The 72,089-nt window shown below is 48.2% G+C and overlaps 1 protein-coding gene and 1 long non-coding RNA gene across 2 annotated transcripts; both read right to left on the reverse strand.

The window, feature by feature from the left end:
* Positions 1-8,181: 8,181 nt before the first annotated feature.
* LOC148140806 (uncharacterized) lies at positions 8,182-13,878 on the reverse strand. Its single transcript, XR_015753081.1, has 4 exons — positions 13,752-13,878; positions 12,785-12,817; positions 12,029-12,064; positions 8,182-8,544 (listed from the first exon to the last, which is right to left on the reverse strand). It is a non-coding gene; the product is annotated as an uncharacterized LOC148140806 (long non-coding RNA).
* A 1,122-nt stretch (positions 13,879-15,000) lies between these two features.
* Positions 15,001-58,661, reverse strand: LOC148140807 (uncharacterized). Its single transcript, XM_087979034.1, has 9 exons — positions 58,491-58,661; positions 56,732-56,991; positions 45,938-46,213; positions 45,543-45,821; positions 43,434-43,553; positions 17,331-17,591; positions 16,242-16,517; positions 15,847-16,125; positions 15,001-15,086 (listed from the first exon to the last, which is right to left on the reverse strand). The coding sequence occupies exons 1-9, from the start codon at positions 58,541-58,543 to the stop codon at positions 15,001-15,003; spliced, it is 1,890 nt and encodes a 629-aa protein (XP_087835160.1). The 5' UTR covers positions 58,544-58,661.
* Between the last annotated feature and the right edge of the window lie 13,428 nt (positions 58,662-72,089).

Below are 72,089 nucleotides of genomic sequence, written 5' to 3' on the forward strand. Positions count from 1 at the left end.
TTTCCTACCCTGTGATATGTTGCAGTGACATTTCTACTTTCGAGGTGCCTGTAAGGTGTTACTGCATAGGGCCAGGTTTGAAGAAACAGAGATACTCACATAACAGGAAGAACCAAGTTGTGTGTCATTGTCTGGTGTCAGGGCTCCCATGACTGAGCGGCACAAAATGGCTGCTGGCTGCCCATGGTTAATTTATTTTTTAATTTCAAAAATCTATTTTATTCAAAGAAATCTTTGGGGCATGTACAGGTGATGATGCTATTCAGACACATACAGTCTTTACATTCAGAGAAGAGATTTGAGTCATTGATATTTGATGAGGAGTTGGAGGGGGTGCATACTCTAAGCTTAAACTGTATAAGTTCAGACATTCTGAAGCTTTTTGTGTGCCTTTTTGCAATGCTGTAACTGAAGCTATCGATCACATTAAAGGTTACCTGAATCTGCTTCGTGATTCAGACTCTCACAGATAAAGTCTAACATCTGAGAAAGCAATGATTGGAAGGTGGGTCACACTGAAAGCTGAGATTTCAATGGGTTTTGCAAACAGAGGAATGGACTATAAAATCTAAGATGCTTTATTAAACCTATGTAAAACATTTTGACCACACTGTTTCCCTATTTTCCCTCAAAAGATATGAAGAGGTGGGGTGAATGCTGGTGGTGCACTAGGAGTGGAAAAGGCTCACAGAAATAGGGGAGGCCTATCATGTCTCTCCCAGTCCTGGGGCCAAATTGTCAGTGTTGGGGAATGAATGAAGTATTATGATGAAAGGGAAAAACCAACAGGAAAATTCAATCAGTCACATCTTACCAGATGTCTGGTTTGTCCTCTTCATTATTGCACTCATTGTTTCCCTTGCCATGTTTGCATGTCTGTTCACTATCTCTGTGACATAATCCCAGAAATTCACATTGAAGAATTCTGCCATGAACTGCTGCCTGGGGATGTTCTGATTGGTTTTACTGTCATAAGAAGCTATTATAACTCCATTGACTGTTGCAGTGCTTGTAACCTCAGGAAAGTCATTAATTCCAGAAACAATTGTATACATTCCACTGTATACATTAGTCTCTGTAAAACAAACAATGAAAGCAGGAAGTTACTCAACACCAACATAAACATCATATTAATGTACCTGGGCCACAAAACCAGAATCACCTCACAGACATCAGGGACATCACAATGTGAGAGAGTGTCCTCAAAATCACTTTCCACATGTTATATCTGTAAAGGTCAGGCTGAAAACAATTGCACACACTTCTAGCTGGTCAAAGTGAGGCCCATCCACACAGTGACAATCTCCAATAACCCACCAAATTATAACACTGTCAGAATCCTGTCTGATATAATCAACAGAATCAGATTCAACTGGGTCAGAATTAGCTGCTGCAGCCTCTTAGAACAGGGAGTAAACACAGAATCAGGGTCACTCAGATACTCGATGGAGTCAGTGTGGACACAGGGAGAGGCTGGGACACAATCCAGTGATTGGATATTAAACAGAAAATCACTAACCTGGAACAGGAATCTGGCATAAATGGAAGAAAAATATTGAAGGAACTCTCCTGCCCATGGTCCATCTGGAGTGAGGAATTCAGGATAATCCGAGGGCAGGTTTATCCATAACCAGGAAAGATATGGGGTGAGTGAATCCGATTGAAATGAAGAGAAACAGGAATATTTTGGGAGGATGAAGTGTGAGACCGTGGGGGACAGTCACTGTGTGAACAGTCTCTCTGTCAAACAGGGGGATGGACAATCCAGAGCAGGATCCTCACTGTCCTTCACTGAGCTTTTTAATCAGCCCTTTATACACGGCCAGTAGGATGTTGGTGTCTGAGATAACCCGGCCTATTCAACCATGAGGGCATCACAGCTGAGCCTGGGCTGGGTTAAACATGGAGTATCCTTCTCCCCCCCGCAGTGTTACAAGACTTGAGACCAGGAATGATGAAGCTGTCTGGCTTCTCCCAATCGATGTGAAAATTAAAATTCTCCATTGGAACCATTTCCCATTTGCTCGGAGCTTCTCTGATCTCGGGGTTTCTACATCCTGCTGTCAGGAGACCTGGACACAAATCCCATCAGAGTCTCCCAGACTGTGCTGCCTTCAATGTGTAAAAGATCAGGCTGGCTGTATAACAGGCGGCTGGTCAAATATCCCCCATTTCAAACTCTCCCCAAGAGACTCACATTCACCCCAGACACAGAGAGAGAGAGAGAGAGAGAGAGAGAGAATGGAAAGCTGAATTCTGTACTTACCGGGAGAGACCCGGGAAAAACACAGGGAGATGGAGAGAAGGATCAGCAACATTCTGGGAATCCACTCTCCCTATTCCCATCAGGGATTGGGAATAAAACATTCAGGGTGAGGGAATGGGATCAACTGCTGTTAGAGTCTATAAGAACAAACCACCTTCTCCCCGCCACTCCATGTCAATGCTGAGCTGCAGATCATTTCCAGAACTTCAAGCTGCAGAAGCAGAGAGTCAATGATTGGTCCCAGTCTCAGTAAAATACCCAATAAAGAGATGAACAGATTCCTGTCACCAGTTCCCAGGAGGATCACACTCAGACAGGTTGGGTTACCCTCAGGGAAACAGCTCAGTCATCACCAGGCAGGCGTGTGCTCCCTCCCAGGTGGGGAACACTTCAGCGGGCAGGGACATTCAGCTTCAGATCTCCCGGTGACCATCCTCCAATGCAGACTTCAGGACAGGCAATAACACAAAGTGGCCGAGAAGAGGCTGATAGTGAAGTAACGGAACCGGGATAAGGGAAGGGAGATAGGCAGATACACATAGAGTGTTCAGTGTGCACCCATACACAGCTCACTCAGGACTGTAGAAAGATGTACACACACGGGTAATAGGTACAATGTCAGAAATATGGAGAAGTTGGACTGCAGGGTCTGTTTCTGTGCTGTACATCTCTATGACTCTATGCCCCAGGGACTATCCCAATGTACCATCACCTCCCCCAGTTGGAAGGACTGAGCCATCTGTTTACTGTGAGAGGGGGATCCCAGGGTCCTAGTGCTGTCCAGATGCTCATTGAGCTGGTGGGGGAGGCCTCTTCTCAGCCCCAGCCTTACTGACTCAGAGCCTGAACCTCAGCCTGGCTGTGCTGGAGCTTCCCCGTCACTGGGACCGGGTCATCACTTAGCACTTGTTCCATTTTTCTGCTTCTGCAGCTTCACATCAAACAATGGATCAAATTTCTCAACAAATAGGGTGTAGTCTCCAAAGATTGTTGTGTTACTGGTTTTTCCAGTTTATAAACAGAAGCTGTTTCCCCTCAGTGTTTAATTCCCAGTCCCTGATTGGAATAGGGACAATGTATTACCAGAATGCTGCTGATCCTTTCCTTTCCCTCCCTGTGTTTTTCCTGAGTCTCTCCTGATGAGTACAGAATTCAGCTTTCCATTCAGTCTCTGGGAACTTGGAGATGAAAGGCCATTCATGAATTATAGAATCCCTCCAGCTAATCCACCCAACATACACATCCCTGCACATGTTAGCCGAAAAATAAACCCTGGACACTGGGCAATTGAGCATGGCCAATCCACCCAGGGTGCACCTGTTCGACTGCGGCAGGAAACTGGAGCACCCGGAGGAACCCCATGCAGACTCAGGGAAACTCCACACAGACTGTCGCCCAAGGCTGGAATCAACCTCAGGTCCCTGGTGCTGTGAGGCAGAAGTGTTAACCACTGAGCCGTGGTGCCACTCTGGGTCATGGGTCACAGGTCAGTATCAGTCACTGCTAACCCTCTGCTGGCTGGGAATCCCATGGACCCTGGTGTTCTTCCTGGTACTGAGTCTAATTCAGGACACAGTCACAGGGGAGACACTCAGACCCTGGGAGGGGGGAGTGTGGAAGGGGGGAGTGCAGAGAGAGAAACACCCAGGCTCACCCCCAGGGTCAAGGTTCTGGGTCATGTGGCAAAGAGAATTGGGCTATTCTACCAGGAAAGGAAGCACCTGATGGGATTTATAAAACATTAAACAGTCTGGAAATGAGAAATCTGAGATTGGTTTTAAACTAAACCGAGAGATTCAGAACAGGAGGACACAGTTACAATGAGAGAGATTCATCACCCAGTCAATGGTCAATGAGCTAAACCTGACAGAGAGTTTAATGTGAGGGAACATGGAGTGGATTAATTACAGAGAGTCAGGTTGGCCTGTGGGCTATTGTGAAAAGGATTTATTTCAGAATTGATTGAAACTTTTAATTACAGTGAATCCGGTTGGTACAGGTACAGAGAACCCGGGGTGGGGGGGGTCGGTGGGGATTGATGGTGAGAGTCAGGTACAGAAAACCCAGTGTGTGGGGGTGGGGGGATTGATGGTGAGAGTCAGGTACAGAGATCCCAGTGTGAGGGTTGGTGGGGGGGGGGGGGAGTTGATGGTGAGGGTCAGGTACAGAGAGCCCAGTGTGGGGGGGGGGGGGGGGGAGGGGGGATTGATGGTCAGAGTCAGGTACAGAGAACCCAGTGTGGAGTGGGTGGGGGGTCGGGGGGGATTGATGCTGAGAATCAGGTACAGAGATCCCAGTGTGGGGGGAGAGGGGGGGATTGATGTCGAGAGTCAGGTACAGACAACCCAGTGTGGGGTGAGGGGGGCGGTTTACAGCACGTTCACTGAACTCTGCTCCTACCAATAACCATCTTGTGAGAACACATTTCCCCATTAAACCTCATGGCACAGCCCCAAGCCCCTCCCCTCCTGTGGGATGTGAACAGGTCGAGCAGATGAAGACTGTGTGTCCATGAGGTACTGTGGGTCATCAACACCAGCAAAACTGCCATCCAATACAAACTGTAACCTCATGGCTCACCCCAACCCCCAGTCTCTCATTACCACCAAGCCAGGGGACCAACCCCGGTTCAATGAGGAATGTGGGAGGGATCACAGGAGCAGGACCAAGGAGAGATGAAAAGTGATGTCTTTTTTATTTACTGGAGAGACATGGGAATCACTGGCTGCTGGAATTTATTTCCCGTCCCTAACGGTCCTTGAGAAGGTGGGGGTGAGGTACCTTCCTGAACAGCAGCAGCTCATGTGGTGGTGGGAGGGAATTCCAGGATTTTGACCCAGTGACAGTGAACCAAGTGCAATATATTTCCAAGTCAGGATGGTGAGTGGCTTGGAGGGTAACTTGTAAGTGATGGTGTTGGTCAGTGAAGTGACAGATCAGGACTGATTGTGCAGTAAACAGCAGAGGGAGTAGAGTCAGAACTTAGTGTTTCCACAACCGATAGATAAGATCGAAGCTCTGCTGTCCTGTCACATCCAGGTGTGAAAATTGAACAACTCTCTGGAGGAGAAAGAGGCTTCTCATTCTGGAATGATACTTTGGTCACTGGATTCCTCCTCCAGAGACAATAACCATGTATCACACCTCCCCCAGTTTTTGTATTGATTCTGTTTGTGTGGGATGTGGGGGTCTCTGACTGGCCAGCATTTATTACCCGTCCCTAGTTGCCCTTGAGAAGGTGGTGGTGATCTGCCTTCTTGAACTGCTGCAGTCTACCTCCTGTGGGTTGAGCCACAATGCCATTAGGGAAGGAAATCCAGGATTTTGACCAGCAACAGTGAAGGGATGGTGATATATTTCCGAGTCAGGATGGTGAGTGGCTTGGAGGGGAACATGAAGGTGGTGGTGTTCCCATATATCTGCTGACCTTGACCTTCCAGATGGAGGTGGTTGTGGGTTTGGAAGGCACTGTTTAAGGATCTTTGATGAAATTCTGTAGATAGCAAACACTGCTGTAACTGAGTGTCAGTGGTGGAGGGACTGGATGTTGGTGGATACAGTGCCAATCAGTTGGGTTGCTAGGTCCTGGATGGTATCAAGCTTCTTCAGTGTTGAGATGGCTGTACTCATCCAGGCAAGCAGGGAGTATTCCATCACACTCCTGACCTGTGTCTTGTAGTTGGTGGACAGGCTTTGGGAAATAAGGAGACAAGTTACTTGCTGCAGTATCTCTAGCCTCTGACCTGCTCTTGTAGACACTGCATTTATGTGGTGAGACCAGTTGAGTTTCTGATCAATGATAACTCGCAGGCTGTTGACAGTGGGGGGATTCAGTGATGGTAACACCATTGAATGACAAGGGGTGGTGGTGAGATTGTCTATTGTTGGTGATGGTTATAACTTGGCATTTGTGTGGCGCAAATGTTACTTGCCTCTTGTCAGCCCAAGCCTGGATATTGTCCAGATCTTGTTGCATTTGAACATGGACTGCTTCAGTGTCTGAGGAGTTGCAAATAGTGCTGAATATTGTGCAATCACTGGCAAACATCCCCATTTCTGACCTTATGATGGAGGGAAGGTCATTGATGAAGCAGCTGAAGACGGTTGGGCCTAGGACACCACGCTGAGGGACTCCTGCAGAGCTTTCCTGGAGCTGAGGTGACTGACCTCCAACAACCAAGACCACCTTCCTATGTGTCAGGTATGACTCTATCCACTGGAGAGTTTCCCCCAATACCCATTGATTCCAGTTCTGCTCGAGTTCCATGATGCCACACTCGGTCGAATGCAGCCTTGATGTCAAGGGCTGTCACTCCCACCTCCCCTCTGGAATTCAGCTCTTTTGTCCATGTTCAAACCAAGGCTGTATTGAGGTCAGGAGCTGAGTGACCCTGGCAGAGCCCAAACTGGGCGTCACTGAGCAGGTTATTGCTGAGCAGGTGCTGCTTGATCGCACTGTTAATGACACCTTCCATCACTTTACTGATGATCGAGAGGAGACTGATGGGGCAGATTGGGTTTGTCCTGCTTTTTGTGTCTAAGATATACCCGGGCAATTTTCTACATTGTTGGGTAGATGCCAGTGTTGTAACTGGACTGGAACAGTTTGGATAGGGGAGTGGCAAGTTCTCGAGCACAAGCCTTCAGTACTATTGCCTGAATGTTGTCAGGGCCTGAAGCCTTTGCAGTACCCAGTGTCTTCAACTGTTTCTTGATATCACGTGGAGTGAATTGAATTGGCTGAAGACTGGCATCTGTAATGCTGGGGACCACTGGAGGAGGCTGAGATGACACTTCTGACTGAAGATTGCTGTGAAACCTTCAGGCCTATCTTTCACACTGATGTAATGGGCTGTTTCATCAGTGAGAGTGGGAATATTTGTGGAGCCTCCAGTGAGTTGGCTGGATGTGGCAGGACTGCAGAGCTGAGATCGGATCTGTTGGTTGTGGGATCGCTTAGCTCTGTCTATCACTTGCTGCTTATGTTATGTGACATGCAAGTCGTCCTGTTTGGTGGCTTCACCAGGTTGACACCTCATCTTCAGGTATGTCTGGTGCTGCTCCTGGCATGCCCTCCTGCACTCCCCATTGAACCAGGGTTGATTCCCTGGCTTGGTGCTAATGGTTCAGTGGGGGTTATGCCAGGCCATGAGGTTACAGATTGTGCTGGAGTATGGTTCTGCTGCTGTTGATGGCCCATAGTGCCTCATGGATACCCAGGCTTGAGCTGCGAGATCTGATCCAAGTCTGTTCCATTTAGCACAGTGATAGTGCCACACAATACGATGGAGGTTATTCCCAATGTGACAGTGGGACTTTGCCTCCACAAGGACAGTGCGATGGTCACTCTCACTGAGACTGTCATGGACATTTGTACCTGCAGCTGGCAGATTGGAAAGATGGAATCAAGTATGTTTTTCCCTCTTGTTGGTTCCCTCACCACCTGCTGCAGACCCAGTCTAGCAGCTATGTCCTTTAGTACAAGTCTGATGTTGATCAAACCCACCACACACACTCACATCCTCAGGGAATATCGATGGAATGGAAGTGATGTCCAGAATCTCCATCAGGTTCTGACACAATCTCCATTCCCTCACACTTGTGTGTTCTCACTCTCTGGGAATGGACTTTCCCTGATTGTGTTGACGGGTAAGGAGTAATCATCTGGGACTTGGATTTTACAATAGAGGCAGATGGATATGGTCTTAACTCCCCCAGTTCACATTGAATTGAAGCTCAGCATCTGCTGGTTCCAAGAGCCACAAGCTGCTGCTGTGTAAATGAATAGAATCGTTCTTGTGAAATATTAATAAAAAATCAAAATTAATAAGTCAATAAATAACTTTTAATGATTACAAATGACACATATTGGTGATTGTAGTTAAACAATGGTGATAAGTAGTGATAGACTTTAGTATTCAACAATAACTCAGATTTATAATATTTATATATTTATTTAAGAATTAGAATATGTAAAACTGATATTTATGTACAGAGATTTACATAACATTTGAAATTTGTTAACGTCAGATGCAAAATCAATTCCTTCAATATAAAAATTGCCTCTGAGTTGCCTCAGGACGTTGCTTCATTTCAGGTCAATCAGTGACCCACTGAAGACAGTGAGGATGAGAAAGTGTGAGGGAGGAACCATCTGTGAAGATCCCTCTGACAGTGACACTGCTCACATTTCTGAGACGGGATGGAAACACGACTTGAGAAGGTCTCACTTGAAGAATCAGGATCCAAACCTGGGGATCTGGGATCCACTGCTCAACCTGTGGAAACACATTCCCAGAAACATTGACCTCTGTCCTGAAGGAATTGAGTGTGAACAATGAGCTGTAATTCTGTGTGTCTGCTGTGATATGGAAGGATGGACAATGGTGTCCATGTTCACACTGGAACAGGAGAATCCTGTTATTCTGCAGTGAGGCTCCAGGAATGTCCTGTACTGGGGGCCAGGAAACCCACAAGGTCAGGAATGGACAGACACGAGGCAATCACTTCAGGGTGGGGAGGGGAGGGGAGTTCGTCTGACAGGGTTTAACAGTGTCTGGGAGGGTGGGACAGTGTCAGGAGGGGAGGGGAATTAGTCTGACAGGGTTTAACAGTGTCTGGGAGGGTGGGACAGTGTCAGGAGGGGAGGGGAATTAGTCTGACAGGGTTTAACAGTGACTGGGAGGGTGGGACAGGGTCAGGAGGGGAGGGGAATTAGTCTGACAGGGTTTAACAGTGTCTGGGAGGGTGGGACAGGGTCAGGAGGGGAGGGGAATTAGTCTGACAGGGATTAACAGTGTCTGGGAGGGTGGGACAGGGTCATGAGGGGAGGGGATTAGTCTGACAGGGTTTAACAGTGTCTGGGAGGGTAGGACAGGGTCAGGAGGGGAGGGGAATTAGTCTGACAGGGTTTAACAGTGTCTGGGAGGGTGGGACAGGGACAGGAGGGGAGGGGAATTAGTCTGACAGGGTTTAACAGTGACTGAAAGTGCGGGACACGGTCAGGAGGGGAGGGGAATTAGTCTGACAGGGTTTAACAGTGTCAGGGAGGGTTGGACAGGGTCAGGAGGGGAGGGGAATTAGTCTGACAGGGTTTAACAGTGTCAGGGAGGGTGGGACAGTGTCAGGAGGGGAGGGGAATTAGTCTGACAGGGTTTAACAGTGTCTGGGAGGGTAGGACAGGGTCAGGAGGGGAGAGGAATTAGTCTGACAGGGTTTAACAGTGTCTGGGAGGGTAGGACAGGGTCAGGAGGGGAGGGGAATTAGTCTGACAGGGTTTAACAGTGTCAGGGAGGGTTGGGCAGGGTCAGGAGGGGAGGGGAATTAGTCTGACAGGGTTTAACAGTGTCAGGGAGGGTGGGACAGTGTCAGGAGGGGAGGGGAATTAGTCTGACAGGGTTTAACAGTGTCTGGGAGGGTAGGACAGGGTCAGGAGGGGAGAGGAATTAGTCTGACAGGGTTTAACAGTGTCTGGGAGGGTAGGACAGGGTCAGGAGGGGAGCGGAATTAGTCTGACAGGGTTTAACAGTGTCTGGGAGGGTGAGACAGGTCAGGAGGGGAGGGGAATTAGTCTGAAAGGGTTTAACAGTGAATAGGAGGGTGGGACAGGGTCAGGAGGGGAGGGGGATTAGTCTGATAGCGTTTAACAGTGTCTGGGAGGGTGGGACAGGGTCAGGAGGGGAAGGAATTAGTCTGACAGGGTTTAACAGTGTCTGGGAGGGTGGGACAGGGTCAGGTGGGGAGGGGAGTTAGTCTGACAGGGTTTAACAGTGTCTGGGAGGATGGGACAGGGTAGGAGGGGAGGGGAATTAGTCTGACAGAGTTTAACAGTGTCTGGGAGGGTGAGACAGGTCATGAGGGGAGGGGAATTAGTCTGACAGGGTTTAACAGTGTCTGGGAGGGTGGGACAGGTCAGGAGGGGAGGGGAATTAGTCTGACAGTGTTCAACAGTGACTGGGAGGGTGGGACAGTGTCAGGAGGGGAGGGGAATTAGTCTGACAGGGTTTAACAGTGTCTGGGAGGGCGGGACAGGGTCATGAGGGGAGGGGGATTAGTCTGACAGGGTTTAACAGTGTCTGGGAGGGTGGGACAGGGTCAGGAGGGGAGGGGAATTAGTCTGACAGGGTTCAATAGTGACTGGGAGGGAGGGACAGATCAGGAGGGGAGGGGAATTAGTCTGACAGGTTTTAACAGCGACTGTAAGGGTGGGACAGGGTCAGGAGGGGAGGGAAATTAGTTTGATAGGGTTTAACAGTGTCTGGGAGGGTGGGACAGGGTCAGGAAGGGAGGGGAATTAATCTGACAGGGTTTAACAGTGTCAGGGAGGGTGGGACAGGGCCAGAAGGGGAGGTAAATCAGTCTTACAGGGTTTAACAGTGTCTGGGAGGGTGGGACAGGGTCAGAAAGGGAGGGAAATCAGTCTGACAGGGTTTAACACTGTCTGGGAGGGTGGGACAGGGTCAGGAGGGGAGGGGAATTAGTCTGCCAGGGTTTAACAGTGACTGAGAGTGCGGGACAGGGTCAGGAGGGGAGGGGAATTAGTCTGACAGGGTTTAACAGTGTCAGGGAGGGTGGGACAGGGTCAGGAGGGGAGGGGAATTAGTCTGACAGGGTTTAACAATGTCAGGGAGGGTGGGACAGTGTCAGGAGGGGAGGGGAATTAGTCTGCCAGGGTTTAACAGTGTCTGGGAGGGTAGGACAGGGTCAGGAGGGGAGGGGAATTAGTCTGACAGGGTTTAACAGTGTCTGGGAGGGTGAGACAGGTCAGGAGGGGAGGGGAATTAGTCTGAAAGGGTTTAACAGTGAATAGGAGGGTGGGACAGGGTCAGGAGGGGAGGGGAATTAGTCTGATAGCGTTTAACAGTGTCTGGGAGGGTGGGACAGGGTCAGGAGGGGAAGGAATTAGTCTGACAGGGTTTAACAGTGTCTGGGAGGGTGGGACAGGGTCAGGAGGGGAGGGGAGTTAGTCTGACAGGGTTTAACAGTGTCTGGGAGGATGGGACAGGGTCAGGAGGGGAGGGGAGTTAGACTGACAGGGTTTATCAGTGTCTGGGAGGATGGGACAGGGTCAGGAGGGGAGGGGAATTAGTCTGACAGGGTTTAACAGTGTCTGAGAGGGTGAGACAGGTCATGAAGGGAGGGTAATTAGTCTGACAGGGTTTAACCGTGTCTGGGAGGGTGGGACAGGTCAGGACGGGAGGGGAATTAGTCCGACAGGATTTAACAGTGTCTGTGAGGGTGGGACAGGTCAGGAGGGGAGGGGAATTAGTCTGACAGGGTTTAACAGTGACTAGGAGTGTGGGAGAGGATCAGGAGGGGAGGGGAATTAGTCTGACAGGGTTTAACAGTGTCTGGGAGGGTGGGACAGGGTCAGGAGGGGAGGGGAATTAGTCTGACAGGGATTAACTGGGTCTGGGAGGGTGGGACAGTGTCAGAAGGAGACTGGGATTAGTCTGATAGCATTTAACAGTGTCTGGGAGGGTGGGACAGGGTCAGGAGGGGAAGGAATTAGTCTGACAGGATTTAACAGTGTCTGAGAGGGTGGAACAGGGTCAGGAGGGGAGGGGAACTAGACTGACAGGGTTTAACAGTGTCTGGGAGGGTGGGACAGGGTCAGGCGGGGAGGGGAATTAGTCTGACGGGGTTTAACAGTGACTGGGAGGGTGGGCTAGGGTCAGGAGAGATGTGAAAATGCTGCAAATAAATCTAGAGAATATTAATCTGAATAAATTTCAGTCAGAGAAAAGTTGACATGTCACTTACTGAATCATGAAGAAGCTGCACCAGAGATATCAGATGCTGAGAAAATAAAAACAAAATGTGAGAAGTTATATCAAATATAAAATGAGACAGTGTGAGATATTCTCTATCACTCACTGGACCCAGGATTTAATCACCCTCAGCACTAACTAACCAGACTCTCTGAGCCCACCCCCAATTGGGAATTAAGGGTGAGTGAGTGGAGGGAGGGGCAGTGGGAGAAGAGAATGGAGGGTGACAGTTCGAAGGAGAGACACTGGGGACATGGAGTAGAGAAACAGGACGATAAGAGAGTGTTGGCTGAGAAACAGCATTGTGAGGAGACGGACCCATCACCCTCAGCAACACCCTGGCAAATATAACTCTACACTCTCATAGGGGCAGCACGGTGGCTCAGTGGTTAGCACTGTTGCCTCACAGCACCAGGGACCCGGGTACAATTCCCACCTCGGGTGACTGTGCGGAGTTTGCACATTCTCCCTGTGTCTGTGTGGGTTTCCTCCGGGTGCTCCAGTTTCTGCCCACAATCCAAAGGTGTGCAGGTCAGGTGAATTGGCCATGTTACATTGCCCATAGTGTTAGGTGTGTTAGTCAGGGGTAAATATAGGGTAGGGGAATGGGTCTGGGTGGGTTACTCTTTGGAGGGTCTGTGTGGACTTGTTGGGCTGAAGGGCCTGTTTCCACACTGTAGGGAATCTTCTCTACACCTCCCATTACCTTCTCCATCATTCCCAACACTCTGTCCCCTCAGTCACTTACTGAGAGCTGTTGTGTAAGTCCCCTTTGGTGAACCTGCGGAAACAAAATAAATGTCCATTAGGATGGGGAATAATCCATTCTCAGAGTGTGAGAACACAACAAGTGTGAGGGGATGGAGATTGATGTGGGGGTGTTGGTATTGGACTCGTGTGAACACAGTCAGAAATCACACACGGCCCCAAGTTACAGTCCAACAGATTTGTTTGAAATCACAAGCTTTCTGAGCGTAGCCCCTTCCTCAGGTGAAGTGAGAGAGAAGCTCACAGACACCGAATTTATCAGCAGGGAGATCAATGGGCAGAGAGATCAAAAGATCATCCAAATGGGGTGAGTGGAGTCTCTGCAGGTGATCACAAATGTCAGATGGTGGGAGGAAAGTGTCAACAGCTGGATAACAAGAGAAGGGATGACCCAGAATCCCATTAAATGGGGCAGAGAGATCATTCCAAAACATTAAAAATACGGTGGAACTGGAGACAAACCAAATGCCTGGAATAACATGATCGGTATCAGAGTCACACGCCGAGGGTCAAACCAAAGTAATAAGTCATCCAAAACTGCACAAACTCATTAAGGGAGAGAGATCTTCAAAATTTATCAAGGAGATGGTGCCCAAACAAGGCAGGAAGGAAGGTTTTACAGGGATTGTGTCAGAAATCCTCATTCCCATACTCCCGTCCATCCTTACACTTAATGGAGATGCAGAAAATCCCTTCCATTCCATTAATATTCAGTCAGTGAGGATCTGATTGGGTGCAGTGGGTATAATGATCAATATTAGACCTGGTCTGGGCTGATCACATAAAGGAAGATCAGACAGGGAACGAGACGTGTTTATACGTGTGTATCTGTGTGTGGGAATTCAATCAGTTCCATTCCCCACAGTGCCCTGTACTCCCAGTACTGGAGACTCCCCCACACTCACTCTGTCCCCTCAGTTCCACATTCCCCTCTCTCTGATTCTTACCTCTCCGTGACCATTTCCAGATGATTATTCCGACTATCCCGACAATAACAGCCAATAGAATGACCATTGATGCAATGAGACTTCCCATAACAAGTTGGGAATGCAGCCAATTGCTTTTCAGATTTTCTGAAACACATTGGAAATATATCAGGATTCTCTCTGTTCCTGGATTTATTTCTAACCCTGTGTTGATTGGGAACAATTATAACTGCTCCGAGCTGTTGGGAATTGTTGGGATTGGTTGAAATGCGGGTTTGACCCTCTCCCGATTTCACTCTCCAGTGAAGTCACCAAGGATCCCATTGATAGGGGTATAAACATCGTGTTGTGCCTGTCCTGGGGGTTACCTCCCCAGACAGTTCAGTTCCCATTCTCCCCGATATCTCTGTGTCCTGTCCTTACTAGTGCTGGTGGGGTAGATCGGCCTTGGGTGAGGTGAAGGAGTGAGTGAATGGTTGGAGGGGTGTAGTTCGGTGTCCCAGAAAGGCACTTCCTCAGTGATTGGGCAAGGGGCAGTTTGGGAACTCACTGGTGAGTGTTGGGGATGTTGAGTACCAATGGAATGGGGTTTGGTTGCCACAGTGGGCTGGTGAGGGGGCCTTGTTAGGGATCCAGTTGTGGAGTTCTGTGTTGTGTCCCACTTGTCTGTCCAGTGTGATGCACTGCGAGTCTGACAGACGTCTGGAGGCGGTGAGCTGGTGTTGGTGCTGGGGAGAGGTCAAGTGTTGGTTGCAGAAGGTCAGGTCATATATTTTGAGGGGATGGAGTCAAAGAGTTAAAGAGTCACACAACAAGTGTGTATGTTCAGTCCAACTTGCCCACGCTGACCAGATATCCTCGTCAGTGTGTGAATGGAGCGATCAGCAGTACGTTTGGAGATGGTCGGTTTTCCAGCTCTCTGGTGTTAGGGACCACACCAGGCCCCCTCAAAATATCTGAAGAAGGTAGTCTAGATCTGAACTGCTTCTTATTTTAAAACTGGATGGGAAGTGCAGTGTTCCAGATGCAATGCAAGTGTTCAAACAACTCAATGTTAAGCAAAACACAATTTATTTAAACGCTGTAATTAAAATACAAACAAAAGAAAAAGGAAGTTTGAATAACTTAACAATTGAAAAATGTAACTGAACATAGTACCTATTATTAATTAACTGTTGCAATATTGTAACATCCTATAAACACCTTGGCAAAAAGGTAAATTCAGACACAGATTCCTACATGCTGTTCTCCAATCCAGGAGGAAACAATATCAAGAAAAAAATGCAGACAGTAGTAGCCAGGTGACACTCACTGAAGCTGCCAACTCTTTTGAGACCCCAAAGGCTTCTGACGTAACTGAAAAAAACCAAACTAAGAAATCTGGATCTGTGAGAGCTGGCCACGCCCATTCAGACTGCTTCTATTGTTCCAGCTTAAATAAAAACTCCAAGGCCTCACAACTTGTTTACCTCAGTCATCATCAGCAGCGAGTTTGGTGCCTCTGCCTTACAACCTCTCTTCAAAACAAAAACTAGGACACCAACAACCTTTTAAAGTGGCAGCATCATCACACTAGGAGTTAAAGAAGCTTCCAATCCCTAACCTCAGAACCTGAGATCTTTCCAGAGGGTTCCGGATACGGTTTGAAACTTCCCAGACAAATCCCATTCAGTCAGGAATTCTGAGGGGTCCAGACCCTCCTCTCTCAAGGTGTGTCCAGTCTCTGACTGTCTGGCTGCTGGACAATCTGGGCCCATGTCTGGTGCTGAAGCCTGGAATACAAGCAAATCTTCTTGTAATTCTGGTGAGATTATTCCGGAGTGAAATCGATGAGAACTTCACCAATAACAGGGCTGTGGGAATCTGGAATCCCCAAAAGGTGCTGGAAGTTTGGGATTCGGAGACCCTTTCAAACTTAGAATTGAAATCTTTAACACAATTGAGACCAACATGACATATCAACGCAGAGAACAAGGTGGGTAGTTGCAAACAAGGAAGTGAAAAAGTGTCCTCTAAATAGTTTCATCTGTCACATGTATATACACACACACACAGACACAGACACAGAAACACAGACACAGACACACAGACACAGACACACTCTCCAGTCCCTTACCCCACTGATAGAGCTGGGCCTCTGCCAGGCTGCTGTGTTCAATGTGACAGGAGTATTGATCCTCATCCCCAGCATTGATCTCAATCTCTTTCTGGATCTGATGGGTCCCATCGTGGTTCGGTCGTATCCCCGAGGAATGTGTCTCAGACATGACCACTCCATTCCTTAGCCAGGTCACCTCGATGTCTACAGGATAAAACCCAGTGACCAGGCAGGAGAGAGTGAGCGGCTTGTCCTGGCCATTGGGCTCCCTCCTGGGGATGAACACTTCAGGCTGAACTGTGATGGGAAAGAGTGAAATCACAAACAATAGACAGACACTGAATGGAATGGGAGAGCGGTTTCATAGATCAGTGAGGTTAGATCAGAACATGGAACAGAACTGAAATACATACCTTTCCTTGTGAAATAATCCTTTCCAACTTCCAGATATCTGTTTAAATGTTCAACAGATGTTTTTTGCAGATATGATTCCCAGTAGTAGTTCCAGGATTGATCTGAATTCCATTTCTCTTTATTGATCACTGCAAAGTGATTTGCGGCAACCCATCTCATTCTGTCTGGCTCTAAACTAATGTGGTCCTTTCCATCAAATCCAAATCTCATCGATCTCTTCACAGAGCCATCTTCACTGACCTCAACAGAATGTATCCATTGGAGAGTGTGAATTCCTGTCAGTGACCAGACAGGGATCAATCATCAATAAATAATAGATAATCACACACTGTGTGATCAGAGGGAAAGGGGATCAAATATCAGATGGAAATAGGGGATGAGGGTCACAGTCTGATCAGAGGGGAAAGGGTTCCAATCTCAAGTTAAAGTTGCAGAATGAGTTGACAGTCCTCAATTCACTTTACATTCCAAGGTCAGTGCTGGGGATGGACTGAGTGGGGTGACCCAGGGGTCAGTGCTGGGGGATGGACTGAGTGGAGTGACCCAGGGGTCAGTGCTGGGGGATGGACTGAGTGGGGTGACCCAGGGGTCAGTGCTGGGGGATGGACTGAGTGGGGTGACCCAGGGGTCAGTGCTGGGGGATGGACTGAGTGGGGTGACCCAGGGGTCAGTGCTGGGGGATGGACTGAGTGGACAGACCCAGGGGTCAGTGCTGGGGGATGGACTGAGTGGGGTGACCCAGGGGTCAGTGCTGGGAGATGGACTGAGTGGGGTGACCCAGGGGTCAGTACTGGGGGATGGACTGAGTGGACAGACCCAGGGGTCAGTGCTGGGGGATGGACTGAGTGGGGTGACCCAGGGGTCAGTGCTGGGGGATGGACTGAGTGGGGTGACCCAGGGGTCAGTGCTGGGGGATGGACTGAGTGGGGTGACCCAGGGGTCAGTGCTGGGGGATGGACTGAGTGGACAGACCCAGGGGTCAGTGCTGGGGGATGGACTGAGTGGACAGACCCAGCGGTCAGTGCTGGGAGATGGACTGAGTGGAATGACCCAGGGGATAATGTGGACAATTGACGGTGAGATTTTACCTGAAGTCTGGTTTGTCCTTTTCATGATCGATTTCAGATTCCCCTTTGCCAGCCTGGTGTGTGTGATCGCCTGATCTGTAGCATCGTCCCAGAATTTCACACTGAGTGAATCAGCCAGGAACTGCTGCCTGGGGACACAGCGACGGGTATCACTGTCAAAGTAACCTGTTTGTATTCCGTTGACCATCGCAACAACAGTGACTTCAGGGAAATCTTGTTCTCCTGAGACAATTGTATATTTTATAGTTCGTGAGTTAGTCTCTGTAATATAAACAGTTCGAGAAGCTGGTTATCAAACTGCAGAACAAGCACTGGAAGGGAAACTGGGAGGGAGAGGAACTAGCAAACAAGACAGAATGTGGCTGGTGGGGGGGAGGAAGAGAGACTTGGGGGATAAAGAGAGCCAGACTGGGGAGGGATGGAGACAGGGGAGGGACAGAGACTGGGGAGGGACAGAGACAGGGGAGGGACAGAGACAGGGGAGGGACAGTGATTGGGGTGGGATGGAGACTAGCATTGGAAAATAAATACTGGGGATGGGGGAGAGAGAGACACTGGGAAGGAACTGGGAAATAAGGAAGAGAGACTGTACAGCATGGAGGAGGGACACTGAGGAGTGAGGAGAGAATGTGGAGGGTTTGGAAATGAGATAAGGAAGGTCAGAGGTGAAGAGAGAGCATTGGGATGAGGACAAAAGAGACTGGGACCTGGAGGAATAGAATGGGTGGGGTTACAGATCGAGAAGGGCGAGAGACAGGCGTAGAAGGCAAAGATATTGCAGGGGAGGGAAAGGGATTGGGAGGAGCAAAGGGACTGATGAGGGGATAAAGACTGTGAAGGAGGGGGAGAGAGAGAGATTACACAGGACAGAAAGAAACTGGGATGGGGAGCGGGGGGTAGGGGTTGAGACCAGGGAGGGAAATGAGACTCTGGGGAAGGTTGGATAAAAGATTGGGGAGGGGATGGGAAAGAGGCTGAGGGTAGGGAGGGGATAAGAGCTGGGAGGAGGTGGAGAGACTCAGGAGGAACAGAAAGAAAGAGAGAGAGAGAGACACTGGGGAGGGGAAAGAGAGAGAGAGAGAACAGCGGGAAGGAAGAGAGAGAGATTGTTGGGAGAAAGCAAGAGACGAGGAAGTTTGCTCAATGATTTGGTTGATATTTCCTAGTTCTGCCATTGGATGTTAAAAATGTCCAATTTCGCTTCATTTATCCCTGTCATTTAAACAGGAGCTGTGCCACATCATTTCATTCGGTATTCGAACTGGGGATTGCTTCATTAATTGGGAGGCACTGGTGTTGGACTGGGGTGGACAAAGTTAAAAATCACACAACACCAGGTTCCAGTCCAATCGGTTTATTTGGAAGCACTAATTTTCGGAGAGCTGCTTCTTCATCAGATGATTGTGGAGAATAAGATTGTAGGACACAGAATAGACAGCAAAAGTTTACAGTGTGATATAACTGAAACCATATGTTGAAAAAGACCTGGATTGTTTGTTATGTCTCACACACAGACGGACACACACAGATACTCCTACACACACATACACACACATACACACACGCACACACAGACGGACACACACAGACATTCCTACATACACATACACACACACACACACACACAGACGGACACACACAGACGGACACACACAGACACTCCTACACACACATAACATACACACACACACACACACACACACAGACGGACACACACGAACACTCCTACACACACCTAACACACACACACACAGACAGGCAGACACACACACACGGGCACACACAGACACTCCTACACACACATAACATACACACACGCACACCCACATGTACACATACACATATAAGTTTGTGGGTAAATTTGTACTTGCAGAATTACATTGTATTTTGCTCAAAAACTGCATGAATCCATGTAAAAGTCTGTAAATCCGTTTTTAGATTTGAATCATTCTGACCATTGTGGCACAGACATTCTCACACAGGGAGTTTACACCTTCAATACCTTATCTGGGCCATTTGTTAAAATGCACTTGAGGATGTAATTTTTTAAAAAAATTCAAACACTATTATCCCCTCAAGACTGATGACTAAACTTTGTGATCTCAGACTGAGCCCCACTCTCTGAACCTGACCTGTTTCCTGACCCACAGGCTATAATCAGTGAAGATTGGGGACAATATTTCATCCTCACTAACACTTAATTCTGGAGCCCCCCAGGGGTGCGTACTCAGTCCCCTACACTACTCACTGTATACCCATGACTGCGTCACCAAATACCAGACTAATGTCATTTACAAGTTCGCTGATGACACCACCACAGTCGGTCGAATCTCAGATAGCGACGATAGAGACTACAGATGAAAGACCTGGAAAAACGGTGCACTGAGAATAACCAAGCTCTCAATGCCGGCAAAACCAAGGAACTCATTATTGACTTTCGGTGGGATGTTACTCCTGCCCCCCTGCACAGAGGTGGAACGAGTGGAGAGTGTCAAGCTCCTGGGAGTGGTCATCCACAACAAGCTTCCTTGGACTCTTCACATGGATGCACTGGTTACAAAGGCCCAACAACGTCTCTTCTTCCTCAGGCAGCTGAGGGAATTTGGCATGACGCTCTGCCAACTTTTATAGGTGCGTCATCGAGAGCATTATGTCTGGATGTATCACTACCTGGTATGGCAACTGTACCATTCAAGATCGGAGACGGTTACAGAGAGTGGTGAACTTGGCCCGGACAATCATAAAGGCCAACCTCCCATCTATAGAATCCATCTACCAGGCCCACTGTCAAGGAAAGGCCACCAGCATTCTCAAAGATCCATCCCACCCTGGCAATGTTTTTGTATACCCTCTGCCATCAGGGAGAAGGTACAGAAGCCTGAATTCATTCACCAGCTGGTTTTGAAACCATTTCGACCTGACTGTTGCTAGAATACTGAATGGACTCACAAACGCGTAGCATTTGCCTGTACCTGCGTTTTTGTTTTGCTGCTGTTTTAATTATTATTTGCTTATCTATGCTACTTAACTCTGTGATCTGCCTGTATTGCTCACAAGACAAAGCTTTCCACTGTGCCTCGGTACACATGACAATAAATACAATACAATTTTGCTGTCAGCCCTGAGCTGTTCAGTTCCCTGACAACCAATCACCTTGCTGTTGGCGGGCAGAGGAGCCCTGTCATTACAACCGGTTATGAGGCCACAAACCAATCAGCTTCACTTTAAACCACCCCTCAGCCCCAGTTTACTGGTGTACTGATCCGTATGATATCATTCAGGTTTACCTCATCGAATATAAGTTCCCTGATTGTGGCTGTTAACCTCATCCAATCAGGAAGCCCCAGCTGACAGATATAAACAGGAGGGAAGGGCAGTGTTTGTCACTGGCCACCCGGGTGTTTTCCTATCTTCCTGGTGGTGGAAATTGAATAAAGATTCGTGCACTTTGTGTCTTTCACTGTGTCTCACACCTGCACACACACACCATGGGTGCTGGGGATAAAATAAGCACTACCGCACTTAGGTGGTAGTGTGGGGGTTAAAAAAAAAAGAAAAAGAAAAAAAAAATAAAGAAAGGGAGCCAGTAAAAAAAAATATATAGACAGGAGTGTTGGAGTGCATTATTTCCCCCTCCAACTTTATTTTAATTTAATCCCTGCCCTCCCCTTATTAAAAAAAAAAGAAAAAAAAAAGAAAAAAAAAGAAAAAAAAATAAATAGGAGGGAAGGGCAGTGTTTGTCACTGGCCACCCGGGTGTTTTCCTATCTTCCTGGTGGTGGAAATTGAATAAAGATTCGTGCACTTTGTGTCTTTCACTGTGTCTCACACCTGCACACACACACACCATGGGTGCTGGGGATAAAATAAGCACTACCGCACTTAGGTGGTAGTGTGGGGGTTAAAATTAAAAAAAAAAATAAACAGGAGGGAAGGGCAGTGTTTGTCACTGGCCACCCGGGTGTTTTCCTATCTTCCTGGTGGGGGAAATTGAATAAAGATTCATGCACTTTGTGTCTTTCACTGTGTCTCACCCCTGCACACACACACACCATGGGTGCTGGGGATAAAATAAGCACTACCGCACTTAGGTGGTAATGTGGGGGTTAAATAAAAAAGAGAAAAGAAAAAAAAAATAATAAACAGGAGTGTTGCCTGCCCCTCTTCCCTGGAGTTGTTCAGGGGGAGGTGGGCGCCGCAGGGAAAAAAAAAATGAAACAGGAGGGTCAGGGGTTCTGTCCACTCGAGGAGCTGGCTCCGTGCTAGCTGAGTCACTGTCATGTGCTATGTACCTGTAAATAAAGGGTGACTCCAGTTTGGGGGGAGAAAGTGGAGTCCCACACCAATGTTCTGGAATTAAACATAGGAAATGAGAGAGGCATGGGAATAGATTTGGCTCGAGTAAATTGGGCAGGAAGGGTAAAAGATAAGAGAGTGGATGAGCAGTGGCAGTTGTTTAAGGGGCTAGTAAAATTCCTCACAACTAAAATATATCCCAGTGAGTAAGAAAGGTGGTAAGGCGTTGGGGGGTTGGTGGGGGGAGGGCAGGGGGTAGAAGGTCAAAACCTTCCAAAGCTAAAAAAGGAGGTCAAGGACAATATAAAGTCAAAAATGAAGGTCTACCATATTGCAAAAGCCAGTAGCAGGTTGGAAGCTTGGGAAACTATCAAACATAAGCAAAGGGATACCAAAAAATTAATAACAGGAGCTAAGGTAAATGAAGAAAGAAAATTGGCACAAAATATCAAAAAAGGAGAGCAAAGGTTTCTATAAGTATACAAAAGGGAAGAGAGCCGCTGATGTGAATGTCGGTCCCTTGGAAGGTGAAACTGGAGAGTTAATCGTGGGGACAACTGAAATGGCAGAGATGCCAAAGCAATGCTTTGCCCCAGTTTTCACAGTGAAGGACCATTCTTATTGGTTCGAGTCAGTGGCAATAGAAAGGGGAGAACGTAAAACAATCAGCATTGATCAGGAAAAGGTACTCAGCAAACTATTAGGATTGAGGGCAGACAAGTCCCCCGGGCCAGATGGCCAAGAGCCGATGGAATTAAAGGAAGTGATGGTGGAGATAATGGATCCATTCATTACAATATTCCAAAATTCCCTCGACACGGGAAAAGCTCCCATGGATTGGAAAAATACTAATCTTATTCAAAAATTATAGACCAGTTAGTTTAATATCTGTTGATGGAATCAATTATCAAGGAAGCAATATCAGGTCAGGTGGCAAGTCAGAATGCGGTCCATCAGAATCAGTATGGGTTTATGAAGGGCAAATCATGTTTGACTAATTTGCTAGATGGCTTTGAAGATGTGAGAAGCAAAGTAGATAATGGGGATCCTTTAGGTGTAATGTATCTGGACTTTTGGCAGGTATTTGATGAGGTGCCGCACAAAAGGATAATATGGGATTATGGGTAATTTATTATCTTGGGCAGATGACTGGCTAATGGACAGAAGACAGAGAGTCGGGATAAATAGGGTTTTTTTCCGGATGGCAAAAGGTTACGAGTGAAGTGCCACAGGGTTTGGTCCTTGGGCCCCAGTTATTGACAATCTACGTTCACGACTTGGATATAGGGAAGGTTGCCAAAAATAGGCAGGATGGTAAATTGCAATGAGGAAACAGGAACCTTACAACAGATAGGGTAGGGGAGTCAGCCAAAATGTGGCAGATGGAGTTTAACCCGGATACGTGTGAGGTCATGCATTGGGGTCGAGCAATGGGAAGGTGACCTTTTATCTACATGGGCAGACACTTGTGATGCTGAGGTACAGAGGGAGGTGGGTGTCCTCATTCATGAGGTACAGAAAGCTGCATGCAGGTCCAGCAGATAGTAAAGCAAGTGAATGGAATGTTGTCTTTCCTAACTCAGGGAATAGAATATAAAGGGAAGGCCGTATTGTTGCAGCTATACAAGGCATTGGTGAGACTGCACCTGGAGTATTGTGCACAGTTTTGGTCCCCTTATTTGAGGAAAGATGTAATGGCATTGGAGGCAGTTCCCAAGAGGGTTCGTGAGATTGACCCCAGAGATAAGGGGTTTGTCACATGAAGAGAAATTGACCAATGTAGGCCGATACTGTCTGGAGTTTCGAAAAATGAGGGGAGATCAAATTGAGGTTGTCAGGATGATAAAAGTCATGGATAAAATGGATGGGGAATGGATGCTTCCCCTTGTGGGGCATTCTCGGACGGGAGGTTGTAGGATGAGAGGGAGCAAATTTCAAACTGAGTTGGGGCGAAGCTCCTTCTCCCAAAGGGTTGTGAATCGGTGGGATTTATTCCCCCAAAGTGCGGTGTATGCTGGGACAGTGAGTAAATTTAAGGAAGAGTGAGACAGATGTTTAATTGGTAGTGGGGTGAAGGCAGGAAAATGGGGGTGAGGAGCAGAACAGCCATGATGGAATGGCAGAGCAGACTTGATGGGCCGAATGGCCTAATTCTGCTCCTAGATCTTATGAACATGTGACTTGGTGACAGGATCCCAGCCTTGGTGGAGATATTTCAGCTGAAACCAACAGCTACACAAACAGAGTTCACAAAAGGTATCGAATTCCTTACTTCCAAAACATGCAGCCATCCTTGTAAATCCCTGCTGGAAAACAGGGCTTTCCCATTTCAGTCCACAATATTAAAAATCACAATAAAAATACACTGTTTTTACACATTTCAAACTGAGGGCCATCCACACCACAGCTCACATTTTATTATTGACAGACAAAAAAACTACAGGTGCTGGGAATCCAAACTAGAGAGGCAGGAGGCTGGAAGAACACAGCAAGCCAGGTAGCATCAGGAGGTGGAGAACTCATCATTTTGGAGACAACCCTTCTTCAGGACTTGGGGTGGGTATGGGGGGAGCTGCAGATAAAGGGGGTGGTCCCCCCTGTCCTCACCTACCATCCCACCAGTCTCCACATCCAGCACATCACCCTTAAACACTTCTGCCAACTCCAACTAGACCCCACCACCAAGAACATCTTCCCCTTCCCAAAGAACATCTTCCCCTCCCCAACCCTCTCTGTTTTCCACAAGGACCATTCCCTCCGACACTCCTTGCTTTGCACCACTCTCCCCACCAAACCCCCCCGAACCCTCAGATACCTCCCTGTGCAACCAGAAGAAATGCAAAACCTGCTCAACACACCCCTCACCTCAATCCAGGGCCACAAACCGTCCTTCCAGGTGAGACAGAGATTCACCTGTCTCTCTTCCAACCTAGTTTACTGCATCACCACAAATCCCAGGAACCCCATCCAGGACAAACATATAAATAGAAAGCAGGAGACAACAGCTACGCTTCACTTGGAGGTCGCCACTGATGATGTTACCGAGCCAGGTAATGAAACGTCAGGATATCAAACCTCCAGCTCAGTGAGCAAACCTACACCCTAAACCCCAACCTGAGCTACAAACTTTCACAAACCTTGCACTGTTAAGAAGCTTTTAGATTACGAACCTGGACACAAATCCCATCAGAGTCTTCCAGACTGTGCTGCCTTCAATGTGTATAACAGGCGGCTGATCAAATATCCCCCATTTCAAACTCTCCCCAAGAGATTCACATTCACCCCAGACACAGAGAGAGAGAGAGAGAGAGAGAATGGAAAGCTGAATTCTGTACTTACCGGGAGAGACCCAGGAAAAACACAGGGAGATGGAGAAAAGGATCAGCAACATTCTGGGAATCCACTCTCCCTATTCCAGTCAGGGATTGGGAATAAACAGTGATTGGAAAATATCTGCTGTTCACAAACTGAAAAATTAACAAAATAAACATTCTTTCCTACCCATAATGCCATTTCCTGATCGACAAAGTAATTTGATCATTTGCTGAACTTGAAGTTGCCGAACCAGTCTCAGTCCCAGTCTCAGTAAAAAACCCAATAAAGAGGTGAACAGATTTCTGTCACCAGTTCCCAGGGAGATCAGACACAGACAGGTTGAGTTACTCGCTGTGAAACAGACACAGGGAAAACTGACCTTTCTCCCATTGGCAGGACACAGGGTGTGGGGTCTTTGTGGGATACCCTTCGGTGGGTCGGGTGGACTTGTTGGGCCAAATGGCCTGTCCCCATACTGTAGGGAGTCTATGAATCCATGATTCTAAAAACAGCCGTCTCAAGTTCATATGAACTTGTACCAGAAGCTGAAAGAAAACAATTTCAAAATCTAACGGAAGAACTTTGTCAAAGTTTGAAAAAAATCAAACAAAGTAACATTGAGAAGTGGATAAGGCCATGAAAATAAATCAGACACATATCACAGTCTTGGAGAGACTACTTTGTTGGAGTTCAAGAATTCACTTTGTGAAATATTGGCAACTCATGATGAAGAGCAGAGAGTTAAAACTGCGAAGAATTTCCTTGTGTTATAAAGTGGAGGTTGACTCCACCCCCCCCCCCCCCTCATCCCCAAAGAGGAACACCTCACCTCATAATCTGTAAAAGGGGGTGTGCAGAGTGGTGTACCTCAGCAACTTCAAGCGGTTCAATAAAATAAATCCCTGACACTCACTTTAAAATCAATTCGTTACCATCTATTTATCTCACTCGAACAGTGAACAAATTAACTAAACTATTAACAAGCAGAATTAATCCCGATTAACTTCTAACTGTTCCCAATTACAGCAAGATTCTAATGGTATGCTGTTCCAATAAAGAACAGTCCCACTTATACATAAAAATATTTAGTCTCTCAAAATTACATCCATGTTACGTGCCTTCTGGAATGTTCTATGCCTTCTCCAACAATTCTTCTGTCAGGAATATTAACTAGCTGTACCACTGGTACCATTTTTATTTTAATGGCACTTTCTCTAAGACATAGATGAGGCTGTGAGAGCCAGTGATTCTCTCTTAAGAGCTGAGGGCCATTGGCTCTGCTGGAGGGGAGTTAGCTCTGGGGTCTTTATCCAACTGCCCCCTACCTTCATCTCCTTGATGACATATCAATATTTCACACAATAGGATTGGTCTTCTGTTGTTAAAATCATCAGCCTTAAATTTAATAGATTTTTGGTATCGAAGTCGCTGCTCAAATTAATTGGCTAAATTCAAAAGCCTGTTGTCTTGAAAAAATAACTGGTGTTTAGCCTGCTAACTGTATAGCCTTTCAATATAATGTTTCAATTTGGGTGCTCTCTGTGGATTTGCAAACCTTCAAGCTGCTGTTCACAGACATCCATTTTAAATCTCTAAACATAGAAAAAGCACTAGATTTTTAAAGGGACCATGCAATGCTTTCCCCCACCCACCCCTAGCCTTTTACAAATACCAAATTCTAATTTTCTACCTTCCAATCCACAAGTACTCTCTCCAACTTTGCAGCACTTGTGCGAGGAAAGTTTCCTCATGTTTACCAAGACGAGTAGGAAAAGAAATTAAGATTTTTAGAGATATGGGAGCAAGTCAATCTTTGCTAGGGAGAGATACAGAGATGTGTAATCAGAAAAAGTATTGCTAGAATACATGGAGTCCATGGTGAGAAACATAGTGTTCTTTCATGTAAGGTGAAGTTAGAGGGTCTGATGAAAAGTGGTGGATGGAGTAACAGAGAAATTCTCGATTCCAGAACAGTTCATTCTGGAATGATTCCTGAATGTGTGATAACAAGGTCACAAAGCCACAGGTTGAACAGAAGGAGAGAACGAAGAGAAAAGATAAGCAAGTTAAAATTCAATTATCAGAAACTATATTTGTTCAATTTGTTGAGAAAAAGCAAGAACAAAGCATACGTTTTCTAGCTCAGAGATGTTAGCGAAATTACAACAGAAAGGTGGAAAGATAACACAGTTTTACCGAAAAGGTGAATCTGCGCCTATCCCACAATGTCACTCTCTTAAAAATGAAATGTTGATGAGGAAATGGAGACCATCACATATTCAAGTGGGTGAAAAATGGGCAGAAGCTCATCAAGTTGTATTACTGGTGTGTGATATAAAGGAGGTGTTGTGGGTCGCACCATGAGAGTTACCAGTAGGAGGTCATTTGGAAGTAAGGAAAATAGAAGTTTATTTTTATTGGCCTGGACTGCAGAAAGATGTTCGGCGAAAGTGAGGACTGCAGATGCTGGAGATCAGAGACAAGGTTACAGTGGTGCTGGAAAAGCACAGCAGGTCAGGCCGCATCCGTGGAGCAGGAAAATCCATGGTTCTGGCAAAAGCCCTTCAAAATGTTGTTGCATTTTGCCAGACATGTCAGGCATGTCAGATAATTGGAAAACTCATTCATTGATCAAACCAACACCCTTAATACCTATTCCAGCATTTGATGAATCTTTTACAAAAGTTTTAATTATTTGCATCAGACCCAACCCTAAAACAAAAAGTGGGGATCAGTATTTGTTGACCATAATGGATGTGTCTCTGAGATTTCCAGAGGCCATTCCAGAATGAGATAGCATGGCTGAAAGGAGGGTAGAAGAATTACTCAGTATTTTTCCCTCATTACAGACAACCTGTAGAAATGCAATTGGAACAAGGATCAAATTTTACATCAAAGTTATTCAAGGAAATTATGAAGAGCTCAGGCATCTAAATAATTTAACTCAATTGTGTACCATCCAGAAATGGGGGAGCATTCAAACTTTAAATTGAATTGAATTTATTGTTACATGTACCGAGGCACAGTGAAAAATTTTGTCTTGCGAGCAATACAGGCAGATCACAGACTTAAATAGCAGAAATAGTAAATAATAGGTAAACAGCGGCTAAAACAAAAACACAGGTACAGGCGAATGTTAAGAGTTTGTGAGTCCATTCAGTATTCTAACAGCAGTCGGGTAGAAACGGTTTTGAAACCAGCTGGTGAATGTGTTCAGACTTCTGTACCTTCTCCCCGATGGTAGAGGTTATAGAAAAACATTGCCAGGGTGGGATGGAGCTTTGAGAATGCTGGCGGCCTTTCCTTGACAGCGGGCCTGGTAGATGGATTCTATAGATGGGAGGTTGGCCTTTGTGATTGTCTGGGCCAAGTTCACCACTCTCTGTAACCGTCTCCGATCTTGAATGGTACAGTTGCCATACCAGGTTGTGATACATCCAGACAGAATGCTCTCGATGGCACACCTATAAACGTTGGCAGAGCGTCATGCCAAATTCCCTCAGCTGCCTGAGGAAGAAGAGACATTGGTGGGCCTTTGTCACCAGTGTGTCCACATGAAGAGTCCAAGAAAGCTTGTTGTGGATGACCACTCCCAGGAGCTTGACACTCTCCACTCGTTCCACCTCTGTGCAGGGGGGCAGGAGTAACATCCCACCGAAAGTCAATAATGAGTTCCTTGGTTTTGCTGGCATTGAGAGTTAGGTTGTTCTCAGTGCACCGTTTTTCCAGGTCTTCCACCTCCCGTCTGTAGACTGTTCATTGCCATCTGAGATTCGATCGACTGTGGTGGTGTCATCAGCGAACTTGTAAATGGCATTAGTCTGGTATTTGGTGACACAGTCATGGGTATATAGTGAGTACAGTAGGGGACTGAGTACGCACCCCTGGGGGCCTCCAGTGTTGAGTGTTAGTGAGGATGAAATATTGTCCCCAGTCTTCACTGAGTGTGGCCTGTGGGACAGGGAACTAAGGATCCAGTTGCAGAGAGTGGGGATTAGTCCAATATCAGTAAGTTTAGTCATCAGTCTCAAGGGGATAATAGTGTTGAAGGCTGAACTGTAGTCAATGAGTAGGATTCTTATGTAGCTGTTCTTGGAGTCAAGATGTTCTAGGGACGAGTGAAGGGCAAGTGACATGGCATCTGACGTGGATCTGTTGGTCCAATGGGCAAATTGGAGTGGGTCAAGAGTAGTGGGGAGCCGAGAGAGGTTGTAGATGTCCGAGAAGACCTCTACCAGTTGATCTGTGCATGATCTGAGTGCACGGCCTGGTACTCTGGTCCCATCACGTTGCTTGGATTCACACGCAGGAAAACTGACCTGACCTCTGATGCAGCGACGGTTGGGAGAGGTTCATCAGGACTTGTTGGAATAGGTGTTACCTCTCCACCAGAGGTCTGCTCAAAGTAAGCATAGAAGGTGTTGAGACGATCTGGGAGGGATGTGTCATCGTCTGCTATCTTGCACTGTCTCTTTTTCAAACCTGTGATGTCATTCAGCCTTTGCCATAGTTGCCGGGTGTCTGTCTGGGTCTCGAGTTTGGATCAGTTTTGGTCCTTGGCTGTCTTCATGGCTCTGTGAAGGTCACACCTGGATTCCTTATATTTGAGTGGGTCTCCTGATGTGAGGCCTCACACCTGGTTTTTAGCAGGTTCTGTATGTCCTGATCCATCCAGGGTTTCCTGTTGGGGAACACCCGGATTTCAACACTATCTTGAGGGCATACAGTCAAGACCATCCAAGGGATTGTGTAATGAACCAGACCAAATCCCCTCAAAATATTCTGAAGATAGTCTGGACACTAACTTTTTCTTATTTTAAAGCTCAACATGAGATGCTGCATTCCAGATGCAATTTGATTGGTCCATCTACCGGATTTAACGCAGAACACACTTTATTCCCCCACTGTAGTCAAAATACAACAAAATAACAACTCTATAAAAAACATAACAGAATAATTGAAGCAATAACTATTAGTAATTAACTGTTCCAACAGAGTAATATCCCATAAATATATTCTTGGCAAATTGTAAATTCAGAAAACAGACTGTCTCACATCCAACTGCAATAACAGGAGGAGAACCCCCAGCTTTTGGCTGTAACTGAGAGAGGGATAAATAGATTCCACGTCTTCAAAACCCAACAGCAACTGTTGAAAGGTATAAAAAAAATCCTGGTTCTGTGGGAGCTTGACCCCACAGGGTCATTCAGGCTGCTTCTATTATTCCAACTTATAAAAACCCCAAGGCCTCACAAGCTGTTTACTCTCACGGCTTAGCTGGACCGCTCAGTACCTCTGCCTTAAAATCTCTCTTCAAATAAAAACCAGGGTAAAATGCCACTTAATGCCACAGTGTCATCACAACTGGGAGAACAAAATTGTATTTGTATATTTTTTTCAATTTGGGATGTACCTAATAAATCAGCTAAATTTGAATTAGTATTCGGACATGAGGTGGGGGAACCATTTAAATTAATTCAGGAAGTATTGAAGAGTCAATATTGAAGAGACTAAGTATTAGGACTACATGTTAAATATTAGGGAGAAATTAAATAGAGTGGGTGAGTTGGCTGGACAGTGTGTAAACCCAGCACACCACGTGGTGATTCAGGAAGCAAACAAGTGCTCAGACATGTGTAGTTTTGCTAATGGGGATAAGGTGATAGTGTTACTGTCAGTGGGAGGTGAACATTAAAAGGTAAGAGTTAGTTGGCTTTATTGAATCGAAAGGAAATTGAGTGAGGGGAATTATTTGATAAGAACATCAGGTAGAAAGGAAACCGGGTGGGAATTTGCTCAGAAGGTGTTTGAGAAGGAAGAAAAGTGAGATGAGAATGGATACTTGTTACAACTCAGAGGGAAGACCCAAATCCAAATGAGTCTGAATTTGATTTTCCTCAAATTAAATTGGACAATGAGGAAATTTGCACTAAATTACTGAGTTCCCTTCCAGAGGAAAATCAAACTGACCTGAAAGTCTGATTGCAATCACATAAAGATATAGCTGTATGTGGGAATAAGCCGGGAAGGTGTCAATCAATTACTCATGATGGAGATATAGGAAATGCTTTTCCACTGAAGAAACATTCTTCTAGACTTAATATTTTGAAATTGCTAAAAGTTCCAAAAGAGTTTGAAAACATGCTCAGCGATGACATAATTGAATGAGTTGCAGTGAATGTAGCTCATGCACAGTGATGGTCCCAAAACCAGATGGTACCCAACAATTTTGTGTGGACTATCGAAAATACAACGCAGTGATGGAACCTGCTTTGTACCCTATGCCAAGATTGAAAGATTACATTGAGAAGGTGGGACAAGCAACTTACATTTCTCAGCTTGAACTACTCAGAGGATACTGGCAGGTGACGTTAACTGAAAGAGTGAAGGCAATTGTGGCTTATATGACAGCGAGCAGCGTTTACCAGTTCAAAGTGATGTCTTTTGATACGAAAAATACCATATTTTGAAGACTAACTAAGAAGGCCATTTTGGGATTGTTCCATTGTGTGGTGTACTTGGATGATCTTGTCATTTTCAGACACATGTGGAAGGATCATTTGGAGTATCTCTCAGAATTATTCAATCAACTTCCGAAGGCGTGCTTGGTGCTAAACCTGGTGAACAGTGAGTTCACAAAAATCCAAGTCATGTTCTTCCGGCATATCATTGGACAGATGGCCCGATAAGCTGTGAAAGGAAAGGGTAATGGGGAACTTTCCATACAGTGGACAAAAAGAAGGCTGAGGAGTAACAGATGGATTTTAATTCAGATAAATGTGAGGTACTGCATTTTGGGAAAGCAAATCTGGGCAGGACATATACACTGAATGGTAAGGTCCCAGGGAGTGTTGCTGAACAAAGATACCTTGGAGTGCAGGTTCATAGCTTCTTGAAAGTAGAGTTACAGGTAGATAGGATAGTAAAGAAGGCATTTGGTATGCTTTCCTTTATTGGTCAGAATATTGATTACAGGAGTTGGGAGGTCATGTTGCAGCTTTACAGGACATTGGTTAGGGCACTTTTGCAATATTGCGTGCAATTCTGGTCTCCTTCCTTTCAGAAAGATGTTGTGAAACTCGAAAGGCTTCAGAAAAGATGGAGAAGGATGTTACCAGGGTTGGAGGACATGAGCTATAGGGTGAGGCTGAACGGGCTGGGGCTGTTTTCCCTGGAGCGTCGGAGGCTGAGGGGTGACCTTATAGAGGTTTACAAAATTATGAGGGGCATGGATAGGATAAATAGACATGGGCTGGAGGAGTCCAGAACTAGAGGGCATAGGTTTAGGGTGAGAGGGGAAAGATATAAAAGAGATCTCAAGTGCAACGTTTTCACATGGAGTATGTTACGTGTATGGAATGAGCTGCCAGAGGAAGTAGTGGAGGCTGGTACAATTGCATTTAAAAGGCATCAGGAAGGTTAAATGAACAGGAAGGGTTTGGAGGGATGTGGGCTGGGTGCTGGCAAGTGGGACTGGATGACGCCAAGATAACTGGTCAGCTTGGATGTGTTGGACCGAACTGTCTATTTCTGTGCTGTACATCTCCATGACTCTATAACCGGTTTTTATCAAATGATTGAGATAGATTTTTCTTGGAAATGTGCTTCCACAAATTGAATTGTGGATCCCAGATCCACCAGGTCAGAATCCTGATTCTTCAGGTGAGATTTTCTTCAGGAGTGACTCCATCCAGTGTCAGCAAGGTGATGGCTCTCACAGTCGAAGGGATCTTTAGGGCTGGTTTCCCTCACCCTTTCTCATCTTCAACAACTTGTTCCCAATGACAAACATCTGTGTTGCTTTGTGTCAGAGTCACTTTTAAACAGACATTATAATCTTACTGTTCACTCTGAACTTACCCAGATAAGACCATCTTCAGGATTGGATCCTCAGACACTGGAACTACATGAGCTGAACATTGTCACCGTGATTCATGGTCAGAGCATCGATAGCTGGCAGCTCAGTTTTTAGATGGACTTTAGTGTCAGGATCTTGTTTAACCACCTGATCTCCATTGGCAGTGTCAGGTAGCTCAGGGGAAAGTGATTCCAGATCATAATGTGGTCTGAATACATGATGCACATTTCACAGACAGAGAGCAGGATCCTGTCAGTAGGTGGATTGCACAGAGTGTGAGAGCAAAAGCAGATAATGAAAGGGAGATGGACAGATATAGGTCAGTGTTAGATATGTCAGTGTGCACTCATACACAGCTCACTCAGGAGTGTAGAAAGATATACACGGATGGGGATAAGTACAAAGGCAGAGACATCTGTTTGCACCCACACACAACATACTGATGGACACACACACACAGATATAGATACAGTGTTAGATAAAGATACCCAGTGATGGTTCATTATCTGGATGGAGTTGGTCCTTCATTGTGCAATGATGGAGATGTTAGGAAGGTAAAATTCCAGTCTCCCACAGAGTGGTACCCAGACCTCATTTACCTCGAGCTCTTCAAGAACACTTCCACGGCTGTTTGAAGGGATTGACACCATGAGCCATTTACTTTTCAGACACGTAGGGTAAGATGGATCCTCCCCATAGCTCCTCCAGTTCCATCTGGCAGATTAAATATGACCATCCTCTTTCCTGGTTGGAATCTCCAGGACCTGGTTGGTCAAGTGGTTAGTTGAGGAAAACCACACGAGAAGCTAATGAGAACAGGCTCTTGTTTTAAACAGGACTGAGTTTACTTCATGGTAACAGCTCAGTCCAGGATACACTGGCGTTGGGGAGTGAGGGGGACATTGTTTTACAGACGATGATGGAGATATCCATGCTGGGTCTCACCCCTTCAACATCCACATCTGATCCCTTCACCCAAGTCCATGTGACATCATCATATTGGGCAGTGCTTAATGTACTCCTCAGCATTAACCCTTTCAGAGCCAAACCTCATCCACCAATAATATGTGAGACCCAGAATGGGGCATTTCATGTAAAGGGATTTCAAGTCCCATAGATGCTGAATGAAGCAAGGTCTTTGTCTGCAGCCCTCCCACCACACTACAGGAAGAGATTGATGACCTTATAAAACCCCTTGAGTGAGCTGTCTGATTAACGTGATGTGTATATTGTAAAATATAACCGACAATTATAAATGTAGTGAGGCAGCTCAGAGAGCCACAGACTGCACTGAAAGGATGTGACTGACTTTGCACTTTGTGTCATGCAAATTGGATCCAATACGGATTTTTTTTTTACAATTTTTACAAAGCAAATATGCAAATGAGAAAACCATCTTTTCCTATTTATATCATTAAACTGACTGTAAATGCTGATAATTGTGGTGAGTCATCAATAAATAATTGTTTGTTGTTGATTGAATTCATTGCTAATAATTTCACGAGATTTTCACCCAGCAGCTTGTGGGTCCTCGTATCAGCAGTTGTTGAGATTCAGTTCAATGTGATCTGGGACAGTTAAGGCCATTCATGGGTCACAGGTCAGTATCAGTCACTGCTAACCCTCGGCTGGCTGGAAATCCCATGGACCCTGGTGTTCTTCCTGGTACTGAGTCTAATTCAGGACACAGTCACAGGGGAGACACTCAGACCCTGGGGGGGGGAGGGGAGTGCAGAGAGAGAAAAACGAAGAGTGTGGTGTGGGGTCTTCATGGAGTGGATTAATGACAGAGAGTGGTGTGGGACGTTTAGTTCCAGAGGCTCCAGTATGGGAGTTGATGGTGAGAGTCTGGTACAGAGAATCCAACATGGAGATTCAGCTGGTTCCCTGCAGTCATGGGAGAGCCCATCTCCCCAGTGATCCTCATGGAGCATTCCATATGCTGGAGGCAGACCCACAATGTCATTAGGGAGGGAGGGAATTCCAAGATTTGGAGCCAGTGACAGTGAAGGAATGGATGGTAAGGTTGGTGAGTGGCTTTGAGGGAACTTGCAGATGATGGTGTTCCTCGGTGAAGCTACAGAACAGGCCGAGGTGTGCAGAAACAACAGGAGCAGCAGAGACAGAACTCAGTGATTCCACAACCAACAGATCAGATCTGCTGTCCTACCACATCCAGTCATGATCATTCAACAACTCAATGTAGGAGGAGGAGGCTCCACTTGGGTTGTTGGATTCCTGCTCCGGGGACAATCCCGATCTTCCGTCACCTCCCCCAGTTGGAAGGACTGAGCCATATGTTTACTGTGAGAGGGGGATCCCAGGGTCCTAGTGTCCTGATGCTTCTTGAGCTGGTGGGGGAGGCCTCTTCTCAGCCCCAGCCTTACTGGCTCAGAGCCTGAACCTCAGCCTGGCTGTGCTGGAGCTTCCCCGTCACTGGGACCGGGTCATCACTCAGCACTTGTTCCATTTTTCTGTTTCTGCAGCTTCACTTCAAACAATGGATCAAATTTCTCAACAAATAGGGTGCAGTCTCCAAAGATTGTTGTATTACTGGTTTTTCCAGTTTGTAAACAGAAGCTGTTTCCCCTCAGAGTGTTTAATTCCCAGTCTCTGACTGGAATAGGAACAGTGTATCCCCAGAATGTTGTGATCCTTTCCTTTCCCTCACTGTGTTTTTCCTGAGTCTCTCCCGATGAGTACAGAATTCATCTTTCCATTCTGTCTCTGGGAACTGGGAGATTAAAGGCCATTCATGAATCATAGAATCCCTACAGTGTGGAAACAGGCCATTCGGCCCATTGAGTCGACACTGACTCTCTCAAGACTTTCCCACCCAGACCCACCGCTCTATTCCATCCCGTAAACCTGCATGTTCCATAGATAATCCACATGCACATCTCTGGACATTGTGGGGAATTGAGCATGGCCAATCCACCCAAGGTGCACCTGTTCGACTGCGGCAGGAAACTGGAGCACCCGGAGGAACCCCATGCAGACTCAGGGAAACTCCACACAGACAGTCGCCCAAGGCTGGAATCAAACTCAGGTCCCTGGTGCTGTGAGGCAGAAGTGCGAACCACTGAGGCATGGTGTCACCCTGGGTCATGGGTCACAGGTCAGTATCAGTCACTGCTAACCCTGGGCTGGCTGGGAATCCCATGGACCCTGGTGTTCTTCCTGGTACTGAGTCTAATTCAGGACACAGTCACAGGGGAGACACTCAGACCCTGGGAGGGGGGAGTGTGGAAGGGGGGAGTGCAGAGAGAGAAACACCCAGGCTCACCCCAGGGTCAAGGTTCTGGGTCATGTGGCAAAGAGAATTGGGCTATTCTACCAGGAAAGGAAGCACCTGATGGGATTTATAAAACATTAAACAGTCTGGAAACGAGAAATCTGAGATTGGATTTAAACTAAACCGAGAGATTCAGAACAGGAGGACACAGTTACAGTGAGAGAGATTCTTCACCCAGTCAGTGATCAATGAGCTAAACCTGACAGAGAGTTTAATGTGAGGGAACATGGAGTGGATTAATTACAGAGAGTCAGGTTGGCCTGTGGGCTATTGTGAAAAGGAGTTATTACAGAGTTATTTAGATCTTTTATTTGCAGAGAATCCGGTATGGGGTTTGGTGGGAAGAGTCGGCTAAAGAGAGCAAACTGTGGGGGTGAGATTAATGGTGAGTGTCAGGTACAGAGAACCCAGTGTGGGGGGGGTGGGGGGGGAATTGATGGTGAGAGTCAGGTACAGAGAACCCAGTGTGGGGGGGGAGGTGGTGAGGGGGGGATTGATATTGAGAGTCAGGTACAGTGAACCCAGTGGGGGCCGGGTGGTTACAGCACGTTCACTGCACCCTGCACCTACCAATAACCATCTTGTGAGAACATATTTCCCCATTAAACCTCATGGCACAGCCCCAAGCCCCTCCCCTCCTGTGGGATGTGAACAGGTTGAGCAGATGAAGACTGTGTGTCCATGAGGTACTGTGGGTCATCAACACCAGCAGAACTGCCATCCAATACAAACTGTAACCTCATGGCTCACCCCAACCCCCAGTCTCTCATTACCACCAAGCCAGGGGACCAACCCCGGTTCAATGAGGAATGTGGGAGGGATCACAGGAGCAGGACCAAGCAGAGCTGAAAAATGATGTCTTTTTTATTCACTGGGGAGACGTGGGAATCACTGGCTGCTGGAATTTATTTCCCATCCCTAACGGTCCTTGCGAAGGTGGGGGTGAGCTACCTTCCTGAACAGCAGCAGCTCATGTGGTGGTGGGAGGGAATTCCAGGATTTTGACCCAGTGACAGTGAAGGAAGTGCAATATACTTCCAAGTCAGGATGGTGAGTGGCTTGGAGGGGAACTTGTAAGTGATGGTGTTGGTCAGTGAAGTGTCAGATCAGGACTGATCGTGCAGTAAACAGCAGAGGGAGTAGAATCAGAACTTAGTGTTTCCACAACCGATAGATAAGATCGAAGCTCTGCTGTCCTGTCACATCCAGGTGTGAACATTGAACAACTCCCTGGAGGAGAAAGAGGCTTCTCATTCTGGAATGATACTTTGGTCACTGGATTCCTCCTCCAGAGACAATAACCATGTATCACACCTCCCCCAGTTTTTGTATTGATTCTGTTTTTGTGGGATGTGGGTGTCTCTGACTGGCCAGCATTTATTACCCGTCCCTAGTTGCCCTTGAGATGGTGGTGGTGATCTGCCTTCTTGAACTGCTGCAGTCTACCTCCTGTGGGTTGAGCCACAATGCCATGAGGGAGGGAAATCCAGGATTTTGGCCAGCAACAGTGAAGGGATGGTGATATATTTCCGAGTCAGGATGGTGAGTGGCTTGGAGGGGAACATGAAGGTGGTGGTGTTCCCATATATCTGCTGACCTTGACCTTCCAGATGGAGGTGGTTGTGGGTTTGGAAGGCACTGTTTAAGGATCTTTGATGAATTTCTGTAGATAGCAAACACTGCTGTAACTGAGTGTCAGTGGTGGAGGGACTGGATGTTGGTGGATACAGTGCCAATCAGTTGGGTTGCTAGGTCCTGGATGGTATCAAGCTTCTTCAGTGGTGAGATGGCTGTACTCATCCAGGCAAGCAGGGAGCATTCCATCACACTCCTGACTTGTGTCTTGTAGTTGGTGGACAGGCTTTGGGAAATCAGGAGACGGGTTACTTGCTGCAGTATCTCTAGCCTCTGACCTGCTCTTGACGACACTGCATTTATGTGGTGAGGCCAGTTGAGTTTCTGATCAATGATAACTCACAGGCTGTTGACAGTGGGGGGATTCAGTGACGGTAACACCATTGAATGCCAAGGAGTGGTGGTGAGATTGTCTCTTGTTGGTGATGGTTATAACTTGGCATTTGTGTGGCGCAAATGTTACTTGCCACTTGTCAGCCCAAGCCTGGATATTGTCCAGATCTTGTTGCATTTGAACATGGACTGCTTCAGTATCTGAGGAGTTGCAAATAGTGCTGAACATTGTGCAATCACTGGCAAACATCCCCATTTCTGACCTTCTGATGGCAGGAAGGTCATTGATGAAGCAGCTGAAGACGGTTGGGCCTAGGACACCACGCTGAGGGACTCCTGCAGAGCTTTCCTGGAGCTGAGGTGACTGACCTCCCACAACCAAGACCACCTTCCTATGTGTCAGGTATGACTCTATCCACTGGAGAGTTTTCCCCCAATACCCATTGATTCCAGTTCTGCTCGAGTTCCATGATGCCGCACTCGGTCGAATGCAGCCTTGATGTCAGGGGCTGTCACTCCCACCTCCCCTCTGGAATTCAGCTCTTTTGTCCATGTTCGAACCAAGGCTGTATTGAGGTCAGGAGCTGAGTGACCCTGGCAGAGCCCAAACTGGGCGTCACTGTGCAGGTTATTGCTGAGCAGGTGCTGCTTGATAGCACTGTTAATGACACCTTCCATCACTTTACTGATGATCGAGAGGAGACTGATGGGGCAGATTGGGTTTGTCCTGCTTTTTGTGTCTAAGATATACCCGGGCAATTTTCTACATTGTTGGGTCGATGCCAGTGTTGTAACTGGACTGGAACAGTTTGGATAGGGGAGTGGCAAGTTCTCGAGCACAAGCCTTCAGTACTATTGCCTGAATGTTGTCAGGGCCTGAAGCCTTTGCAGTACCCAGTGTCTTCAACTGTTTCTTGATATCACGTGGAGTGAATTGAATTGGCTGAAGACTGGTATCTGTAATGCTGGGGACCACTGGAGGAGGCTGAGATGACACTTCTGACTGAAGATTGCTGTGAAACCTTCAGGCCTATCTTTCACACTGATGTAATGGGCTGTTTCATCAGTGAGAGTGGGAATATTTGTGGAGCCTCCAGTGAGTTGGCTGGATGTGGCAGGACTGCAGAGCTGAGATCGGATCTGTTGGTTGTGGGATCGCTTAGCTCTGTCTATCACTTGCTGCTTATGTTATGTGACATGCAAGTCGTCCTGTTTGGTGGCTTCACCAGGTTGGTACCTCATCTTCAGGTATGTCTGGTGCTGCTCCTTGGATGCCCTCCTGCACTCCCCATTGAACCAGGGTTGATCCCCTGGCTTGGTGCTAATGGTTCAGTGGGGGCTATGCCAGGCCATGAGGTTACAGATTGTGCTGGAGTACGGTTCTGCTGCTGTTGGTGGCCCACAGTGCCTCATGGATACCCAGGCTTGAGCTGCTAGATCTGATCCAAGTCTGTTCCATTTAGCACAGTGATAGTGCCACACAATACAATGGAGATTATTCCCAATGTGACAGTGGGACTTTGCCTCCACAAGGACAGTGCGATGGTCACTCTCACTGAGACTGTCATGGACATTTGTACCTGCAGCTGGCAGATTGGAAAGATGGAATCAAGTATGTTTTTCCCTCTTGTTGGTTCCCTCACCACCTGCTGCAGACCCAGTCTAGCAGCTATGTCCTTTAATACAAGTCTAATGTTGGTCATCAAACCCACCACACACATCCTCAGGGAATATCGATGGAATGGAAGCGATGTCCAGAATCTCCATCAGGTTCTGACACAATCTCCATTCCCTCACACTTGTGTGTTCCCACTCTCTGGGAATGGACTTTCCCTGATTGTGTTGATGGGTGTGGAGTTATCATCTGGGATTTGGATTTTACAATAGAGGCAGATGGATATGGTCTTAACTCCCCCAGTTCACATTGAATTGAAGCTCAGCATCTGCTGGTTCCAAGAGCCACAAGCTGCTGCTGTGTAAATGAATAGAATCGTTCTTGTGAAATATTAATAAAAATATCAAAATTAATAAGTCAATAAATAACTTTTAATGATTACAAATGACACATATTGGTGATTGTAGTTAAACAATGGTGATAAGTAGTGATAGATTTTAGTATTCACCAATAACTCAGATTTATACTATTTATATATTTATTTAAGAATTAGAATATGTAAAACTGATATTTATGTACAGAGATTTACATAACATTTGAAACTTGTTAACGTCAGATGCAAAATCAATTCCTTCAATATAAAAACTGTCTCCGAGTTCCCTCAGGACGTTGCTTCATTTCAGGTCAATCAGTGACCCACTGAAGACAGTGAGGATGAGAAAGTGTGAGGGAGGAACCAGCTGTGAAGATCCCTCTGACGGTGACACTGCTCACACTTCTGAGACGGGATGGAAACACGACTTGAGAAGGTCTCACTTGAAGAATCAGGATCCAAACCTGAGCATCTGGGATCCACTGCTCAATGTGTGGAAACACATTCCCAGAAACATTGACCTCAGTCCTGAACGAATTGAGTGTGAACAATGAGCTGTAATTCTCTGTGTCTGCTGTGATATGGAAGGATGGACAATGATGTCCACGTTCATACTGGAACAAGAGAATCCCGTTATTCCGCAATGAGGCTCTGGGAATGTCCTGTAGTGGGGCCCAGGAATCCCACAAGGTCAGGAATGGAGAGACACAAGGCAATCACTTCAGGGAGGGGAGGGGAGTTAGTCTGACAGGGTTTAACAGTGACTGGGAGGGTGGGACAGGGTCAGGAGGGGAGGGGAATTAGTCTGACAGGGTTTAACAGTGTCTGGGAGGGTGGGACAGTGTCAGGAGGGGAGGGTAATTAGTCTGACAGGGTTTAACAGTGTCTGGGAGGGTGGGACAGGGTCAGGAGGGGAGGGGAATTTGTCTGACAGGGTTTAACAGTGTCTGGGAGGGTGGGACAGGGTCAGGAGGGGAGGGGAATTTGTCTGACAGGGTTTAACAGTGTCTGAGATGGTGGGAGAGGGTCAGGAGGGGAGGGGAATTAGTCTGACAGGGTTTAACAGTGACTGGGAGGGTGGGACAGGGTCAGGAGGGGAGGGGAATTTGTCTGACAGGGTTTAACAGTGACTGGGAGGGTGGGACAGGGTCAGGAAGGGAGGGGAATTAGTCTGACAGGGTTTAACAGTGACTGGGAAAGTGGGACAGGGTCAGGACGGGAGGGTAATTAGTCTGACAGGGTTTAACAGTGACTGGGAGGGTGGGACAGGGTCAGGAGGGGAGGGGAATTTGTCTGACAGGGTTTAACAGTGTCTGGGAGGGTGGGACAGGGTCAGGAGGGGAGGGGAATTAGTCTGACAGGGTTTAACAGTGACTGGGAGGGTGGGACAGGGTCAGGAGGGGAGGGGAATTAGTCTGACAGGGTTTAACAGTGACTGGGAGGGTGGGACAGGGTCAGGAGGGGAGGGGAATTAGTCTGACAGGGTTTAACAGTGACTGGAAGGGTGGGACAGGGTCAGGAGGGGAGGGGAATTAGTCTGACAGGGTTTAACAGTGTCTGGGAGGGTGGGACAGGGTCAGGAGGGGAGGGGAATTTGTCTGACAGGGTTTAACAGTGCGAGGATGGGACAGGGTCAGGAGGGGAGGGGAATTAGTCTGACAGGGTTTAACAGTGACTGGGAGGGTGGGACAGGGTCAGGAGGGGAGGGGAATTAGTCTGACAGGGTTTAACTGTGACTCGGAGGGTGGGACAGGGTCAGGAGGGGAGGGGAATTAGTCTGACAGGGTTTAACAGTGTCTGGGAGGGTGGGACAGGGTCAGGAGGGGAGGGGAATTAGTCTGACAGGGTTTAACAGTGTCTGGGAGGGTGTGACAGGGTCAGGAGGGGAGGGGAATTAGTCTGACAGGGTTTAACAGTGACTGGGAGGGTGGGACAGGGTCAGGAGGGGAGGGGAACTCGTCTGACAGGGTTTAACAGTGTCTGGGAGAGTGGGATAGGGTCGAAGGGGAGGGGAATTAGTCTGACAGGGTTTAACCGTGTCTGGGAGGGTGGGACAGGGTCAGGAGGGATGTGAAAATGTTGCAAATAAATCTGGAGAATATAAATCTAAATAAATCTAAGTCAGAGAAAAGTTGACATGTCACTTACTGAATCATGAAGAAGCTGCACCAGAGATATCAGAAGCTGAGAAAATAAAAACAGAATGTGAGAAGTTATATCAAATATAAAATGACACAGTGTGAGATATTCTCTATCACTCACTGGACCCAGGATTTAATCGCCCTCAGCACTAACTAACCAGACTCTCCGAGCACCCCCCAGTGGGAATTAAGTGTGAGTGAGTGGAGGGAGGGGCAGTGGGGGAAGAGAATGGAGGGTGACAGTTCGAAGGAGAGACACCGAGGACATGGAGTAGAGAAACAGGACGATAAGAGAGTGTTGGCTGAGAAACAGCATTGTGAGGAGACGGACCCATCACCCTGAGCAACACCCTGGCAAATATAACTCTACACTCTCATCGGGGCAGCACGGTGGCTCAGTGGTTAGCACCGTTGCCTCACAGCACCAGGGACCCGGGTACAATTCCCTCCTCGGGTATTTGTCTGTGTGGAGTTTGCACATTCTCCCCGTGTCTGTGTGGGTTTTCTCCGGGTGCTCCGGTTTCATCCCACGGTCCAAAGATGTGCAGGTTAGGTGAATTGGCCATGTTACATTGCCCATAGTGTCAGTTGTGTTAGTCAGGGGTAAATATAGGGTTGCAGAATAGGTCTGGGTGGGTTACTCTTTGGAGGGACTGTGTGGACTTGATGTGCTGAAAGGCCTGTTTCCACACTGTCAGGAATCTACTCTACACCTCCCATTACCTTCTCCACCATTCCCAACAGTCTGTCCCCTCAGCCACTTACTGGGAGCTGTTGTGTAGGTCCCACTTGGGGAATCTGCAGAAACAAAATAAATGTCCATTAGGATGGGGAATAATCCATTCTCAGAGACTGTAAACAGCTGTTCAAAATTTATCAAGGTGATGGCACACAAACAAGGCAGTAAGGAAGGTTTTACAGGGATTGTGTCAGAAATCCTCATTCCCATATTCCCCTCCCCTGCATCCCCTCGAGATGCAAAAAATCCCTTCCATTCCATTAATATTCAGTCAGTGAGGATCTGATTGGGTGCAGTGGCTTTAATGATCAATATTAGACCTGGTCTGGGCTGATCACGTAAAGGAAGATCAGACAGGGAACGAGACGTGTTTATACGTGTGTATCTGTGTGTGGGAATTCAATCAGTTCCATTCCCCACAGTGCCCTGTACTCCCAGTACTGGAGATTCCCCACACTCACTCTGTCCCCTCAGTTCCACATTCTCCTTTCTCTGATTCTTACCTCTCCGTGACCATTTCCAGATGATTATTCCGACTATCCCGACAATAACAGCCAATAGAATGACCATTGATGCAATGAGACTTCCAAGTTGGGAATGCAGCCAATTGCTTTTCAGATTTTCTGAAACACATTGGAAATATATCAGGATTCTCTCTGTTCCTGGATTTATTTCTAGCTCTGTGTTAATTGGGAACAATTATAACTGCTCCGAGCTGTTGGGAATTGTTGGGATTGGTTGAAATGCGGGTTTGACCCTCTCCCGATTTCACTCTCCAGTGAAGTCACCAAGGATCCCATTGATAGGGGTATAAACATCGTGTTGTACCTGTCCTGGGGGTTACCTCCCCAGACAGTTCAGTTCCCATTCTCCCCAATATCTCTGTGTCCTGTCCTTACTAGTGCTGGTGGGGTAGATCGGCCTTGGGTGAGGTGAAGGAGTGAGTGAATGGTTGGAGGGGTGTAGTTCGGTACCCAGAAGGCACTTCCTCAGTGGTTGGGCAAGGGGCAGTTTGGGAACTCACTGGTGAGTGTTGGGGATGTTGAGTACCAATGGAATGGGGTTTGGGTGCCACAGTGGGCTGGTGAGGGGGCCTTGTTAGGGATCCAGTTGTAGAGATCTGTGTTGTGTCCCAGTTGTCTGTCCAGGGTGATGCACTGCGAGTTTGACAGACGTCTGGAGACGGTGAGCTGCTGTTGGTGCTGGGGAGAGGTCAAGTGTTGGTTGCAGAATATCAGGTCATGTGTTTGAGGGGATGGAGTCAAAGAGTTAAAGAGTCACACAACAAGTGTGTATGTTCAGTCCAACTTGCCCACACTGACCAGATATCCTCGTCAGTGTGTGAATGGAGGGATCAGCAGTACCTTTGGAGATGGTCGGTTTTCCAGCTCTCTGGTGTTAGGGACCACACCAGGCCCCCTCAAAATATCTGAAGAAGGTAGTCTAAGATCTGAATTGTTTCTTATTTTAAAGCTCGATGGGAAATGATGTGTTCCAGATACAACGCAGGTGGTCAAACAACTCAACATTAAGCAAAACACAATTTACTTAAACGCTGTAATTAAAATACAAACAAAAGAACGAGAAATTTAGAATAACTTAACAATTGAAAAATGCAACCAAACTCAGTACCTATTACTAATTAACTGCTGCAATATTGTAACATCCTATAAACACCTTGCTAAAAAGGTAATTTCAGACACAGATTCTTACATGCAGTTCTCCAACCCAGGAGGAAATAATATCAAGAAAAAAATGTAGACAGTAGAAGCCAGGTGACATTCACTGAAGCTGCCAACTCTTTTGAGACCGCAAAGGCTTCTGATGTAACTGAAAAAACCAAACTGAGAAATCTGGATCTGTGAGAGCTGGCCACGCCCATTCAGACTGCTTCTATTGTTCCAACTTAAAAAAAACACCTAGAGGCCTCACAACTTGTTTACCTCAGTCATCAGCAGCAGCGAGTTTATTGCCTCTGCCTTACAACCTCTCTTCAAAACAAAAACTAGGACACCAACAACCTTTTAAAGTGGCAGCATCATCACACTAGGAGTTAAAGAAGCTTCCAATCCCTAACCTCAGAACCTGAGGTCTTCCCAAAGGGTTTCAGATGCGAGGTAATTGTCCATCGGAAGTTGAAACTTCCTGGACAAATCCCATTCAGTGAGTCAGGAATTCTGAGGGGTCCAGACCCTCCTCTCTCAGGGAGTGTCCAGTCTCTGACTGTCTGGCTGCTGGACAATCTGGGCCCATGTCTGGTGCTGAAGCCTGGAATACAAGGGCATCTTCTTGTAATTCTGGTGAGATTATTCCAGAGGGAAATCAACGAGTACTTCACCAATAACAGGGCTGTGGGAATCTGGAATCCCCAAAAGGCTCTAGAAGCTTGGGATTCGGAGATCCTTTCAAACTTAGAATTGAAATCTTTAACGCAATTGAGACCAACATGACATATCAACACAGAGATCAAGGTGGGTAGTTGCAAACAAGGAAGTGAAAAAGTGTCCTGTAAATGGTTTCATCTGTCACATGTATATACACACACACACACACACACACACACACACACACACACACACACACACACACAAACATTGTGCCCAGTCCCTTACCCCACTGATAGAGCTGGGCCTCTGCCAGGCTGCTGTGTTCAATGTGACAGGAGTATTGATCCTCATCCCCAGCATTGATCTCAATCTCTTTCTGGATCTGATGGGTCCCATCGTGGTTCGGTCGTACCCCCGAGGAATGTGTCTCAGACATGACCTCTCCATTCCTTAGCCAGGTCACCTCAATGTCTGCAGGATCAAACCCAGTGACCAGGCAGGAGAGAGTGAGCGGCTTGTCCTGACCATTGGGCTCCCTCCTGGAGATGAACACTTCAGGCTGAACTGTGATGGGAAAGGGTGAAACCACAAACAATAGACAGACACTGAATGGAATGGGAGAGCGGCTTCATAGATCAGTGAGGTTAGATCGGAACATGGAACAAAACTGAAATACATACCTTTCCTTCTGAAATATTCCTTTCCAGCTTCCAGATATCTCTTTAAATATTCAACATATACCTCTTCCATGTGTCTTTTCCAGTAGTTGTTCCAGGAATCATCAGAATTCCATTTCTCTTTAGTCATCACTGCAATGGGATTGGATGCGATCCATCTCATTCTGTCTGGTTCCAAACTGATAAAGTCTTCTCCATCAAATCCAAATCTCATCGATCTCTTAATGCTGCCATCATCACTGACCTCAACAGTAGTTATCCGTTGAAAAATGTGAATTCCTGTTGGTGATCAAACAGTCATAGATAATTAATAATTAATAACCAGAGGAACAATCTGATCAAAGGGGAAGGGGGATCCTGTATCAGGCCCAGGGAGAGGGGGGTTACACACGATGCTAATCTCCAGGGCCCCAGACTCGGGCAGCACTGACCCTTTCTCCAGTGGTTGCTTCACACCTCAACCTGGAGCAGATAGGGAATGTGCTCTCCGATCCGGGTCAGAATTCCAGTGCTCACATTCCCACTGTCCTGGAACGACAGGCCCAGTCCTTCTGGTCATTTGTTTCAATCACAGGCTGCATTCTGGGGGATGTAGTCCATGTCTGTCTGTGACCACTCTGTCAGCCTCCCACAGGCTCTGGCCCACGATCGGACTCTGTGTGTTATTTACAAGGACCCTCTCCCTACGTGGGGCTGTGCAATCTCTTCCCCTGAGCCTGGCGGAATGGAGATGAGGATCAATCTCTTTAAGTTACTCACTACCTGTGTCCACTGCTTTCTGTCATTTTAATAAATGATTTGGATGTGCATATAGGAGGGAATGGTTAGTAATGGTTCGTTTGCAGATGACACCAAAACAGGAAATGTAGTGGGCAGTGAGGAAGGTTATATCAGAGTATGATGGGATCTTGATCAGATGGGCTGAGGAGTGGCAGATTGAGATTAATTTCGATAAAAGTGAGGTGTTGCATTTTGCGTAAATCATAGCAGCATTTACACAGTTAATGGTAGGGTGCTGGGGAGTGTTGCCAAACAAACAGACCTTGGGGTATAGAGTCATAGTTCCTGAAGGTGGAGTTACAGACTGACAGGATAGTGAAGAAGGTGTTTGGTCTCCTTGCCTTTATGGGTCAGTGGATTGAGTACAGGAGTTGGGATATCATGTTGCAGCTGTACAGGACATTGATTCAGCCACTTTTCGAATGCTGTGTTAAATTCTGTACTTCCTGCAATAGGAAATGTGAAAGGGTTCAGAAAAGATTTACAAGGTTTGGAGCTATAGTGAGAGACTGAATAGGCTGGAGCTATTTTCCCTGAAGTTTATAAAAACATGAGGGGCATAGATAAGGTGAATAGCCAAGTTTTTTTGCCCAGGGTAGGGGAGTCCGAAACTAAAGGGCATAGGTTGAAGGTGAGAGGGAAAAGATTTAAAAGGGACCTAACAGGGAACTTTTTCATGCAGAGGATGGTGCCAGTATGGAATGTGCTGCCAGAGGAAGTGACAGAGGCTGGTACAATTACAGCATTTAAAAGGCATCAGGATGGGCTTACAATGGGAAGGGTTAAGAAGGATGTGGGCTAAAAGCTGGCAAATGGGACTTAGATCAGTTTAGGATTTCTGGTCTGCGTGGACGAGTTGGACTAAAGGGTCTGTTTCTGAGCTGTGCAACTCTATGTATCTACTTTCTATACAATTTCCTCTAATTATTACAGTGTTTTTACATTTGTTCTTGTTGTTTAATCCATTCCTCACAAATTAAACAGAATGAGTTGGCCTATTTTGGGGCAGTTTCCCAGAATGCCCTGTTTCAAGTCCCAGCTGGTCCAAAGGGGTCACAATATATCTCCACAACCTGATTCAAATATATCTCCAGATCATGAATGGACCGTGACAGTCAAATATTCTCTTTACTGTCCCTCCTGTTCTCAATTCATTTGTTATCCCACTGTTTACTGATTTGCTAAGAACTAAAACTGATTAATGTTAGTGATCGTTCTATCTATTTCTTCATTTTTTAATATTTCTTCATTTCTAGCTTTGTTTACTTTACAATTGTTTTTTTCTGTTTTCATGACAACAAGTAATAGATTCCAATGCTACACTTGATATGCTGCTTTCAAACACATTCCCAGTTAATCCTAGTAACATGGGAGTTCAGAGGGAGAGTGGGCAAGTCAGCCCTTTGAGTCCACTCCACCATTTAACATGATCATGGCTGATCTTATCCTGGTCTCACCGCCACCTTCCTGCCTGCTCCCATCCCCCTTTATCCTGCTTTCCATCAGAAACGTAGCCATTTCTGTCCTGAATTTGTTGATTGGTTCTGCCCCGCTCTGGGTCAGTGAGTTCCACAGATTCACAACCCCCTGAAAGGGGTAGGTAATTCTCATCTCAGTTTTGAACCGACCTCCTCTCTCTATATCTATGACCTCTTGTTCAAGACTGTCCCACAAGGGGAATGTCTGCTAGATATCAATCTTATCAATCCCCTTGAGCATTTTATATTCCTCAATCAGATCCTCCTTCATTCCTCTGATCTCCAGTGAGTCCAGGCCCAAGCTATACAATTGCTTCTCGTACAATAACCCTTTCATCCCTGGAACAGCCTGGTGAACCTCGTCTGAACTGCCTGCAATGTCACCACATCCTCCCTTAGGTAAGGAGACCACAACTGGACATCATTCTCCAGGTGTGGTCTCACCAATGCCTTATATAATTGTAACCACACTTCTTTGCAATAAATGCCAGTATTCCATTTGCTTTTCTTGTTATATGCTGCACCTGCGTATCCACTTTCTTCAATTCATGCCCAAAAACACCCAGATCCCTCTGCACTGACACACTGCAAATCTGCTTCCCAGTGCAATAACAATTTGCCTTCTTATTTTCCGGCCAAAATGAACAACCCCATTCTTACCCACATTAAACTCCACCTCTCAGAGTCTGGCCATTCTCCTAGCCAATATCCATCTGGAAACTTATTATCTCCTCATCATAGCCTGGTTCCCCACCAATCTTAGTATCATCCATGAGTTTAACTACAATATAGTAGATTAGATTTCTTACAGCATGGAAACAGGCCCTTCAGCCCAACAAGACCACACTGACCCTCCCATCAGCAATCCACCCAGACCCATTCCCCTACCCCATATTTGCCCTTGACTAATGCACCTAACACTACAGGCATTTTAGCATGGCCAATTCACCTGACCTGCACATCTTTGGATTGTGGGAGGAAACCGGAGCACCTGGAGGAAACCCACACAGACAAGGGGAGAATGTGCAAACTCTGCATAGTCAGTCACCCGAGGCAGGAATCGAACCTGGGTCCCTGGTGCTGTGAGGCAGCAGTGCTAACCATTGAGCCACCGTGCCGCCCAACACTCTGTCCCTCCTTGCAGATCATTTATACAGATTGTAAATAGTTGAACTCTGACAACTCAACCAAGCAGCACAAGATAGTTCCACTTCACCACCCAGAAAAGGACCCATTTTTCCTGTTCCTCTGTTTTCTGTCAGTTATCCAATCCTTTATCCAGGCCAATACTCTACCTTAAACCCCCTAGGATCTAATCATCAGGATCAGTCTTTTATGTGGCATCTTGTCAAATGCCTTCTGGAAGTCTAGATATACCACATCCACTGGACACCAGTGAATTGAGCTTCATTTATCTAAATGTTCAGTTATTTCCTCCCTTATGATTGGCTTCAGCAACGTCCCCATTACCTTTGAGTGCAGGCCATCAGGTCCCGGGGAATTATCTGCCTTTCATCCCATCAGTTTATGTAATACCTTCTCCCCAGTTACAGTGTCCATTTGCTGCTGGTCTTGCCCCTCTGGGGTAGCTGTGTGCATTCCCGTGGTGACGGCAAACTGATGGACCCTCCCAGGGCTGAGGTAGCTGTCCGGCTCCATGCTGGAGCCATTTCCCCGCTCTGGTGTCTTCGGGTCGGGCCCAGAATCCGCATGGTCCAGTTCTCCATCTGACAGTGGGGCTGTCACAGGACCGCTGCTCCCCGTTACCTGGAGCTGTGGGCCGGTGGGTACCTCTTGGTTCTCACCGGGTGGGGGGAGGCCTTTACCCATCCCCTCAGAGGATCGTCGTTTCGTGCTTGGGCGGTGCTGCCCTCCTTTTTCCCCGCAGCGCTCTGTCTCTTCCTCTGGTGACGACCCTCCTTGCGCCCGTCCTCACCGTCGGAAGAGCTGCCTGTATCCTCGCCGTGTAGGTGTCGCTTCCCCCTTCGCTGGGTGGCTCTGGGAGGTTTCCTCTTCCTGCTTTTCACGGTAATCCAATCCTCTGCCTCCTTTGATCCCTCCTCTTCCATTTCCTCCGTCTGTCCTGAAGGAGCTTGGATCGGCTGCTGCACCTCCCCGCTGTCTGCCGTCTGCTCCCCTACAGCCCGCCCTTCCTTCTGGGTGCCTCCAGACACCGTTCCCGAGCTGTTTTGTGGTACCTTGCTGGTCTTGGGCGGTCCACGGCTCGTGTTGCCTCCTCCGGCCATCTGTGCGTAGGTGGCGGCCCCTCGTCTTGGGCAGGCCTTGTACATGTGGCCCGCCTCTCCGCACAGATTACAGTTCTTGGCCTCCTTACATTCCTTGGTCAGGTGGCCTTCCTGCTTACAGTTTCGGCAGATGGTCACCTTACAATCCACCGCCATGTGGCCTGACCTCCCGCAGGTTCGGCACACTTTTGGCTGCCCTGCGTATGTCAGGTAACCTCTGCTTCCTCCGATGGCAAAGCTGGAGGGTGGGTGGAGGATGTTCCCACTGGCATCGACCCTCAGGGTTACCCTGACCTGTCGTTTGCTGGTCCAGATCCCGAAAGGATCGACCACATCGGTACTCTCTCCCTCGACCTGCACGTATCTCCTCAGGAAGGTCAGGACATCTGCTGCTGAGGCGTGAGGGTTGTACATCTGGATTGTTACACCCCGACTCCTTTGCGCAGGAAGCACACAAAACAGGACCGCTGACAAGATGGAGAAGACCTTCAGGAGCTGCTCGCAATTCTTCACGCTCCTGAAGGTCACATCGAAATAGCCTGCCGCAGGGAAATCCTGCAGGCAGTACACGTCCACTGTTTGAAACCCGCAGCACTCCAGCAAAATCTTCTTCACAAACACCGTCCGATCGACCGGTGTGTGCTCCTCCACCTTCTTCACAGTCACCCTGACTGTGTTGCGAATGCCCTGGCCAGGGCTGCGAGCGGCTGCTGAGGCTCAGAGGTTGGCTGGTACCTGAATTGGTGTTAGGCCGAAGCCAGCATAAAGATCCACCTAGAGCAGGTCAGCACAACCCAACGATCCTCCAACGTCCAATCACGATCCAGCGATGGTCTCCAGCAGTTCCTACGACTCGCAGCACGATCCCCTTGGTTTCTCCCCCGCCAGCACACGTCCGCTGCGTCGAACCGACAGCACTCGAGCAGAATCTCTTCCTCTGGTCCTCAGGAACTACACATATTCCGAGCCAAAAGGCCGAAGCAATGGTTGGAAGGTGGGTCACATTGAAAGCTGAGATTTCAATGGGATTTCCAAACACAGGAATGGATACAAAATCTAAGATGGTCTCCCCACAGTCAGGGTGACTGTTAAGAAGGTGGAGGAGCACACACCGATCGATCGGACGGTGTTTGTGAAGAATATTTTGCTGGAGTGCTGCGGGTTCGAAGCAGCGGACGTGTACTGCCTGGCAGGGAAGATACCACGATACCTAAGGACGACCAGACAATCTCAGAGCTATGACCTCCTCAGCTGTCTGCAGCCCTGGGCAGGGAGTTCGAAACACAGTCCGGGTGACTGTGAAGAAGGTAGAGGGTCATACACCGGTGCATCGCATCCTGTTTATTAAGAAGGTATTGCTAGGATGCTGTGGGTTCGCTGCAGCGGACGTGTACTGCCTGCAGGATTTCCCTGGGGCAGTCTACTTTGACGTGACCTTCAGAAGTGTGAAGCAGTGCGAACAGCCCCTGAAGGTCTTCAAGGAGAAGGAAGGGGAGCCGCTGTTCTCCATCTTGTCAGCGATCCCATTGTGTGTGCTTCCTGCACAGAGGAGTCGGGTTGTTACAATCCATATGTACAACCCCTGTGTTCCAACGGCTGATGTCCTGACCTTTCTGGGAAGGTACGTCCAAGTTGAGGGAGAAGCCACTGATGTGGTCGACCCCTTTGGGATCTGGACCAGTAAGCGGCAGGTTAGGGTGACTCTGAGGGTCGATGACAATGGGAACATTCTCCACCCACCCTCGAGCTTCGCAACTGGAGGGAGCAGAGGCTATCTGACATATGCAGGGCAGCCGAAAGTGTGCCGGACCTGCGGGAAGTCGGGACACGTGGCGGCGGATTGCAAAGTGACCATCTGCAGGAACTGCAAACAGGAGGGTCACCTGACTAAGGACTGTCAGGAAGAAAAGAGCTGCAACCTGTGCGGAGAGGCGGGCCACATGTACAAGACCTGCCCAAGACGGGGGTCCCCACTTACGCACAGATGGCTGGAGATGGCAATGCGAGCCGTGGACTCCGCTGTCAGGTGGAGAACAGGACTATGCGGACCCTGGGCCCGACCCGAAGACACCAGAGCGGGGAAATGGCTCCAGCGTGGAGCCGGACAGCTACCTCAGCCCTGGGATGGTCCAGCAGTTTGCCGTCACCACGGGGATGCACACAGCTACCCCAGAGGGGCAAGACCAGCAGCAAATGGACACTGTTAACCTCGTAAACTGTTAAAATGGGGTTTAGAATTGCCAGCATCAATGTGTGTAGCATCAAATCGGCTACGCAATGTGTTTCTACGATGGCCTCCCTGGCCAACGTTAAAGCCGACGTCCTGTTTCTGCAGGACTGTGGGATACTGAAGCTCAGCAGCTACAGGAGATGGTCGAGCTGGTGGGCCCATGGGCCGTCAGTTTGGTCGGGGGACAACGATAGCCGCGCCTTTGGCCTGGGTATCCTGTTGAGAGGAGGCAACTTCGCCATCTCCGAGGTTAAGGAGGTGGTGGGCGGGCGTCTCCTTGTCGCCGACGTCATGTACAGGAATGCTCCCCTGAGACTGATTAATGTGTACGCCCCAGTGGGTAAGAGGGAACGGTTGGCCGTCCTGCAGCAGCTTCCACTGTTGCTGGCTACGTCCAGGCCGGTCATTCTGGCCGGAGACTTCAACTGTATCATTGATGCAGATGGACGATCCGGCGGGGGGGACAGTAAACTGGACACCACGCCCAGAGCCCTGATGGACACGGTAAAAGATGCCAAGCTGCACGACGTCTTCAGCGCCCCTGCAGACGGAGCGCAGCATAGATACACCTGGTCACGGGCAGACGGGTCTATCCGCTCAAGGATAGATTACCTGTTTGTGTCCCGAACGCTCTCGGTCAGATCCACCGACGTCAAGCCAGTGTTCTTCTCCGACCACTGCCTCCTGCTGGCCGACTGTCACCTACAGGACGAGCAGCGGGCTGGTAAGGGAACGTGGAAGCTGAACACCAAGCTGTTGACCCCGGGAAACATTGAGGAGCTCAAGAGGGACTACGCAGGTTGGAGAACCGTGAAGCCCCTCTTTGAGTCCCAAGCGAACTGGTGGGAAACAGTAAAAGGGAACATCAAGAGGTTCTTCATCCTCAAAGGTGTTCAGGAGGCGAGAGAGAGGCGGGGAAAACTGTCCCAGTCCAGGAAAGCATGCAGAACCTGCTCCTGCTGCAGACGTTGGGGGTGGATGTCACGGAGGACCTCAAGGAGGTGAAGGGCCAGCAAGCCTCGCTCTTTGCTTCGGAGGCCTCCAAGATAATCTTCCGGTCCAGGGTCCGCTCGGTGAAGAAGGACGAGACGTGCTCACGTTTCTTCTTCCAGAAGGTGCACAAAGAGAGCTCTGTGCTCAGCAGCCTGAAGGAAGAAGATGGCTCGATAACGTCATCTCAGGCTGACGTCATGAGGATCAGTAAATCCTTCTATGCCAGTCTGTATGACGCGAAGCCGACCGACAGCGCGGCCTCCCAGTCGTTCCTGTCCTCTATTACAGAGGTCTTAGACGACAGAACACGGGAGAGGCTGGACCAGCCGCTATCTCTGGATGAGCTGACCAAGGCCCTCGAGTCCTTCGAAAAGAATAAAACTCCCGGAAGCGACGGCTTACCAGTCGAGCTCTATTCCGCTCTGTGGGACTTGATTGGCCAGGACCTGCTGGAGGTGTATGTCAGTATGCTTCGGGCAGGTACCATGAATGAATCCATGAGGAAAGGCATTATCACCCTCATCTACAAGCGGAAGGGGGAGAGGGAGGAACTCAAAAATTGGAGACCAATCTCACTGTTGAATGCAGATTACAAAATTCTGTCAAAGGTAATCGCCAACCGGGTCAGGTCTGCTCTGGGGTCGGTGATTCACCCTGACCAAACCTGTGCTGTGCCGGGCAGGAAGATGGCTGAGAGTCTCGCACTCCTCAGGGATACGATCGCCTACGTGCAGGACAGAGGGTTGGACACCTGCCTGATCAGCCTGGACCAGGAGAAAGCCTTTGACAGGATATCACACAGGTATATGAGAGATGTTCTCTCCAAAATGGGCTTTGGGGAGGGAATCTGCAATTGGATCAGACTGCTGTACACCAACATTGTCAGTGCAGTCTCAATCAATGGGTGGGAATCAGATAGCTTCCCAGTCAGATCTGGAGTCAGGCAGGGCCGCCCCCTCTCTCCTGCCTTGTTTGTGTGCTGCATAGAGCCATTTGCCGAGTCCATCAGGAAGGATGCGAGCCTGAGAGGGGTGACTATTCCTGGCAGCTGGGACCTGCAGGTTAAGGCCTCCCTGTACATGGATGACGTCACCGTTTTCTGCTACGATCCGCTGTCCGTGCGCAGACTCATGTGCATTTGTGACCAGTTCGAACGGGCCTCGGGGGCCAAGGTAAACCGAGACAAGAGCGAGGCCATGCTCTTCGGGAACTGGGCCGACCAATCCTCGATCCCCTTCACCGTCAGGACCGACCACCTGAAGGTGCTGGGTATTTGATTCTGGGGGCGGCTGGGGCGTGCGCCAAGTCTTGGGAGGAGTGTATCAGCAAAGTGAGGCAGAAACTGGGCAGATGGAAGCTACGGTCGCTCTCCATCGCGGGAAAAAACCTGGTCATCAGGTGTGAAGCACTGTCATTGCTATTATACGTGGCACAGGTCTGGCCTATTCCCAGAACCTGTGCCGCTGCAGTCACCCGGGCCATCTTCCAGTTTATATGGAGGTCAAAGATGGACCGGGTCCGAAGGGACTCACTGTACAAAGATCTGGGCAACGGGGGAAAAAATACACCCAATACCACTCTCACCCTGATGGCCACCTTTGTGTGTGGCTGCATCAAGCTGTGGGTGGATCCCCGGTACGCAAACACCAAGTGTCACTACGTACTGAGGTTCTACCTGTCCCCGGTGTTGCGAAGGATGGGCCTGGCCTCGCTGCCATGGAACGCTCCGAGTAGTTGGACCGTTCCGTATCACCTGTCCTTCGTGGAGAAGTTTATGAAGAAAAACACCTTTGACCACAAGTCCATCAGGAAGTGGTCAGCACGTAGTGTCCTTGAGACCCTTCGGGAAAAGGAGAGGGCGGATCCTATCGAGCGGTTCCCTGAGCAGACTGTCAAAGCCATTTGGCAGAATGCCTCATCGCCAGAACTTTTCAACAAGCACCAAGACATGGCTTGGCTGGTGGTGAGAAGGGCTCTGCCTGTGAGATCCTTTATGCACGCCCGGACTCTCAGCCGCACCGCACGCTGCACTCGAAGCGGCTGCGGGGGGGGGGACGAGACTGTCACACACCTCCTTCTGGAATGTGCCTGTGCAGAGGAAGTCTGGAGAGGAATGCAGTGGTGTTTGTCGAGGTTTGTCCCGAGCAGCGCCGTGACGTGGGACTCCGTGCTCTACGGCCTGTTCCCCGGGACACACACCGAGACGAACATCAACTGTGACTGGAGGATCATCAACTCGGTGAAGGACGCTCTCTGGGTGGTCCGAAACCTGCTGATCTTCCAGCTGAAGGAGTTGACCCCGACTGAGTGTTGCAGACTGGCACATTCCAAGGTCCATGACTACGTGTTGAGGGACGCGCTGAAGCTTGGGGCAGCTGCCGCCAAGGCGCAGTGGGGAAAGACCACTGTGTAATATCTGCCTGCCTAAAGAAGAACAGGGGGCCCGCGCAGTCATTTGTGCTCTGCTGACGCCTCAGCTAAAAATGTAATGGCACAGACCTGTATATACAAATGATTACTCTGTCTCTGTGTACCAAGAGATGGAATGTTTATGGATGTATGGCATGACCAATTGTACAGATCATCAAGACATTTTATGAATTAAGTATATTTTTGAAATAAAAAGAAAGGCTCTGCTGACCCCTCAGCAGAATACCTGGATGGTCAATGTACAGACTTGGACATATGAATGATTAATTCCGATCTATGTATATAAAGAAATGGAATATATACGAATGTATGGCATCATCATTTGTATAGATACCAAAATAATTTTATGAGTAAGGTACATTTTTGAAATAATAAAAAAAGATGTTTTGTTAAACCTATGTAAAACTATTTGACCGCACTGTGTCTACAGTTCCCTATTTTGGTCCCTCAAAAGATATGAAGGACTGAGATGAATGTTGGTGGTGCACTGGTGGTGGAAAACTCTCACAGAAATAGGGGAAGCATCGAGGCCTATTATGTCTCTCCCAGTCCTGGGGCCCAAATGACAGGGTTGGGGAACGAATGAGGTTTTATGATGAAAGGGGACAACAACAGAGAAATTCAACAAGCCTGATCTTACCAGATGTCTGGTTTGTCCTCTTCATTATTGTACTCAGAATTTCCTTCGCCATGTTTGCATGTCTGTTCACTATATCTGTAACATGATCCCAGAAATTCATATCGAAGAAATCTGCCAAGAACTGCTGCCTGGGGATGTTCCGATTGGTTTTATTGTCATAAGAATTCATTAAAACTCCATTGACTGTTGCACTGCTTGTAACCTCAGGAAAATCCTTAATTCCAGAAACAATTGTGTAAATCCCAGTGATTACATTAGTCTCTGTAAAACAAACAATAAAAGCAGGGTGTTACTCAATACCAACATAAACATCATATTAATGTACCTGGCCCACAAAACCAGAATCACATCACAGATCCCAGGGGCATCACTAATGTGAGAGACTGCTCTCAAAATCACTTTCAACATGTTATATCTGTAAAGATCAGATTGAAAACAATTATACACACTTCCAGCTGGTCAAAGTGAGGTCCATCCACACAGTGACAATTTCCAATAACCCAAAATATTATAACACTGTCAGAATCCTGTCTGATATAATCATCAGAATCAGATTCAACTAGGTCAGAATTAGCTGCTGCAGCCTCTCAGAACAGGGAGTAAACACAGAATCAGGGTCACTCAGATACTCGATGGAGTCAGTGTGGACATAGGAGAGGCTGGAACACAATCCAGGGATTGGACATTAAACAGAGATCACTAACCTGGAACAGGAACCTGGGACACACGTGGTGTATCACTAACCTGGAACAATATCCCAGGATAACTTGAAGAAGGATATTGAGGAGACTCTCCAGGCCAGGAAACATCTGAAGTGAGGAATTCAGGTTAACCCAGGGGCAGGTCTGTAGTTTATCACCATAACCAGGAAAGATGTGGAGTGAGTGAATCCAGACTGAAATGAAGAGAATCAGGAATATTTGGGCGGATGATGTGTGAGACCATGGGGGACAGGCAGCTGCCACCAAGGCGCGGTGGGGAAAGACCACCGTGTAACATCTGCCTGCCTAAGAACAGGGGGCCCACGTAGTTATTTGGGCTCTGCTGACGCCTCAGCTAAATATATGGATATATGGATGGTAAACGTACAGACGTGTATACACACATGACAAATTCTGATCTCTGTATGTAAATGTTTACGTATGTATGGCATGACCAACTGTACAGACCATCAAATTATTTTATGAATAAACTATATTTTTGAAATTAAAAAAAGACAGTCACTGTGTGAACTTCTCTCTGTCAAACAGGGGGATGGACAATCCAGAGCAGGATCCTCACTGTCCTTCACTGAGCTTTTTAATCAGCCCTTTATACACGGCCAGTAGGATGTTGGTGTCTGAGATAACCCGGCCTATTCAACCATGAGGGCATCACAGCTGAGCCTGGGCTGGGTTAAACATGGAGTATCCTTCTCCTCCCCGCAGTGTTTACAAGACTTTAGACCAGGAATGATGAAGCTGTCTGGCTTCTCCCAATCGATGTGAAAATTAAAATCCTCTATTGGAACCATTTCCCATTTGCTCGGAGCTTCTCTGATCTCGGGGTTTCTCCATCCTGCTGTCAGGAGACCTGGACACAAATCCCATCAGAGTCTCCCAGACTGTGCTGCCTTCAATGTGTAAAAGATCAGGCTGGCTGTATAACAGGCGGCTGGTCAAACATCCCCCATTTCAAACTCTCCCCAAGAGATTCACATTCACCCCAGACACAGAGAGAGAGAGAGAGAGAGAGAATGGAAAGCTGAATTCTGTACTTTCCGGGAGAGACCCGGGAAAAACACAGGGAGATGGAGAGAAGGATCAGCAACATTCTGAGAATCCACTCTCCCTATTCCCATCAGGGATTGGGGAAAAAAACAGAGGGGACAACTGCTATTGAGAGTCTGGAAGAACAAAACACTTTCTCTGACTCCACTCCATGTCAATGCTGAGCTGCAGATCATTTCCTCAACTTCAAGCTGCAGAAGCAGAGAGTCAATGATTGGTCCCAGTCTCAGTAAAATACCCAATAAAGAGATGAACAGATTCCTGTCACCAGTTCCCAGGAGGATCACACTCAGGTTGAGTTACCCGCAGGGAAACAGAAACTGTCAGAATTGGATTCCGCCCCCGCCCGCCCCCGCACCGGCAGGAATCAGGGTGTGGTCTTTGTATTTAAGGCGCCCAGGCCCAATGGGGAAGTCTCTCAGGTCTTTTTTTTTATTTCAAAAATATACTTTATTCAGAAATATTTTGATGATCTGTTCAATCAGTCAAGCCATACATACGTAAACATTCCATTTCTTTGCATACAGAGACAGTAATCATTCATATATACAGGTTTGTACGATTACTCTCCACATTTTGAGCTGAGGCGTCAGCAGAGCCCAAATGACTGCATGGGCCCCCTGTTCTTCGTTAGGCAGGCAGGTGTTACACGGTGGTCTTTCCCCACCGCGCCTTGGCAGCAGCTGCCCCAAGCTTCATCGCGTCCCTCAACATGTAGTCCTGTACCTTGGAATGTGCCAGTCTGCAACACTCAGTCGGGGTCAACTCCTTCAGATGGAAGATCAACAGGTTTCGGACCACCCAGAGAGCGTCCTTCACCGAGTTGATGATCCTCCAGGCACAGTTGATGTTCGTCTCGGTGTGGGTCCCGGGGAACAGGCCGTAGAGCACGGAGTCCCGCGTCACGGCGCTGCTCGGGACGAACCTCGACAAACACCACTGCATTCCTCTCCAGACTTCTTCTGCGTAGGCACATTCCAGAAGGAGGTGTGTGACAGTCTCGTCCCCCCCTCAGCCTCTTCGAGTGCAGCGTGCGATGCGGCTGAGAGTCCGGGCATGCATAAAGGATCTCACAGGCAGAGCCCTTCTCACCACCAGCCAAGCCATGTCTTGGTGCTTGTTGGAAAGTTCTGGCGATGAGGCATTCTGCCAAATGGCTTTGACAGTCTGCTCAGGGAACCGCTCGATAGGATCCGCCCTCTCCTTTTCCCGAAGGGTCTCAAGGACACTACGTGATGACCACTTCCTGATGGACTTGTGGTCAAAGATGTTTTTCTTCATAAACTTCTCCACGAAGGACAGGTGATACGGAACGGTCCAACTACTCGGAGCGTTCCGCTGCAGCGAGGCCAGGCCCATCCTTCGCAAAACCGGGGACAGGTAGAACCTCAGTACGTAGTGACACTTGGTGTTTGCGCACCGGGGATCCACACACAGCTTGATGCAGCCACACACAAAGGTGGCCATCAGGGTGAGGGTGGCATTGGGTGTATTTTTTCCCCCGTTGCCCAGATCTTTGTACAGCGAGTCCCTTCGGACCCGGTCCATCTTTGACCTCCATATAAACTGGAAGATGGCCCGGGTGACTGCAGCGGCACAGGTTCTGGGAATAGGCCAGACCTGTGCCACGTATAACAGCAATGACAGTGCCTCACACCTGATGACCAGGTTTTTTTCCCGCGATGGAGAGCGACCGTAGCTTCCATCTGCCTAGTTTCTGCCTCACTTTGCTGATACGCTCCTCCCAAGTCTTGGCGCACACCCCAGCCCCTCCGAACCAAATACCCAGCACCTTCAGGTGGTCGGTCCTGACGGTGAAGGGGATCGAGGATTGGTCGGCCCAGTTCCCGAAGAGCATGGCCTCGCTCTTGCCTCGGCTTACCTTGGCCCCCGAGGCCCGTTCGAACTGGTCACATATGCACATGAATCTGTGCACGGAGAGCGGATCCGAGCAGAAAACGGCGACGTCATCCATGTACAGGGAGGTCTTAACCTGCAGGCCCCCGCTGCCAGGAATAGTCACCCCTCTCAGGCTCGCATCCTTCCTGATGGACTTGGCAAATGGCTCCATGCAGCACACAAACAAGGCAGGAGAGAGAGGGCAGCCCTGCCTGACTCCAGATCTGACTGGGAAGCTATCTGATTCCCACCCATTGATTGAGACTGCACTGACAATATTGGTGTAGAGCAGTCTGATCCAATTGCAGATTCCCTCCCCAAAGCCCATTTTGGAGAAAACATCTCTCATATACCTGTGTGATATTCTGTCAAAGGCTTTCTCCTGGTCCAGGCTGATCAGGCAGGTGTCCAACCCTCTGTCCTGCACGTAGGCGATCGTATCCCTGAGGAGTGCGAGACTCTCAGCGATCTGCTTGCCTGGTACAGCACAGGTTTGGTCAGGGTGAATCACCGACCCCAGAGCAGACCTGACCCGGTTGGCGATTACCTATGACAGTATTTTGTAATCCGCATTCAACAGTGAGATTGGTCTCCAATTTTTGAGTTCCTCCCTCTCCCCCTTCCGCTTGGAGATGAGGGTGATGATGCCTTTCCTCATGGATTCACTCATGGTACCTGCCCGAAGCATACTGACATACACCTCCAGCAGGTCCTGGCCAATCAAGTCCCACAGAGCGGAATAGAGCTCGACCGGTAAGCCGTCGCTTCCGGGAATTTTATTCTTTTCGAAGGACTCGAGGGCCTTGGTCAGCTCGTCCAGAGATAGCGGCTGGTCCAGCCTCTCCCGTGTTCTGTCGTCTAAGACCTCCGTGATAGAGGACAGGAACGACTGGGAGGCCGCGCTGTCGGTTGGCTTCGAGTCATACAGACTGGCGTAGAAGGATTTACTGATCCTCATGATGTCAGCCTGAGATGACGTTAGCGAGCCATCTTCTTCCTTCAGGCTGCTGAGCACAGAGCTCTCTTTGTGCACCTTCGGGAAGAAGAAACGTGAGCACGTCTCGTCCTGCTCCACCGAGCGGACCCTGGACCGGAAGATTATCTTGGAGGCCTCCGAAGCAAAGAGCGAGGCTTGCTGGCCCTTCACCTCCTTGAGGTCCTCAGTGACATCCACCCCCATCGTTTGCTGCCGGAGCAGGCTCTGCATACTTTCCTGGAGCTGGGACAGTTTTCCCCGCCTCTCTCTCGCCTCCTGAACACCTTTGAGGATGAAGAACCTCTTGATGTTCCCTTTTACTGTTTCCCACCAGTCCGCTGGGGACTCAAAGAGGGGCTTCACGGTTCTCCAACCTGCGTAGTCCCTCTTGAGCTCCTCAATGTTTTCCGGGGTCAACAGCTTTGTGTTCAGCTTCCACGTTCCCTTACCAGCCCACTGCTCATCTTGTAGGTGACAGTCGGCCAGCAGGAGGCAGTGGTCAGAGAAGAACACCGGCTTGACGTCGGTGGATCTGACCGAGAGCGTTCGGGACACAAACAGGTAATCTATCCTTGAGCGGATAGACCCGTCTCCCCGTGACCAGGTGTATTTACGCTGGGCTCCGTCTGCAGGGGCGATGAAGACGTCGTGCAGCTTGGCATCTTTTACCGTGTCCATCAGGGCTCTGGACGTGGTGTCCAGTTTACTGTCCCCCCCGCCGGATCGTCCATCTGCATCAATGATACAGTTGAAGTCTCCGGCCAGAATGACCGGCCTGGACATAGCCAGCAACAGTGGAAGCTGCTGCAGGACGGCCAACCGTTCCCTCTTACCCACTGGGGCGTACACATTAATCAGTCTCAGGGGAGCATTCCTGTACATGACGTCGGCGACGAGGAGGCGCCCGCCCACCACCTCCTTAACCTCGGAGATGGTGAAGTTGCCTCCTCTCAACAGGATACCCAGGACGGAGGCGCGGCTATCGTTGCTCCCCGACCAAACTGACGGCCCATGGGCCCACAAGCTCGACCATCTCCTGTAGCTGCTGAGGTGCGGTATCCCACACTCCTGCAGGAACAGGACGTCGGCTTTAACGTTGGCCAGGAAGGCCATCGTAGAAACACATCGCGTAGCCGATTTGATGCAACGCACATTGATGCTGGCAATTCTTATCCCCATTTTAATAGTTTACGAGGTTAACAGTGTCCATTTGCTGCTGGTCTTGCCCCTCTGGGGTAGCTGTGTGCATCCCCGTGGTGACGGCAAACTGCTGGACCATCCCAGGGCTGAGGTGGCACAGAAAACTGCTCAGGATGAGCAGCCCATCAGAGGTATATAAGTAGATCCTACTCTCACCCTCCTTCATGTCACACAGCATAAAAGAGTGACTCCAATGTTTCCCGTTTACTCTTCGTATATCCATACAATCTGAATTCTGTATCCTTTTCCCTTCTGTCCTGATCTATCTTGTAATTGTAAAGTGTCCTTCAGTACTTATTACACTCCCCAACCTGAGGGCTACGTGTGGCTGAGGGGTGAATTTCTCCTGATTTCACTCACATCTCACAGCCGGGTCAGTGTTAATCTTAGAATCCCTGCAGTGTGGGAACAGTCCCTTCGGCCCAACAAGTCCACACCAACCTCCAAAGAGTAACCCACCCAGTCCCATTCCCCTGCCCTATTATCCTGTATTTACCTCCAACTAATGCACCTCACCTACACATTCCTGGAAGTGAGGCAACTTACTGTGGCCAATTCACCTAACCTGCACGTCTTTGGATTGTGGGAGGAAACCGGAGTACCCAGAAGAAGCCCATGCAGACACGGGGAGAATGTGTAAACTCCACACAGACAGTCGCCCGAGGCTGGAATCGAACCCAATTCCGTGGTGCTGTCAGGCATCACTGAGCTACCGTGCCATGTTCTTGAAGAGCTCTTGGTTAATGACATCTGGAATCCTCGGTGTGCCAGACTGAAATATTGTGCTCACAATGTCTTAATCATTCCACAACAAAAGACTAACTGTGAAGATCTGTAGCTCTTCATTGTTGGTCTGTTCACGATCCGATATTGTAAAGGGTATAAACATGAGAATTAGGAGCTGGAGTAATCCATTTGATTCCTTGAGCCTGCTGCACAATTTAATCAGATCTTGGCTGATCCAGTCATGTTTTAAGTGACACATTGTCATCTCATCCCAATAACCTTTGATCCCTTTGATGAACAGGAATCTATCTAGCCCTGCCTTAAAAAAACAATACTTGTAGACCTATGGATTTATCATTGTATCTCGATCTGCATGCCTGTTGGTTTAGGTGAGCCTGTCAGTGTGTGTGTGTCCAAGTGTGTGCATGTATGTACTGTCGCTATCTAACATTGCATCAATGTCTATTTCCCTTTCGCTGTAATTTCTCCTTCTCCCTATCTACCCACTGGATCCCTCTGTCTGACTGAAATGTGGGTCAAATACTCAGGCCACATTATGAACTGGAATCACTTTCCCCTGAGCGACCTGACACTGTCAATGGAGATCAGGTGGTTAAACAAGATCCTGACACTGAAGTCCATCTAAAAGCTGAGCTGCCAGCTATCGATGCTCTGACCATGAATCACGGTGACAATGTTCAGCTCATGGGGTTCCAGTGTCTGAGGATCCAATCCTGAAGATGGTCATTTCTGTACATTTTGAGATAAGCAGGAAGATTATAAGGTTTGTTTTAAAGAGTCACTGGAGAGATTTTCACAGAGACAGAGCCCCTTGTTATTTGTGCAGCAATGACTGAGGACACTAACTGGGAGAAAACTCACCAAGATGAATAATAAAGACAACACAGCTAAAGCTGCAAAGACCTATGGGACATTTAATTTAAATGCTGCCTGTTTTCGGATGAGATGTTGAACCAAGATCATGTCTGTTCTCAGGAATTTGTGTAAAATATCAAGAGAAACTGTTTTGAAGAAGAGCTGGTGATTTCTCCCGAAATCATCGATAACACTTGTCCTTCAAATCCCACTGAAAACAGGGTGAGTGAGTGGATCTTGAAGACTATTGGTGAAGAAAGGATGAGAAAGTGGAGAGTGAAGGATCGAAGGAAGAGGGACTGGAGAGTATGACGATGCTGCCCCTTTGACAAGGTTATTTTGTCCTCAGCTTTTTTCAAGAGGGGTTGTAAAGGCAGAGGTGCCAATATGTCTGTAAATGGCTACTTTAAATAATGGCAGGGGAGTAGCCAGTTCTCCCAGCTCAGGTCATTTTCTAGTTTGGTTTGTTTTCAGCAGGCAGTCAGAACTTGCTGGTAGCAGAGAAGCTGCTACAGTTAAAAAAAAAAGGTTCCATGCTTCAACAGATATTTCTTGCCTGACTCTTCTCTCTGCAATCTCTCCTGCCTGTAAGAACCTGGGTTTGAAATTCCTTTTTGCCAAGAGATATGTTTGTGGGGCATCACAGGGTTTGGAACAGCTCCTTAGTTAAGTTGCTATATCGGGTCAGTTGTTATTCCGAATTCTGTTTTCTTTTGTTCATGTTTCAACTGTAGGGTGTAAATAAGTTGTGTTTTGCTTCAAGCTGAGTGGTTTGACTAGCTGCATCACTCCTGGAATATTCACTTCACATCTGCCTTTAAAACAGGAAAATGTTCGGGTCTGGGTGACCTTCTTAAAGTGTTTTGTGGGGCCTGGCCTGGTCCAGAACACTGATTGAAAGATTGTGCCATGAATTGCTGCCTGGCAATTGTCCTTTGAATATTACTGACATGATCATTAACTATAACTCCATTCACCATTGCAACCTTTGTTACAACAGGAAAATCTTCAGTGCCAGAAATTGCTGTGTCGATCACAATCAATGAGTTAGTGCTTGTAGAACAAAATTAAAGGGACAATTTGACAAACATTTACACACATTCCCATCAGACCACCATGAATTCACATCCCTATAGTGACAATCTCCAACAATCCACCACTTTATCACACTGTCTGAATCCTGTCTGATATTATAAACACAGCCAGATCCAGCTGGGTCAGAATTAGATAATGCAGCCTCTCAGAACAGAGCCCGAACACAGAATCAGAGTCATACAGACATTCAATAGAGTCAGTGTGGATACAAGAGAGAGTCTGGGACACAATACAGGAATTGGTGTGCTAAACAGAAGAGTACTAACCTGGAATAGTAACCAGGGAACACCCAGTCTATCAATAACCTGGGACACACTTGGTTTATCACTAACATGGAGTAATAACCTGGGACACACCCAATCTATCACTAACCTGGAGCTGTAACCTGGGACACACCCAATCTATCACTAACCTGGAGCTGTAACCTGGGACACACCCTGTCTATCACTAACCTGGAACAATAACCGGGGGCACCCGGTCTATCACTAACCTGGAACAGTAATCAGGGACACACCCGGTCGATCACTAACCTGGAACAGTAACCAGGAGGCACCCAGTCTATCACTAACCTGGAACAGTAACCTGGGACACACCCAGTCTATCACTAACCTGGAACAGTAACCTGGGACACACCCAGTCTATCACTAACCTGGAACAGTAATCAGGGACACACCCAGTCTATCACTAACCTGGAACAGTAACCAGGGGGCACCCAGTCTATCACTAACCTGGAACAGTAACCTGGGACACACCCTGTCTATCACTAACCTGGAACAATAACCGGGGGCACCCAGTCTATCACTAACCTGGAACAGTAACCTGGGACACACCCAGTCTATCACTAACCTGGAGCTGTAACTTGGGACACACCCAGTCTATCACTAACCTGGAACAATAACCGGGGGCACCCAGTCTATCACTAACCTGGAACAGTAACCTGGGACACACCCAGTCTATCATTAACCTGGAACAGTAACCTGGGACATACCCAATCTATCACTAACCTGGAGCTGTAACCTGGGACACACCCTGTCTATCACTAACCTGGAACAATAACCGGGGGCACCCGGTCTATAACTAACCTGGAACAATAACCGGGGGCACCCGGTCTATCACTAACCTGGAACAGTAATCAGGGACACACCCGGTCGATCACTAACCTGGAACAGTAACCAGGAGGCACCCAGTCTATCACTAACCTGGAGCTGTAACTTGGGACACACCCAGTCTATCACTAACCTGGAACAATAACCGGGGGCACCCAGTCTATCACTAACCTGGAACAGTAACCTGGGACACACCCAGTCTAGCACTAACCTGGAGCTGAACCAGGGACACACCCAATCTATCACTAACCTGGAGCTGTAACCTGGGACACACCCTGTCTATCACTAACATGGAGTAATAACCTGGGACACACCCAATCTATCACTAACCTGGAACAATAACTGGGGGCACCCGGTCTATCACTAACCTGGAACAGTAACCAGGGGGCACCCAGTCTATCACTAACCTGGAACAGTAACCTGGGACATACCTGGTCTATCTCTAACCTACATCGATCTCCCACAGAAGGCAGTTTAAGAAAAGCAGTTGATTTAACCCAATGCATTCAGGCTGCTTGGCTCAGACATGCCAGCAGAACAAACAGGACACAAACAGAGGAGAAAAGCTTCAAACAAATGGGCATGTCCCAGAGGCACAGAGAAAAATCAGACAGGACAGTGAGACACTAACACTCTCCTGGGAATGATGCTCAGCCCAGAGAAAATGACTCCTTTCCCATGGGAAACCCAGAACTGCCAGCCTAAGACCTTCCCCAGTGGCAGTAAAGAGATAGGATGTTCCAGTCCATGAGGTTAGATGTCCCATTAAAACAGGATTAAAGACAGAGGAGTTAGCCATCTGTTTACTTTTCCCCCAGCCCAGCCTATCCCACTTCCTGGGCAGTACCCTGGTGTTAAGATTCAAACATCACAGATGGAACCTGACCGGGACTGTATGAATGGATTAATGTATGAATTCATTGATGTATTCGAATAACGTAAAGTCTGTGTGAAAAGTGGCATATTGTCCCTGATTGGTAACAGCTCGAGGAGATCTATTTTTCCCAACAGGAAAGGGAATCTCATTTGCATATGCATGAATAAACACCGGCCAAGGTTCCAAATTGCTCCGTCTAGTTTTCTTAGGCTGTGGAAATTTAAGAGAAAACCATCCTTTTCAAGGGCATCATCACAGCTGAGCCTGGGCAGTGGTTACAAGCCTTTAGACCAGGAATGATGAAGCTGTTTGGCTTCTTCCAATCGATGTGAAAATTAAAATTGTCCATTGGAACCATTTCCCATTTGCTCGGAGCTTCTCTGATCTCGGGGTTTCTACATCCTGGAGAATGGGGTTAATCCGCTGTCCCTGTTCCAATCAGAGACTGGGAGGAAGGGGAGTTGGCAACAACTGGTGATGAGAGTCTGGAAGAACAAACCACTTTCTCCCCCGCCACTCCATGTCAATGCTGAGCTGCAGATCATTTCCTGAGCTTCAAGCTGCAGAAGCAGGGAGTCATTGATTGGTCCCAATCTCAGTAAAATACCCAATAAACAGATGAACAGATTTCTGTCACCAATTACCAGATAGATCAGACACAGACAGGTTGAGTTACTCACTTTAGTGCATGGATAAGCCGAGAGGGAAAGGGAGAAAGAGAGAGATTTTGAACTTCAGAAGTTGGGACTGAAAAGTGAAAGACAATTTGAAATGGTGGGTGTAGAGGTGAAAGGTAGGAATAGTGATGGTCAGTAAACCCAGTGTAGCCAAAGCCCTGGTGGGATCTGTTTATCTATGTCCAAGCCTTGGCTACGTTCGGCAAGAACTATGTGAAAGCCCTTTTTATTTCATTTGAGAAAGTGGCTAAACAAATGGAATGGCTAGTGATCATCGGGGGTATTGTTAATGCAAACAGAGGTGGTGAGGTGTTTGAATCACTATCAGAGGAGGTACCTGAGGAGTATGGGAAGGTCAACAAAACCAAATATGCAGATGAACTAGTGCCAGAGGCCTACAGCTAATGTTTTGAAATCTAAAGAAGGTACCTCATCAGGCTACTTTGAGTTTGAAAGAATCAAACAAAGTAACTTTGAGAGGTGAATAGGGGCATTAAAAATAAATCAGACATATGACGCTTTTAGGGGGAACTGTTATTTTGGAGGATTTGAAAATTCATTCCCTGACTTAGTGTGAACTCATATGGAAGAGCTCAGAGTTAAAAATGCAAGATTAGCAGCAGAATTGGCTGATGATTATTTCAATCTGTGAGGGACAGAATTTGGGCAAAGAGATATCCTCAGGTGGTAAAGGAAAGGGTTGAAGACAATAAAGACAGTTTATCCTTGGAAAGGAGACATCTGGATCACGGGTGGGAGTGATACCTACTGTGGGATACCGCACCTCAGCAGCTACAGGAGATGGTCGAGCTTGTGGGCCCATGGTCGGGGGGGCAACGATAGCCGCACCTCCGGCCTGGGTATCCTGTTGAGAGGAGGCAACTTCGCCATCTCCGAGGTTAAGGAGGTGGTGGGCGGGCGTCTCCTTGTCGCCGACGTCATGTACAGGAATGCTCCCCTGAGACTGATTAATGTGTACGCCCCAGTGGGTAAGAGGGAACGGTTGGCCGTCCTGCAGCAGCTTCCACTGTTGCTGGCTACGTCCAGGACAGTCATTCTGGCCGGAGACTTCAACTGGATCATTGATGCAGATGGACGATCCGGCGAGGGGGTGGGGTGGATGGAGACGGTAAAGATGCCAAGCTGCACGACGTCTTCAGCGCCCCTGCAGACGGAGGGCAGCGTAGATACACCTGGTCACGGGCAGACGGGTCTATCCGCTCAAGGATAGATTACCTGTTTGTGTCCCGAACGCTCTCGGTCTAATCCACCGACGTCAAGCCGGTGTTCTTCTCTGACCACTGCCTCCTGCTGGCCGACTGTCACCTACAAGATGAGCAGCGGGCTGGTAAGGGAACGTGGAAGCTGAACACCAAGCTGTTGACCCCGGGAAACATTGAGGAGCTCAAGAGGGACTACGCAGGTTGGAGAACCGTGAAGCCCCTCTTTGAGTGCCCAGCGGACTGGTGGGAAACAGTAAAAGGGAACATCAAGAGGTTCTTCATCCTCAAAGGTGTTCAGGAGGCGAGAGAGAGGCGGGGAAAACTGTCCCAGCTCCAGGAAAGTATGCAGAACCTGCTCCTGCTGCAGACGATGGGGGTGGATGTCACGGAGGACCTCAAGGAGGTGAAGGGCCAGCAAGCCTCGCTCTTTGCCTCGGAGGCCTCCAAGATAATCTTCCGGTCCAGGGTCCGCTCGGTGGAGCAGGACGAGATGTGCTCACGTTTCTTCTTCCAGAAGGTGCACAAAGATAGCTCTGTGCTCAGCAGCCTGAAGGAAGAAGATGGCTCGCTAACGTCATCTCAGGCTGACATCATGAGGATCAGTAATTCCTTCTATGCCAGTCTGTATGACGCGAAGCCGACCGACAGCGTGGCCTCCCAGTCGTTCCTGTCCTCTATCACGGAGGTCATAGACGATAGAACACGGGAGAGGCTGGACCAGCCGCTATCTCTGGACGAGCTGACCAAGGCCCTCGAGTCCTTCGAAAAGCATAAAACTCCCGGAAGCGATGGCTTACCGGTCGAGCTCTATTCCGCTCTGTGGGACTTGATTGGCCAGGACCTGCTGGAGGTGTATGTCAGTATGCTTCGGGCAGGTACCATGAGTGAATCCATGAGGAAAGGCATCATCACCCTCATCTCCAAGCGGAAGGGGGAGAGGGAGGAACTCAAAAATTGGAGACCAATCTCACTGTTGAATGCAGATTACAAAATTCTGTCAAAGGTAATCGCCAACCGGGTCAGGTCTGCTCTAGGGTCGGTGATTCACCCTGACCAAACCTGTGCTGTGCCGGGCAGGAAGATCGCTGAGAGTCTCCCACTCCTCAGGGATATGATCGCCTACATGCAGGACAGAGGGTTGGACACCTGCCTGATCAGCCTGGACCAGGAGAAAGCCTTTGACAGGATATCACACAGGTATATGAGAGATGTTCTCTCCAAAATGGGCTTTGGGGAGGGAATCTGCAATTGGATCAGACTGCTCTACACCAACATTGTCAGTGCAGTCTCAATCAATGGGTGGGAATCAGATAGCTTCCCAGTCAGATCTGGAGTCAGGCAGGGCTGCCCTCTCTCTCCTGCCTTGTTTGTGTGCTGCATAGAGCCATTTGCCGAGTCCATCAGGAAGGATGCGAGCCTGAGAGGGGTGACTATTCCTGGCAGCGGGAGCCTGCAGGTTAAGGCCTCCCTGTACATGGATGACGTCGCCGTTTTCTGCTCAGATCCGCTGTCCGTGCGCAGACTCATGTGCATATGTGACCAGTTCGAACGGGCCTCGGGGGCCAAGGTAAACCGAGGCAAGAGGGAGGCCATGCTCTTCGGGAACTGGGCCGACCAATCCTCGATCCCCTTCACCGTCAGGACCGACCACCTGAAGGTGCTGGAAATTTGGTTCTGGGGGCGGCTGGGGCGTGCGCCAAGTCTTGGGAGGAGCGTATCAGCAAAGTGAGGCAGAAACTGGGCAGATGGAAGCTACGGTCGCTCTCCATCACGGGAAAAAACCTGGTCATCAGGTGTGAGGCACTGTCATTGCTGTTATACGTGGCACAGGTCTGGCCTATTCCCAGAACCTGTGCCGCTGAAGTCACCCGGGCCATTTTCCAGCTTATATGGAGGTCAAAGATGGACCGGATCCGAAGGGACTCGCTGTACAAAGATCTGGGCAACGGGGGAAAAAATACACCCAATGCCACCCTCACCCTGATGGCCACCTTTGTGTGTTGCTGCATCAAGCTGTGCGTGGATCCCCGGTACGCAAACACCAAGTGTCACTACGTACTGAGGTTCTACCTGTCCCCGGTGTTGCGAAGGATGGGCCTGGCCTCGCTGCCGCGGAACGCTCCGAGTAGTTGGACCGTTCCGTATCACCTGTCCTTCGTGGAGAAGTTTATGAAGAAAAACACCTTTGACCACAAGTCCAACAGGAAGTGGTCAGCACGTAGTGTCCTTGAGACCCTTCGGGAAAAGGAGAGGGCGGATCCTGTCGAGCGGTTCCCTGAGCAGACTGTCAAAGCCATTTGGCAGAATGCCTCATTGCCAGAACTTTCCAACAAGCACCAAGACATGGCTTGGCTGGTGGTGAGAAGGGCTCTGCCTGTGAGATCCTTTATGCACGCCCGGACTCTCAGCCGCACCGCACGCTGCCCTCGAAGCGGCTGCGGGGGGGACGAGACTGTCACACACCTCCTTCTGGAATGTGCCTATGCAGAGGAAGTCTGGAGAGGAATGCAGTGGTGTTTGTCGAGGTTCGTCCCGAGCAGCGCCGTGACGCGGGACTCCGTGCTCTACGGCCTGTTCCCCGGGACGCACACCGAGACGGACATCAACTGTGCCTGGAGGATCATCAACTCGGTGAAGGACGCTCTCTGGGTGGTCCAAAACCTGATGATCTTCCAGCTGAAGGAGTTGACCCCGACTGAGTGTTGCAGACTTGCACATTCCAAGGTCCAGGACTACGTGTTGAGGGACACGCTGAAGCTTGGGGCAGCTGCCGCCAAGGCGCGGTGGGGAAAGGCCACCGTGTAACATCTGCCTGCCTAACGAAGAACAGGGGGCCCAGACAGTCATTGGGCTCTGCTGATGCCTCAGCCGAAGAGTTGGATAGTAAATGTACAGACTTGTATATAGGAAAAATAAATTTCGATGGCTTTATGT

Source organism: Chiloscyllium plagiosum, unplaced genomic scaffold (genome assembly GCF_037043375.1).
Source record: "Chiloscyllium plagiosum isolate Xiang-an unplaced genomic scaffold, Cpla_swu_hap1 HiC_scaffold_35, whole genome shotgun sequence".
Lineage (NCBI taxonomy): Eukaryota > Metazoa > Chordata > Chondrichthyes > Orectolobiformes > Hemiscylliidae > Chiloscyllium > Chiloscyllium plagiosum.

What these genes read in the sequence shown, in the direction of transcription:
- LOC148140807 (XM_087979034.1), bottom strand. Translation starts at nt 58,543, where the DNA reads ATGTTGCTGATCCTTCTCTCCATCTCCCTGTGTTTTTCCCGGGTCTCT. An exon ending in TTTTCCCGGGTCTCTCCCGG is followed by an intron (nt 56,992 to 58,490) that starts AAAGTACAGAAT and finishes TTGTTTTACAGA; the next exon opens with GACTAATGTAATCACTGGGA. An exon ending in GGCCCAGCTCTATCAGTGGG is followed by an intron (nt 15,087 to 15,846) that starts GTAAGGGACTGG and finishes GGTTTTTTTCAG; the next exon opens with TTACGTCAGAAGCCTTTGGG.